The sequence below is a fragment of the Sceloporus undulatus genome, chromosome 4 (genome assembly GCF_019175285.1).
Source record: "Sceloporus undulatus isolate JIND9_A2432 ecotype Alabama chromosome 4, SceUnd_v1.1, whole genome shotgun sequence".
In the NCBI taxonomy this organism is placed as follows: Eukaryota; Metazoa; Chordata; class Lepidosauria; order Squamata; family Phrynosomatidae; genus Sceloporus; species Sceloporus undulatus.
The window spans coordinates 150,710,546-150,766,641 of record NC_056525.1 but is presented as its reverse complement, the minus strand read 5'-3'; the positions used below and the strand labels follow the sequence as shown (position 1 = coordinate 150,766,641).

At 39.9% G+C, this 56,096-nt stretch overlaps 1 protein-coding gene across 1 annotated transcript; it reads right to left on the bottom strand.

Moving 5' to 3' along the window:
• Positions 1–23,165: 23,165 nt before the first annotated feature.
• On the bottom strand, positions 23,166–46,378 carry SLC25A24 (solute carrier family 25 member 24). The gene is made up of 10 exons (XM_042465112.1): positions 46,128–46,378; positions 42,247–42,373; positions 39,653–39,740; positions 38,176–38,287; positions 34,696–34,854; positions 32,848–32,997; positions 31,933–32,040; positions 30,224–30,391; positions 27,073–27,223; positions 23,166–26,368 (listed from the first exon to the last, which is right to left on the bottom strand). Exons 1-10 carry the CDS (start codon positions 46,314–46,316, stop codon positions 26,190–26,192), a joined length of 1,431 nt encoding a protein of 476 aa, XP_042321046.1. The 5' UTR covers positions 46,317–46,378; the 3' UTR covers positions 23,166–26,189.
• Positions 46,379–56,096: the final 9,718 nt, after the last annotated feature.

Genomic DNA, 56,096 nt, shown 5'->3' with positions numbered 1-56,096 from the left:
GATGATGATGATGATGATGATGATGATGATGATGATGATGATGATGATGATGGGAATGTTTGTTTTAATGCAGTGCATTGTGTTTTTGTTGTTTTGTAAAAACGTACCTGAAAGTAGTCAAGATTAATAACAACCTGACTGCCAATATGGAGGGGGGCATCCAACTAAAAAACATGCCAAAACTCTGAAAGAAGCCCTCATCTGATACCAAAAAGGCATAACTCACAATATAAGGCAAGCCTTCCTGGACAAAGCACTCCAGAGTTGGGGTGCGACAACTGAGATAGCCCTATCTCTGTTCTCTGAGAAAAGCTATTCTGAACTCCTCTGATAAAAGTTAAGAGTACAAGTGTACAGATTATTGGTACTGTTCCTATAAATATCTTTTTTTAAAAAAGGAATGTAGTGCATTTCAACATAATCCTTGAGAATGTAATCCTACATCCATTTACCTAGGAATAAACCTTACTCAGCTGTCACAATGTAGCTTTACCCACAATATAAGCCTGTCATTGTAACTTGCATTGTCATTATTGTCATGTGTGATCAGGTTGGCTTCAACATATGGTGACCTTGTGAATGAGAGACCTTCAAGATACCCAGTTATTAACAGCTGTGCTTAGGTCTTGCAAACTCAGGGTCATGGCTTCCTTGATGGAGTCAATCCATCTGTAATTGATCTTCTCTTTTTCCTACTGACTTTCACTTTACCAAATGTTACCAGCTTTTCTAATTAGTCAGATCCTCTTGTGATATGTGTAAAGCATCATGACCTCAGTTTATTCATTTTGGTTTCCAGTGAGTCTAGGTTTGATTCACTGCAAACCCAAAACAGAAGAATTTCTTCCAGAAGCGATACCCCTTCATACATGGGATGAGATGTCTGTCTTTTCAAAATATATAATCTATATACTTATTTTGTATGCAGTGTACTACACATACATAAAAGACATACCCACAACTGTTCATACATGAGGTGGGTTGGTAATGTCACAAGCCGTAGCCAATAGATACTCTGTGTAGTAGGAGTTTCCTACTTATCTACACATGGAAAAGCTACACAACCACTTCTATCTATTTGCAAGAGCTGGGCCCAGGGCAGGAAAATTGTCCATCTGTTTAAAAAGCAGCAAAGCAGCCTTTGCTGCTATGAAGACATTATGTTTGTGACCCCCCAAGAAGTAATTTCATATCAGTCCAAACCAAGTAGGGCAATACAACTGAGTGCTTATGAAGTCAGTGCATTCAATTTCCTGTTTTTTCTAATCTTCCAGATTTGTCACATCAGCACAGATTTATTTTTCAGACAGTCTGAATTCCTTCTCTTGCTTTCAGGAAAAATGAAAAGGGCTAGAGATCTTCCCCAAGGCTAAGATGCACATTTTTCAATGGCTGCTTGACAACAGAAGTAACTGTTTTTTGTTTCAGGAGCTTATGGTAGAAGACAGGCACCCTTGGTTCAACAGCTATTTCCAAATCTTTGGGAAGGAAGGTGGAGTTATCCTTCATACCTGTTACTTGTCATGATCACAGCCCCCAGCAGGAACCTGGGCGCAACTCCAAGGAAAGAGAGAAAGTGAACCCAGGATGGGTGGGTAAGATCATTCAGCTAAGCAACCTATTTGAGGCAATCTTGCAATTTTAGTCCAAAAAAGTTACTTTTCGAAACTCTGACAAGAACATAAAGTCAGCCATGACAGAACTGACTAGCTGTTGTAGTATTCTATTCCTACAACAGCTAGTCAGATACCAGTGGAAAGCCTAAAGGCTGGATGCAAATTGAACATAACTGTCATGCTCATGTTCTCCTTTAACTGGTACTGGTAGTGATAGCATTTTGGATACTAGAGCTAATATATATCCATCATGACTACTTAAGCATTTTAGTAGCCTTATCATCAGTGAGTTTCTTTAATCCCATTTTAGAGCCATTCACATTGGCAGCCATTACTACATCTTCTGGTAAGCAATTCTATAGTTAAACTATGCAATGTATCAAGAAGCTCATATCCAGGAGTTCCCAGTATGAACACCAATAGAAAAAAAAAGCCCAAACCCTTGAACCAATACTGAACAAAAATCTATTAGCTCAGACCCTATGTAAATTGGGGCCTCCAATCTCTGAAGTCCTTGGAGAATAAAACCAACACTTCATTATTTCCCTTCTGTCTTACTACAGTTGACAATGGACCTGCCAAGATACTTTCAGACATTAACCAAGTACCAGTGTGGAGCATTCAACATGTCCTAGACAAGAGGATCCTGGGACAAAAAATAGTGCTGGAACCTGGTCTAGCTACAGAATGAATCGGAGAAAGGAAACTGCCAGCAAGGAGCTGTCCTTGGTTTTGGAGACAGTAGTGACTTGTTTTCTGTTTCAAACAAAACAAAAACAAATAGCTTCATTTATATCCCGCTTCATACTGAACTAACAGTGTTTAAGCAATTTCCAACTGTAAGCTAACTGCCCCCAACAATCTGGGTACTCATTTTAGCGAACTCCTCGAAAGAATGCAAGCCTGAGTTCAGCTTGAGCCCTTTTTGCTGGTATTGAACTCGCAATCTTTTTGAGTGAGTGGCTGCAGAACAGGCATTTAACCACTGTGCCACCAGGGCTCTTTTCTCGTTCTTTATTATATCCACCACCATGAGCCTGTGACAGACAGGGAATTAATTCATCCTTGTCCATAGCTCTGATCCAGAGCAATCTCCTACAGCTACTTTTATTGGCCCACCTATCTACTTTGGTTTTATGTCTAGTGCTCAATATGTTACCAACAACAAACATAAATGGGGCCACACGAATAAAAAGAAAGCTACATACTGTATGATGAGGCCAATAAAGTTCAATGATTAATCTCCCATGAATTTTGGCTGCCCTTGTATTTTTGATCCAGCTAGATTTTGAAATTGCACCTTTGGATGCCATCATGTGCTTTGGAGGTTGTGATGACCTTTGAAACACCAAAGAAGTAATATTTTGAATGAGGCAAAGGGCTATTGAGTCTTTTTTTCTCATGAACTCACCTTAGTTTCAAACTGGTTTTAAGATATAAATATAATTTAAGACAAATTTAGCCTCCTTGCTCTCAGAACAGGGAAGAGTGGTTTCTGGACCTGGGCCCTACATGTTATTGGAAATTCTACAATCTCCAGCCTGCATAACCAATGGTTGGGGATTCTGAGTTTTATTTTAGCCACATTTAAGGACCAATGATTGGAAACCAAGGGAGGAATGTGTGAGAAAACATCTTGTGATGTTCCTGGTCCACAGTCTAGACACTTTGACAATATTGTCCTAAATTCGTGAGAAGCTTTGGAAGGAGAAAGAGATCAAAAACAGGCTTCCATGCAGAATTAGATAGATACTTTTTCATGGCTTTTATTGAAGTGAGAACTAGATTTTTTTTTAAAAAAAAAAACTTTCCATCATCCTTCCTGCCCCTTTAACCTTTGATCCTGATGCCAAGAAATTAAGCAGGTTAACGTTTTCCTGACATTGAGATAAAGCAAAAATAAAAGCTTCAGCTGCAGAATTTTTCATATCAGACAACTGTTAAAAGGCAGGAACTGGATTAGAAACAAAAACAAAAATAGCATCTCTTGATGGCACTAGCCTTAAGTGTGGGAGAGACAGAAGGGGCAAGCAGGGCCTTAAATCTGATCCTGCCAACTTCCCAGCAGGACTGGAAGTGGCCTGTGTGGCTTCTTTTCTCTCTTTCTCTCAAATCTGTTTCTGGAGTTTTTCTTCTCACTGTGTACTTTCAAGTCATTGTTCTATAATTAGTTTTTCATATGTGCTTGGACTTGTAGGAAGGCAAAAAGTTACTGATCTTAAGCTTTATATGTTAATTTATATAAATCTTAAGATCAGTAACTTTTTGCCTTCCTACAAGTCCAAGCACATATGAAAAACAGGAGCCCTCTTATCTGGACATCCCCAATGTTGGTATGATGCATTTTGTAACATTTTCAACAGCTTATTTGGGGTAAGATACCATTTATACATCATGTTATACAAGTTTTCTTTTAAATCACTGTTATGTTATGGCTTTGGACCACATTTTGTCCTATACATCCATATGGACATTATGCCCTTTTGGGCTCATCTATCATGTATTCTTTTTCAGGCTCATCTTGTCTCTAATTTTAAGAGCAATTACAGAACAATGGGCCGACTTTAACTGCCATGGCCAGCTCCAGTGGAATCTGGGGATTTGTAGTGAGCCACACAAGGCACTTGTTCCTAAATTACAAGTCCCAGGATCCTATAACATGTTGTCATGGCAATTAAAGTGGAATCTTAGTGCTGTAACTGTATAGTGAGAAAGGACCCTGAGCACCTGGGGAGAGAGACCCACCTCCTTACTGCTTTTTTTTTAATATTGTCATTGTTGATACCCTTTGTTGTGTGTGTCCATTTACTCTTTGTGTAGCCATTGGACTGTTGATCTTATGTTAATTAGAATGGGATTTTCTGGCATATGGATGCATTTCTCATGCTGGAGCAAGAGTACAAACCCCTCACACTATGTATAACATTATTTAGTTCTGCAACTGGGGTGATTGGTTGATCTGCTGTTGCAGAAATGGTGAGTCCACTCTAGATCTTAACATTGTTCTTCTTGCTGAGATGAATGGGATCCCTGCTGCAGCAGAACAAAGGTCCCACACCAGCAAAGTTCCTATTCAACTCAGAACCGCTGTGGGAGAAACAATGGTGAAATCCAGAGTGCTAGTAGTCACCCTGTCATGTAATGGTGTTGCCAGAGCATTTAAGGTGACAGAGTTGGCATCTGGAATTTGTCACAGGGCCTGACATCTCTGTCTATATTTCGGTTACACGTTCTGTTGTTACTAGTGAATAACAATTTTGTGTTGGGGTGGGTGGGTGGACTGTCTCTAACCAAGCACAGATCGACAGTCCCTGAGAGAGGGAGGTGGTACAATTTAGCATGATTTGTAGTTCATTTATGGATTTGACTGGATTTAGTTGGGAACAGTGGCTGGTGGCTGGTCAACATCTCTTCTGGGCACCGATCTGGCTGTACTGGAAGTCCTTTCTTTCTTTCTTTTTTGGCCAAAATCAGACGACTCTAAAGGGGTGATGTCACACTGTCCCTTTGTGCACTGGACTGGGGCTGCTGTGACTGGATGCTGTGGCCCTGATCTGGTCTTTTCCCAGTGCACAAAGGAGTGCCAAAAAGCTGCTCCTTTTTGGCCAAAGAAAAGGTGCCCCTTTTGCCATCACCACGGCTCTTCTCCACTCCTGCAGCGTGGTCACTGTGCCACAGGAGTGTTCCCATACTGCCCACTGTCTGGTCGGGGAGGCAGCATGAGGCCAGATTTGTGGCAGAGTTGGGGCATGTGGTGTGCGGTCGCCACACCTCCACACCATCCCTAAGCTGGCTCTTATTGCCAACTTGTTTTGCCCCTTAGTTGGGTATTGCAATTTTTTAAATACCTGATTAAAACTTCTTCTGTTGTAAGTCTCTTGTCTGAAAAACCTCAACGGATATGGTTATAGGGTTAGATATAGCCAATGGGTTTTGTGGTCAATTCTGAATAGACACCGGAATCATGCAAATATGTGTAACATCACTGGATTTCCAATGTGATACTTATATGTCCATTTTGTGGTTGCACAGTAGAGTCTAAAATGTGGGCCTGCTCTAGGCTCAGGCTGAGCAGGAAAAAAGGAAGACCATATTACAAGTGGACAGACTCCATCAAGATAGCCACAGTTCTGAATTTGCAAGACCTGGGTGCTGTTGATAATAGGAAGACTTGGAGGTCTCTCATTCATACAGTCATACAAATCAATGCAACATTTTAAGAAGGATTTTAAAAACATTTTGTGTCTCTCCAAAAAGTGGAAGGTTTCAATTAATTAACATGTTAAACATTCAGATGTTTTTCAAAAGTGTTTACATGTAAAAATATTGGATGCCCAATGTGTCATAAATGTCCATTTGTCCAAGTAAAAAAATATAAGGCTTGCAAAAACAAGACCAGCTCAGTAAAATGCTACCATTTATACCAGTACAATCTTAGGCTATGTAATGTGGAGACCAGCAATTTCCCCTCAAATGTGCTAGGGACCACTACCTTCTTTGTGCCCATTGGCTACAACTCTTTCTCTGTTGCCTGGAAGCTTGCCGAGACCAACAGTCGATGGCTCACATACTAGTATCAGTCCAAAGATCACCACTGTGAGTAGTACTGATTTAAACAACAGTGCAGTTTGCAAGTATCATTTTTCATGCCTGTCTGGCACAAGTCCCATGGCTGCTGTTCTTCTGAAAAGTAATCATGAATATGATTCTACCTTGGAATTGTGGTTCTTGGTGGTTTCTCATGAGAACACCATGGCAACTGGAAGGAAACATGGATAATTAGTTTGGATTCAATAGTTGTCTCTTGGGGATGCTTCTTGGAAGAAAACATTGTGAGGGGAGAAGCAAATCCCATCATCTCCTCCTACGTCCACTCACTCCAAAATCTTCCACTGACAGGATACTCTTTTCCCACCTACACAACCAACTTTGCTGAGTAGAAGCCATAATATCAGACAGTGTGGATCTCAAAAGAGAGGGTTAAAATCCTTCATCTTACAACTGAAAAGTAGTTTTGATATTTCCAATAACTACATTTTTAGAAGAACAGAATCTTGTCATTTCCCAGACATCAATGACAGCATGTTTCCTCAGTGACAGCATGTTTCTTCTTTTTGGAGACATATGCCCAGTTTAAACTAAGTGTCTGTCAGAGATGTTCATCTATCTGTCTGTCAAAAATGTGTAAGCTATCCCCAAAAGGATTTCAGTATGATGTACATTAAAAAACACTCATTCAGTGCAATAAAATAATAAAATCTAAAATCTGTACCACAAAATCAAGAGGCACAAAATCTATTTCAATGGGCTAAAATACAAATAGAAAATTAAAATTATAGGGGAAATCAAATGTTGTAGCCGAAGAGTTGTAGCCAAAGGACACACAAAAATGAAGGTATTGATCCCTAGCACATTGGGAGGCGGGATTGCTGGTTTCCCACATCACATAACCTAAGAAGCACTGGTATAAATGGTAGACACTGGAGCAAGGATGACACTGGTGCCAGGCACACCTCTCATGGGAATGTTTCCCAAATCAGGATGCCATTACAGAAAAGGCCTTCTCTTTGTAACTGATAATTATACTACTTTCACAAAAGGAATATGAGGAAAGCCCTTCTCTGATTATCCTAAGGAAGATGAAGGTTGATATAGCAAGAAATACTCCTTTAGATATCTGATGACTGATGGCTTCATAAGAATACTAGAGCATGGGCTTGGTGCCTCTTGTGAAGTGTGGGGTCCAACACTTATGGGATCTTTGACTCCTTGGCCTGAATTCAGTAAGGAACTTACATCTTCATAAGTGAACTTATGTATGTAGAAAATAGATTTGAGCAATTTCACAATGTCCATAATCAGCAAGGGGCTGCAATGACATTACTACACAGAGGAGCAAGAAGTAACTGTTAAGGAACAGGACCCATGCACAATGGGACCAATAATGCATGAAGACATTAGCTAGGGAGTGTCAGTTCACATTGGTAGAGCCTGATGTGCATTGTGACCCTCTTGCTTGTGCCCTGGTATACATCGTCATGAGTTGGAGTGATATATAATTCACTAACAGGGTTTCTTAACACCTCTGCTATGTAGCTAAGTATATGTAAAGTTATGTAAAATAGAGTATGATAGAGAATTCCAGACCTGGTTGTTATTTCTAAAGAAAATGTGAGCCTTGAGGATGGGAATAAGTTTAAAGTTAACAAGAACACCAGCTCCAGATTTTGGGGGCAGGCGAATCAATGTGAAGGAAAGTCTGAAATGAGAAACAGTGCCAGCTCTGGGGTGATTGTTTTGTTTTTCTAAGGAGGGCACTCAGTAAAGATCTCCTCTTCTTACCATCAATTCCCTGTATTGCCCAGAAGAAGTCCAAGAGACAGAGCAAATGGATGGACCAGGCAAGGAGATACCAGTGTCAAGGGGAGAAACCAAAGAGAAAGAGAAACCAAAGGGAAGAACCAAAGGGCTCTGATGATTAGCTATGAACCCCCTACTAAGGCAAGGGCATCTGTCTTTGAGTGCGCAGCAATGCTGCACCCAGTGCCATTACTAGCTAAGCAACCTGAGGCACTGATTTTATATAGTGCTTCTTGACTGTCATTGTTGAAATCAGTGGGACTTCCTTCTAAGCCAGACACAAATAGGATTGTACTCTAAATTTTTCACTTTTAATGGAATAAGCAGTATGTACATATGTTTATGATAATATATTTAGTGGAACTGAAGTGATACAGCATAAAACTGTTTGTGCTTTCATGTGTAGGAGGGCTATTGCAAACCAAGCACCGGCAGCTGCGTGGGGCTTTGAGTGAAGGCAGACGTCTTGTCTGGAACTTCGCCCAGGTTTGTGGCTTTATTCCAAGACCAGGCCCTTGTCCAGCTGGGCCTAGAAAGAAGAGCCAGGAACTATGACATGAAAAAGTATCAGCTAAAAAAGGAGGAAGAGATGCAAACTCCACGTGTGCGCATTTGTGTCCATTGCCAAATTGCAGAAGAAGTCATCACACACACCCCTACCCTGATTGATTTGGCAAGCGGAATTCTAGTTTTACTCTGCACAGATGGTGAAGGACAGCAGGCAAAGGGTGGGATGCTAGTACTGAAGCACAACAGCTGTTTTCTCTTTTGATGGCTCAGAATATTTAAAGGGACAGCCAGAAGATGCAGTCCAAGTCACACAATCCAAAAAAACAGAGGAAGGGATAGTAAGTTTCTTCTAAGACAAGAGCAGTTGGCTACTGTTTGGCATCAAGCTGCCTTTGTTCGTTTTTTTATACCCTTCTCCGTCACCTCAGTGCTTGGTGCTGAACAAAAACTGCTACCAAAAATCCATACAAGAAATGAAACCAGTGAAAATAAAATAAGAAAAACAGCAAAGGCATGAAGAGTGTCTATCACAACCTTAATATGATGATGCCTAAAAGAGAATAAAATAAAGGAAGGTACTGAAAAAATGGAACCAAGGACAGTATTTCACTAGGAACAATGCCCCACCTCTGGTGGCACACCTGTGACACGCATTCCAGAGGTGGCACTCAGAGCCCTCTCTGTGGGCACACACTCTGTCACCCCAGCACAGAGTTTGTTACTAGAAAGCCAGAGGCACTTGGCACTTTGTGATAAATAATTGGGTTTTGGGTTGCAGTTTGGGCACTTGGTCTGTAAAGGTTCGCCATCACTGCAAGGCTCTGCTATGATGGTAAGGCCCACCTCCACCTCATTCTGAACAACACCTACTGTATATATTCAACTTTAAGTCAACCTCACATATAACTCAAGGGCACATTTTAGGGCCAAAATTTTGGGTTTTGATATGACCCATGGATAAGTCAAGGGCAAAGCGTAACATATAGCCAAGGATGTGAAGTACAAAACAAAGGAAAATGATGTCAAAGAATTTACAAAATCCCAACAGGCATAACTGTTTCTTCTCACCCTAAAGGGTAGATGGATGAGGAGGGAACTACAGTAAATGGTGGCTGTGTGCAGGAGGCAGTCAGGCAGAAGCAGAGCTAAGTAAATGTCAAAAAGGATATGAAGGCAAAGCAAATAAAATGGCGACAACATTAGCAGTGATTACAGTTATTAAATTTCATGTGATCATTTTGCCTGATTTGAAGAAAAGTTGGCAGACAGACATAAATGTCTTATTCAAATGCTTCAATGGCCAATTCCTCTTCACACACCTTTGAAGGAAAGCACCAAAGAACTGCCACTGCCACCATTTCTCTGTCCAGAAATACTGTGGCAAAGAAAGCAGAAGGGGTCAGTGCTTCTGGGATAAACTAAGCTTGTGCCTTTCGCCACTCTACTTGGAGAAGGGGATGGTTCCTTTTTCTAATAAGAGTTGAAAGACAGTACTTACATTGACCCATGTATAAGTTGACCCAGATATTTTGGGTCAATTTTTGACTAAAATTTCTAGACTTGTACCTGAGTATATACAGTAAATATACGTAACCTCTGAAATCAGAGGAAACAATCCACCAGGTATTTTATACACACACACACACACACACACACACACACACACACACACACACCCTTTTGGACCAATTTTATGGACAGTTTATAAAGAACACAGCCTCCAATAATTTCTAGACTTATACATGAGTATGTACAGTAGTTTGTGTTAGGTCCGGATCCTCCCTCATAAGGGAAAGTCCGGCTATGCTCGAACCCCTTAGGAGATAATGGGGTGCATGCATGTGGCGGTGTGATGCATGTGTGCCACGGGCACACGTGCTATTGTTTACCTCCCCATGTGGCTTCTGCGTAAGCTGGAAGCCATGTAAAATGCGTCCGTGCATGGCGCGGACACACTGTATTAGTTTTACTTTCATTTCATTTACTTTCATTTCAACTGCAGCCATTCACTCAAGACCACAAGGTTGCGAGTTCAAGACCAGCAAAAGGGCCCAAGCTCGACTCAGGCTTGCATCCTTCCGAGGTCGCTAAAATGAGTACCCAGACTGTTGGGGGCAAATTAGCTTACTTGCTAATTAGCTTACTTGCTGTTCACCGCTATGATCTTTGGAATAGCGGTATATAAATAAACAAATTATTATTATTATTATTATTATTATTATTATTATTATTTTCGCTATATTTTGTTATTTTGTGCTATCAGGTCATTTCCAGCTTATGGCAACCCTAAAACAAAGCTATCATGGGATTTTCTGGGGCTGAGAGAGTGTGATTGTCCCAAAGTCACCCACTGAGTTTCCATGGCCAAGGAGGGAATTGAACCCTGATCTCCAGAGTGGTAGACCAGCACTCAAACCACTACACCATGCTGACTCTTTAGTTATGTAAGTACAGTGGGATCTTATTATCTGCGAGCTTACCATCTGTAAATTTAAGCAAACCCCTATTGTCCCCAATGACAGTGCTTGCACATGGCCAAACCACCATTAGGGACAACCAGATTTCAGGACAAAGGGGGCTTACCGGAAGTCCCATTGTCAATAATAATAATAATAATAATAATAGGATTTATTTATATGCCACCCAATCACTGGGAATCCGGGCGGCTTACAACAGAGAGGATAATAGACGGTTCCCTGCCCTCGGGCTTATAATCTAAAAAGACATGACACAAAAGGAGAAGGGAACGGTGAGGGAGGGGGAGGGAATCAGGTCCAGCATTCTTCTCTCCCTCTGAGGCCTGGACCAAGGCAGATGGACCGGAGGGAGGGCTCTTCTTCTTCAGGCTAGAATGACATGTCACGCCTACATGCACCACCATTGGAGACAACGGGGCTTGAGATCCAGCGGTTTTTAGTATCTGGTGGGGGGGGTCCCACTGTATCTGTATTTTTCTTCATTTGTCTCTTGATTTGGCCTTCTCTTTTTTGCATATTTTTCTTTTTTTAATGTTTATGGTTTGGGTTGTGAATTAGATTGCATGTCAAAATTAATAAATACATAACTTATGAACAATAATACCTCTTGACTAGTGATGTCAGGGCGTTTACTTGGGACTTTATGTGTGCAAAGCATATATCCTGCAATAAGATGTAGTTTCTTCCCCAACCTCTAGATCTCAGGTACAAGCCCTAAACAGCACAAATGGGTAACTGTGTACAAAATGTGCTGTAGGAATGCAATCAAATATCTCTTCTCCACATTCTTGCTACCTGATGTAACAATAAAGCCTAGATTCACTGAAGAACTACAGTACTAGTGGCTGAAAAGCCACTGATAAGCCCTTCTTTGGTTTAAAAGGTCACATTCTTTCTGCAGTTAGCCCCCAAGTGCGGGAGGGAAAGCACAAAGACCAGTTCCCCAGCCCTCCACATGTTCATATGGCTGACTGCCTTGAGCTTAAAGAGTGTGCTTCCAAGTGGTTTCAGTGGCCTGTGGGTGAGCAGCTAATGGAGCTGTAAAAATAATAGCTTATCATGTGCACCAAAGCACTGGCTCCAGTCCACTGCATTTTATTTCCATGGATTAACTAAGCATGTGCTTTGAGAAAGAAATTGATTATTTTATTATTACTTTGTATTACTGCTAAGCTGAGCTTCCTTCTACTTTTCAGTTAATCATTTTGCAATTGCCACCATTGGAGTCAGTGCCCTGAAATACTAAAATATAGAGTTTGACTGTCATGCTTTCTACAATAGAGAGATGCTTTTGTGATGCATTTGCCTGTAACACCAAAAGAAAGGGTGGGGGGGGGGGACACAGAGTGACTATTTATTGGCAAGGAAGTTGAAATAAAATTGATAGGAAGAACAACAGACCCACCAGTCCTGAATCTGTGGCCCTTAGCTTAATTTCAGATATCATCAAGCTATTTTCATGTGGGGTGACCATACCTTTCAAAGCCCTGCTTTCGTCAGGGGCAGGGACCATCCTAATTATCCGTTTGTTGTCCCACATTTTCAATGCCTTTTAAAATATACCAGTAACTCTCTTTTTCTCCCATTTTTTCCTTAGCTTTCTTCAGTTGCTGCAAACTGAATTCAAAGTGCAAAAATAGTTTGCATTCAGTTAACTCATCGGGGGGAAAGGAGAGGATGAGCAGAATCATGCTCATCCCTGTAGGCTCAGGCAGAAGCAAAGAAAGGCATGTGCCCCAAGAGCAACAAAACCAAGGTTCTTTTTTTAAAAAATGGGACAGCCTAGGGACATGTTTCATTGTAGAATAAGCCATTGCAGGGGCTGGTCTTCCTTGATCAGAAGTTGATCGGAAGTTCGAGTCTGGAAGACTCCACTGAGAAAATGCATTTTTGTTATGTCTACCACACCTGCTTTTCTTTTGGTAACACTATCTGGGAAATTCAACTGCACTGAAGCATTATAAGCAGTCGTTTCATCTATTTACCTATGCAACACCTGAATTCTGAACAGGAACAAAATCCAGCCTTCCTTCAGTTCCTGGGATTGCTAACTTCTTCACAAAGGAAAGTATCTTCACAATTGAATCTTGAATCTCACTTATCTGACACAGAGGCCTTTCACTCTACACCATTATAGTATTTTTGATACGAGTAAGTACTATGTCTCCATCCTCTGGAATCCTGGTCTTTTTAGTTTCATGAGGCTTATAGAACTCTCAGCCAGAAACCTCTGATGCCCAACCACACTACAAATCCCAAGATCCCATAGGTGTAGCCGTGAGAAATAAAGTAGTATCAAAGTGCTATAAATGATGCAGCGTGAAATGGCCCATAGACAGCAGTGTCAAATAAGTGCATAACTTAGCATTGTAAAAACAAAGTAAGAAAGGGAAGAAAATATTTTTAGCATGCTTAAGGCTAGTCAATTTATTTATTTTGGGATATATTTTAGCATTTCTTTATTTAGTTGTGAAATAAATAAATGATTTACTCTGAAAGGCACTACAAGACTCCTTCTCCCCTCCTGCTTCTTTTATTTTGGTATTGGAAAAGACTAATGTGGCTCTCTCTTTGAAGAATGATTTAGGACTAGTTACCCTCAGAACTGCTTTCCACCCACAGAACTGCCTCCCTAGAAGAACCATAAATGGCTCGGCTGTGATCCGTTCGCTTCCTGACACACAGTCACCCAGTGTTGTTAGTTTCACTCAGAAAATTACCAGAAACTAGGATCTGTGGAAAATATTATCCATCTTCATCCTGAAACTTGTGTCAGATTTCTTCCTTACATTTTCAGTCAGAAATGTTGATTTTAATGCTCTCAATGGTGAAAGATTCAGGTGAAACAAAAGTGTTTTTTTTTCTTTACCCAGCATGTAACTAAATAAGGAATTTACTACTAAATGAGTGCCAAATTGCATGGATTTAGAAAAATTCATGGAGATTAAGATTATCAGTGGCTACCAGCCATGTTAACTATATACAATCAGCCTGCCGTATCCACAGATTCATTATCCATGGATTCAACCATCCACATCTTGAAAATATTTTTAAAAAATACAAATTCCAAAAAGTAAAGATTGATTTTGCAATTTTATATAAAGAACATCACTTCATTACACCATGGTATTTAATGAGACTTGAGCATCCATGGATTATGATATCAACAGGGGCTCCTGGAACCAAACCCCATTGGATACCATGGCCTACTGTATTAGCTTCAGTATGATGGCAGTACTTATCCATACCACTGGTTAAGAAGCAGGAGCATGATGGTGATATTGTACTCAGGTCCTGCTTTTTGCCTTCCAGTGGACATGGTGGACCAATTTGCATCTTCAGTAGTGTGAATGCAGTACTGAATCGATCCAGATCACTGGGATCCATTTCCAGCCATGAGGTACCACCATGTTGATCCGAAAGTGGTGCCAGTGTGGATGCCAGACTGAGCTCCAGAGATTCGATCGTGCTAAACATAGTGTGAACATTGATTTGATATCACATCACTGCTCAGATGCGCATTTCTTCAGTTCCAAAAAGTAAGTGTGAATGACCCCATCAATTGTGGAACTCTGTCCTTAAAGAAATTAGATTAGTCAGTTCATCACTTTCAGATGGACAATAAAAGCTTTCTTTGTTTTTATTCATTTGCTGTTAATGACTGATGGGAAGCTTACAACTGGGCTAATCTAACTTTGTTTTTAAAGTTTGTTGTTTAATATCTATGAGGGTTTTATATCCTGTCTTCATGGTGCTCTGGTCAAAACACAAATGAAAACATTTAAATCAATATAATTAATGAGAGCCAGCATGGTGGTTTGAGCACTGGTCTATGATTCTAGAGAACAGGGTTCAAATACTAGCTTGGCCATATAAACCCACTGGGTGACCTATGGCAAGTCATACTTTCTCAGCCTCAGAAAATGGCAATGGCAAACTCTCTCTGAAGAAACTTGCCAAGAAAACCCTTAGGGTCACCATAAGTCAGAAACAACTTGAACACACAACAATAACAACAAACAATGGCCCAGACATTTTTCTAGTATTATCCTTATCTAACAAAAGCAATTGCCTGCTTGATTTTTAAAACCAATAAAGAACATTGCCTTTAGCATTGTAGAACATTATGGAGACAGAGGCAAACTGAGTTGTTACACTTGTTTATATTTCATTTGTATGTTGTTGGACAGTATAGGAAGATGTCAGTTCTTCATGTTCATTTTGACCTTTTCTGTTTTGTCCCCTGTTAATCTCAACCTGGAGCCATCCAAAACTTATGGCAGAGCCATCCAGACCTTTTGAACTTTGGATTTCATCAGCCAATAGTCAGAGATGCTGGGAGCTGTAGTTCAAAGCACCTGGAGGTCCATAGATTGGCTAAAACTGGTGTAGAATTTAAAACCAATGTAATGACTTGTTATTTTGATTAAACAAAGAGAAATATCTCAGTGAAAGCCTGGTGAGATCCACTTCACAAAAATGCCAATTCAGATTTATTTTCGTGATCATTAGTGCTTCTCAGTGTGCCCTTGAGCGTGCCTAATGCACGTTTCCAGACTGTAGCTTTCATTTCCACAGGCAATTTCAACAACAATTTCAACAACAAAATGGAACTGGAAAGAAAGATGAAGTGGGAATTGTATATGAAGGAGGATTAATGCTTCCACAAATTACATGCTCAGCAAAAGTAAAAATAGGCCTTACCTGCATGCTGATCCTCCCGTCAGAGGTGAATAATGGTCAGAGCCTGGAAATTTATACTTGAAAGTAATTTATTTCTGTTACTTGTTATAATGATTAAACAGTAAATGTTAGTACTCTTCAAGGTGTTTTAAAAAGAGTGACTTGTTTTAGTGCTCATTGATTGATTATTATTTGTTGTTGCATTACAAAGCACTGCTCTGCTTGGGGAAAAATATAATCAGAGAAAGTGGCCAAAAAAAGCATTTGGAAAATTTCTGTCAAATTGTCTAACATGCTCTTTAAATGTGACTTTTTAGAACTAGGAAATGCTCATTATAGTACACAAATAAAATGTGGGATAGCTTTTTTAGCCCAACACCAGCAGGTACTGACAAGTCATGTGGAAGAGAAATGACCAAAGTGATGGGTATCAGGTGTAGAAGCATATGGATGACTAAGAAAAAAGAGCTGTACAAAATGTTGCAGCATTGAGAGTGGGTTGTTCAAAGTTCCAACCATTGCATGGCATTGCATTGCCTGATTCCTTCTGGTTTTCCATACCACAAATAGAATGAGCATTCATGGCTACTGGGCATGCTCATTTCTCAGTCCCTAGTGGGTTGATCTTGTAGTCCTTCTTCTCCCTTAACTCCCTCGCCTCCATATGTTTAGTACTTCTGCAAACTTTGATGCTTGCCCAAGCCAGCTGATACCTCCCTCTTGTGCTTGTTTATGGCTAGTGTCTTTTTAGCTATGTAGGCTACCACAAAATAATAATAATAATAATAATAATAATAATAATAATAATAATAATAACGACTTGTTATCATGTTGTTTTTCATTTATATTCTGCCTTTCTCCTGACATCGAGCTCAAAGTGGCTAACATATTTAAAACCATACAAATTAAAATCAATACAAAACAGAACTACAAAACAGAAACAGTCAAAGAAAGCAGGAAGACCTCAAACTAGACTTGAGTAAGGTCAGATTCCTGTGACCACCAGCAAAAAAAAGTTTATATGGCAATTGACCGACATAAAAAGTTCCCTATTGTCACCCTGTGACAGGCAGAATTCTCACATGGACAACTGTCATATTCTGGAGCTGATAACTGTTTTAACACTATCGCTAAGAAAATTGTCCTTATGAGCCAATTTCTATGTTATTCAAGAATAGATGAAGCAAGTACACTGATCACAGTAGCAAGATCTGTGAGCTGCATAGATCTGAAGATCTTAAAACTCCATAGCTAAAAGTGAAACGATAATAGCTGAGACCCCATTCAGGACCTCAGAAGATCTCAGTGCTGATGTTAACAGTGCTGATGCTACATTCCTCTAGCATCTGGCTAGAGGAATGTAGCCTTTTGTGAGACTTCCTCCTCGCTGTGAAGCATGGAATGGCCATGTGGGATGCCTTCAGAGGTTTTACACTAAATTGAGTGTGGGTTGGGTGCTATAGTGAAAGAAAGAAAATATCAGCCCCCAGAGCACCCAAAAAAGGACATTTGGATGTGAAAAGGAAATTTACATGTGCTGATGTCCTTAACAAAATTCCAGCCAATTTTGCACAGAAAACACTGTTTTCAGAGGGGAAAAACACCATCCATGTTTCTAAGCATAAAAACAATGTGTGTATTTCTGTGCAGAATAATTACCTGAAAAACTTCTCAAAATGAGAATACTGGGAGGATACTGTGGCAGTAAACTTTGCATTCTCTTGCAGCCAGGAGAGTACAGTAGAAACTATTCTTTTTTGCACATGAAGATTAACATCATTTATGCATTTCATTGCCCATGAAGATGAACAAGTGAGTAAACACTGGGATGGAGACTGACAATCTAATTTGGTATTTTGATTATTATTGAAGTGCTGTCCCTCCTGCTCACTTTCCCTTCTTCTTCTGCATCAGGTTCTCAAAGATATTGGTGGAGTGGAATCTAGGTACAGTCATATATATGCCGTTGGTATGTGGGATGTCAGTTGACATATATATGTCTGTACCTGATTTCCACTCCACCAAATGCGTCTGAGGAAGTAGGCTGAAGTCTACGAAAGCTCATGTTGCCAATATCTTTCTTTCAGTTAGTCTCAAAGGTGCTACAAGATCTCTCTGCATACTGCATCGAGTTTTGTTAACCACCATGATGGAGCATCTTGCCTTTCACTTGCCATCTCATTATGAAAGGTAGGAATGATTAAAATAGAATTTTGGATACTGTATCTTCAGCCCTATCTGCACAGTTAGTACAAAGAGCAGTAAATGGCTTGGGAGACAAACTGTACAGTACTCACTATGGGTGGGAAAGGAGATTAGAAGATGCAGAATGAAACTGAAATTATGGGGGCATGGCTCCAGCTTGCAATAAGTGAAGAAAAACATTTCCTTCACTATATTTTTCTGCTTGGATTTTTCCAAACTTTTATATCTGTAGGTGGCAGAAAACACCTCTCTCTAGTCTAAATGAATGAATGAATACATACATACCTAGCATTACTAAGGGGAAAGGGCTTTTTTTAGCCTGTCCCCACTGTGCCAATTTTGTGTGCAGAATGGGCTGGTTTTGTTTCTTATTTAGAATAATATTATTTAAAAGGTGATCCTCCACCAAGAGTATGGCACTGGCATCAAACAGTCCTTACTACTAGCACCTCAGTTTCATTTCTTCTGGTATCCCTGTCAGATACCTGATTGTTTTCAGTGTTGTGATATTCTTGTTTTAAGTATAGCATGCCACCTAGTGGATAAGTTTTACAATTGGCAATTATAGTTATAGGTATTTTCCTCCATAGTTTTACCTAATGTTGACTGTAACAAGAGCTGATATTTCCTTCAAATCCCCCCCCCAAGCTTTCAGTTCTTTGGAGATCCCTAAATTTTCAAACATTCGTATGAGGTATAGTTCAATAGCCTCCTCCATACGCTACCTATTTCCATGGGGTCTGGTTGAGGTTTTAATTGCAACTAAATTGACAACCATCTTCATATACCACCGTTATTTGGGGTTTTATGGCTTTAGACCTGCAACCATTGTAATATCTCAAAGAACAGATAATACATTTCAGAAATCCAAGCTCCTGAAAATTCAGTTTAAGATTTGCTTAAAAGCTGAAAATTACAAGTTTTAACCAGATGAAAATACAATAGCTAAATATCCCAAAGGGTTTGAGTTAAAACATCGCCCACAACAGTTAATTTCCAACTCTCATTCCCCCCCCCCTTAAATTTATTGAGGCTACTGAAGCATAAAACGAAACTCTGTGAGACCCATAAGACAGGAACAACTAACTGATCATTCCTATACTTTCACATGCAAGTACAGCAAATGCTGTATTGCTACAATTTTGTTTGTTGAATAGTTCATGGGGATATGCTCATTCTGCATTATCACTGGAGCTCAGTCTTCCCTAACCTTGTGCCCTCTGGACTAGCAGTGGTTAATGTATTGTCCTCCAGATGTTGCTCAACAACTTCTTACATCCCTCACCTTTGCCTAAGACTGATGGGAACTGCAGCCCAAACATACCAGGAAGGCCACCGATCACACTTGCTCTAGATGCCTTTGGTTATAACTCCACTCCAGTAGGAGTGAGCACACATTGGAGATTGGCAGGCCAGTCTCAACACTACCAGATCCACAGGGGACTACAGTTTCACTCCTGGCAGTGATGTTCTGATTGACCAGAAGTCATTTCTGGGCTAAAACTGTCTTCCCGAGAAATATTTTCAGCCAAAAAAACCCCCTAGGTTTCTAGAAAAGACACCCACCCCACAAGTCTGCATGCAGCTATTGGTCTCCATAATCCCTACTCCTCCCTTACTCCCAGACAGAATGACCAATGATAATGGATCCTAAGAGCTGCTGTAGAAAACAACTTGACTGCACCAGTTGGCAAAGGCTGCTATAGCTCATCGCATCAACTTTGGAGAGTTCACTGCCTCAAGTGCAAAGCAGTGTAAAATAATGAGGAAATTTACACAAGACAGGATGAGTTAGGGGACAGAATAGAAAAGTTTCCATGGGCATTCAAGTTCTCTTTCCTTTTAAAAGAGCCCTTTTCCCATGACCCCCTCTTTTTTCTTTCTTTCTTTTACTTTCTTCCACTGAATGTAGCCTTTGCTTACTAGTGTAGATGTTGTTTTGATAACCTGTTGGCTATTGCCATGTGCCTTGCATGCTGATACAATAATACCTCCCCCCCCCAGCTGTGAGACTTTCTTTCTTAATGTTGTTCCATTTACTTCCATGAGTTATTACCTGCTGTTGCAAGCCCAGCTGGAAGGAAAACAATGACACACCTGTTGCTGTATGGATTACCTGTCCCTGCCTTCCTTATTTTCACACTAGCAGGAATGTTTGCCACCCTACTGTTCTTTAGTTGGCTGGCCTGCTCCTTCTTGCCTCTTGGAATGACACTCAAAGACCTGCTGTCTTCCATCATCTAAGGGTTATCCCAGCAAACATAACAAACCCAAGAGAGCATACAATTTGAGATTTGGCAGAAAAGATGCACTGCAATTACTGTGAAGCTGCTGTAATGCATCAGCACACAGTCCCACTGACATTACAGCTTGGATTATATTGCATATGAGACCGGCAATTCTCTATTTTTAGTTACAATGTGCTTGCAAGTCATTTCTGACATATGGTAACCCAAATGCAATCCTATCACAGATTTTCTGGGGCTGAGAATGTGTGCCCCACCCAAGGTCACCCAGGGAGTTTCCATGATCAAGTAATCAAACCCTGGTCTCAATTACTGTGGTCCAATGCTCAAACCACTATACCACACTGGTTCTCTGCTAGGCCTAAAAAACAAAAACGCAATTCATAATTAGGTATCTCTATTGTGGTAATTTCCACTTGGAAAATAGTATTAGGCTTCTAAGTTTAGAAGAGTAAATATAATGTACAGTTCTCTTCAGAAACCATTTGAATCAGCAGAATCAATATACAGCACAGTTTATGCCTATCACAACATGAAATGTTAGTAAATAAGGGCTTAGAAATGGAATTGCCTATCTGAGCGGGTGAAAAAGGTGCTATTATGTAGATTACTGAAACAAGTGAAACGCTGTATATACTCATGTGTAAGTCTAGAAATTTTATTCAAAAAAATTGGGCCAATAAACTTGGGTTGATTAATCCATGGAGTCAGTGTACTGTACCTTAACTCTTATCAAAAAAGGAACCACCTCCTCCTCTGAGTGGTGAAAAGTGACAGCTTAGTCCAGCACTGAAAGATTTGAATAAGACATTTGTTTGCTTCTGGGTTAAAATCAGGCAAAATTATCACATTGAATTTAAAGGCTACAATCACTGCTGACATAGTCACCATTTTCTTTGCTTTACCTTTTCATCCTTTTTGACATGTCTACATTTTATTAACCCCATCCAAGCCTGATCGCCTCTCCCACACATTATACAGCCACCATTTACATAGTTCCCTCCTCATCTATCCAGCCTTTAGGGTGAGCACAGATATACCTGCAGGAATTTTCTAAGTTCTTTGGCATTGTTTTCCTTTGCTTCTTCTTTACACCATTTGTTACATGCCCCCAAATTTTACCTTTGACTTATAAACACATTGTGTCAAAATCCAGAATTTTGGCCCCCAAACCTTCCCCTGACTTTTACACGAGGTCGACTTATAGTCATGTATATACAGTAATACAAGTCCACTTACTGCGATGTCACACCATCTACCACTTTTTGGCATATTAAAAGCTGTTTTATACTTACTTGCCTTTATTCCCATTTATTTCTCAACATGTGATCAACATTAACAGTTGATGGTTGAACGCATGAATGTATGCAAAGGCTCAATTGAAAAATTGATTCAGTAGAATTAGCTGAACATTTTATTTCAGTAAAAGATGTATGGGAGTCTGTGGGCACAGGCAACATAAGACATGTTGCCTTGTCCACTTGTAATGATTAAGAAGCAAGAAATTTTGTGAACTAGAAACAAGTTTAGTACTGTGTGTTTGTTAGTTTATTCCTCTAAGCACAAATTTGTCAAAGCTGTCTCCTTAAATGAGCAGTAGAACTTTGTCCCTTATATACCCACTTAATATGACTGCAGCACAATAGCCCAGACAACTATGGTGGTATTATGGGGCTGAAATTTTTCCATGGAAAAATATAGCAAATTTGTAGTATTTTCAGAAAATCTTCCATTTACTGTGGAAAATTCACCATCTCACATTTCTGTTACTGATAAGAGCATAATAAAAGTGACTCATAGGCCTGTTACAGACTGCCAAAATAAAGCTGCTTTGGGTCTCTTTGGAGGTATGCTATTTAAATGATGCATGGGTCCTAAGAATCCGGAAGATGCCCCAAAGCTGCACTCCAGTGCTTAGGAATGGAGTGTGGCTTTGGTGCGACCTCCGGACTCTTAGGACCCATGCATCATTTAAATAGCATGCCTCCAAAGAGACCCGAAGCAGCTTTATTTTGGCAGTCTGTAACAGGCCTTAGCTTCTCAAGTGATTATGGGGATGCCATGTTAATCCATTATACAATTGGTTGTCAGCATTTACAAACTGTAATGTAAAGGAAGCAGAATGTATGTTTCTGCAATGGATCTTTCCCTTCTGCATCTTTTCCCTGCAGACCCCTGAACTTCCTAGATGGTCTTCTCAGTAGGTCAATGGACCTATGATACGTTGTGCTCTTTGGCTGCAGAAGGGATAAATTGCCAAAAATCAGAAAACTTGAATGACTGGTACAAGATTGTTCCACTTTATAGAATTCTCCTTTCAACTGCAACCTTTTAAGACAAAGCCCAAAATGTGTGGTGGTTACTCTTGAGCTTCTGGAGAGGTTTGTTGTGAGGTATGCAAGGCTACTGTGGGAAGAGAAAGATCAGCTGGCTAAGCTTGCCTTCCACTCACACAATGGCAGGAACAATGCCACAACCAATGGCTATTCAGCTTCAGTGAACACAATCTCCATTATTCTACACTAAGAAAAGGCACTGGCTCTACATTTACCATATACTGCTAGATTAGAAAATGGGAGATGGAGGGAACTGACGAAGAAGATATGGAAAATCTTGTAGGGAGTGGCTGGGTAATACAGAGCACAGGATGTTCCAAGAGCTCCAGCAGATGGCTTGTCAAAATACCCAAGCCTGTATTTGCTATTCTTTTCCTAAGTGATTTAGTAATATATAAGTGAGTCTACTATTCAAATGTGAGATCATTCTCCTCACATGAAGACCAACAAGCAAAGAACAGAACGTTGCACCAAAACAAAACAAAAAAATAGTGCCGTTATTACAGTTATTTAATCCCCTAGATTCCAAAGTATGGCCTGAGGCACAGGTTCCAATGTCTATGGTGAAGTTAAGCAGATCTTTGTTCAGTCAGTACCTTGATGAACCACCTAACAGTGTTATATACAAGTGTGTTGAGCTCCACTGGGCACAGTTTCCCAGTTCTGGAGGAAAGGCAAGATCCCCAAAAAATCAACTAATTAAGATATAAGTGCAATGACTACACATCCAACAACTTTTTTAAAAGAACTTTATCAGTGCCATTATGAAAGCTCATTTATTATAAACAGGTATGATTTATAGGTTTACAAAAGATGATCAGCTTTTCTTTCACGAAACTGATCAAAGCATACACAATTAGAACTCAACTCTTTGCAGGCACCAATCACATTGATTGCATTGTCTCACATATTCTTCCAAGAGTCAAAAATAAATTGGCAACCCCAACATTTTCATAAGGTCACTTACACATGAAAATCAAATTTGGTTCACATACTACTTAGAATTGCATGCAAAACAAAATATTTCAAAGGAAACTGTAGAAAAATAAATGTATCAAAAGGCAAATACATTACAAGCAATCTTTTATAGACATAGCAAGCCTTTCCTTAATTCTTTGGTTTTTAATAACTGCACGAACAGTGCAAGTTTCTATAACAAGACAGGAAACAATGTGAAAAAGCTGCCTTTCCTAAACCATGAGCACTGGCTATTGAGCACAACCCATCCTAACCCCACTGGAAAGAATAAGGGCTATGTAGAAGCCATGATTTGTAGATTATGCTCTTAGTCAGACCCTTACAAAAAAACTTTTAAAGCCTATTAAAAGGTGCTTGCTTTACCACCTCTGACTTAAAATGCCATACAATTTTAAAAGTGCTCATTTAGGTTCTCTTATGTGGAGTGTACTGTTTGGAGAAATAACATTTGCTCCCTAAGCCAGTCAAAAATCATTTGTGGATTTTATTTTATTTTATTTGTAGTCTTGATCAGTTTGGACCCAGGAAAAGTTCTTCTACTAAAACAGAGAAAAAGCAACATTTGAAAGGAAGAGGCAATTTTTAAAAGAACTCCACTTCTCTTGATTTTTTTTTTTTTTTTGGTTCGTGCCCATATCAAAGTGCTTATCATGCAGAAGCAGATACTTAACATCAATATACAAGATCAACCCACTAACTTTGTAATGGAGGGCTAAAGAAATGTAAACCAAAAGGGAGCAAAAAACACCAATAGCAAATAAACTCTGTTCTAGGTTTTTCCTAGAGACAGTTTGCAGAATCAAAGTGTTTCACATCAGCATACAACCACAACAAAGAGGCTGATGTGAATTAGTTGCCATGGGGAGATAAGCCAACAACTATTTTTAAAAATAGCAGATGATCATATAGTTGCATATTTGACAGCATGAAGGAATTGGTCCATAAAGAAGTTCACAAACTGACTTTTGATTAGCTCTTGTGAAGGTTATGGAATAACAAGCAATGTTTATTCAAGACAGTACTTGCAGAGCTTCAGTGTAATGTGACACCTGAATCAGTTTGAAAGCTCAAAAAAAGCAACAATAAATCACTCCAATGCAATTTTCCACATCCTCACATGTGGGCAGTTTTGTAAAGTTAGGAAGCTGGGACACATCTTGAAGAAAAATTATAAAAGTCATACATTCTGTTATGCTAAGCAGTGTCTGTAATTGAGCTTTCAGTGATATACATAACTAATCAGCATGCATCAGTTTTCCATTTGACAGGCACTTTTAAATCTGACAGTTCATTCAAGAAATCTTCATTCCTTTAAAAAAAATCTTGTGGCAGCCTTGCAAGAAGAGAGGGGTTTTTCAACACAATATTTTCTTGCGTCTCTATCCTGATCAACAAGCTGATGGCTTGATTAGTAGTTGCTTAACTGTGATTTTACTAAGTTTTGTACCATGATGGGAATGTTCCTTATTAGTGTCCATGTAAACAATGTACTGATTGCTCTTAGCCAAAATCCCATGTAATTTGATCTAGGGCTCAAGAGAAGAGACAGATAGTTTTCCAATCGTCTGCATTCTCTTCTACATCATTAAAAAAGGACAAATGGATGGGTTTCTACACAAATTGCATCATTCTTATATTAATTGTGAATTGCATTTGGTGGCCTCTCACATAATCAGGTCATTAATTACTTACATTGAAACACTCCCCCATCAAGACAATGACCATATAATGAAGCATATGTTCAAAATAATATTATTGGGATTTTTAACATCCCAAGACAGCACTGATACACAAAAGGCCAGGTTTCTGTAGTAAATAAACAGTCAGCATCAAAATAGTCTTTGCTTTTTGTTTGAACATTTAGCAAGTGACGTGAAAATTAGCCCATAAGGCACTAAACATTTGTATTCAAATACAACTGAAATATTTGACCAATGGATGCAGTCTCCCAAGACTGTGTTTCACCAGTCAGTTGCAACTAAGTCCCATGGAAACAAATGAGACTTAATTATGACTGTCTTCTGATTTAGTCTGAGCTTTACTCAAGCCTGATTTTAGATACACCATACACACACATTTAAATTCCACTGAAATAATTAGAAATTGCTGGAAAATACACCTGTCCAATTCACATTCATTTCACCTCACCAGCACCACTGATTAGAAGTGTTTTTGGCAGACTGTGCACCATTTTTCTTAGTATTTTAACTGACTGGGGAGGGGAAATCGATTGATATATCTAAGAACTAAGCAATTATATTGGTTCTCATTGTGCTGTTTTCCAGGACTTTTAAAGAAACATTTAAGAAAAACTTGTAACACAATTTTTAATATCTCCATTTTCCCATTAAAGAATATAAATACAAAGATTCAGTAAGCTCTCCTTTATCTTTGGTATGTAAGGGATGCCACTATTCACTGAATGACCAAATGCAAATCTTCATGATTAAGCACTTTCTATGTCATCTTTAATCTCCTCAAACATGTTTTAGGGAAATTAGAAAAATAAGTCTACTTGACTGGAAGTGGACATCTTCCAGCATGCAACTGAATGTGCAATGAAACATTTTTCATGATTAAGGTTTAGGGCCATCTTTTTTTTAAGGTACCTGGTTCATGATTGTTTCAGGTTTGTGGGTGTTTTCCAGTGAAGTGTTCCCCATAGAATCTTTGCACAGAGGACATATATTCAGTTGTAAACATGATTAAATTTAGCATCCAATAAGGTTTCTTTTGATGTACATATTCCATAATAAACTCTGACTTTGCTCCCTTCTTTCATGCTATTCCCAGGCCCTCCTTCATCTTCTCATACACCACGTAACTGATGCTGACAGCAGGAAGCACTTTCATGAAGTTAGGAGCAATGCCCCTATAAAGTCCCAGGAGTCCTTCCTTAGCAATAATCCTTTGGAAGAGAGCAACCATATTTAGCTGAGGGCCACCATCTACCATGGCTATGGAATGGCAATGGGAACAGGGGAAGAGAGAAAGAGAAAAGGAGATACTTTTACTTAAAACAATATTTGAAACAATATTGTCACACTAACAAAATGTAACACAGCCTCACAACATGGCTTCTTATCATTATGCTTCCTTGGGAGCTATGTGAAGTAAGACAGAGAACAAATAATACTCTCAATAAAACAAATATATTGACATAAACAAACAGACGTTTAGACAGTCAGACGTTCTGAGTGAGGTAGCAAACCTGTCTCTTTACTATGCTACATCAGATTGCACATGGTGCTCAACACAATCAAATGCAACCATTTATTTTCCACAAACAAAAATATAAGATACAAGGAGAAGTGTTTTACAAAGACTTCTCCATAAGATACTAGATGTGTGTGTATGTAAGGATTTTTTTCCCATGTAGAAACATTTGGCTGGCTACCTATTTGTTGTGCATTACAGAGGTTTACCACCATACAGTATATGGAAGCAGTGACAACTTGGTCTCCATTGAGCATCATAAAGTTATGGGATAGTTTTGACAAGTGATATACTTACTGATGACAGTAATCTAGAAAAGTATCTACCAGAAAAGAAAGGGAAATGTGGCCAACTCTTGGTGGAAAATGTTGGCTTAAATGTTAGGGCCTTAGAAAGTTGTTCCAGACAGCTATACTAGTTTCTATAGTGTGATGCCAACACTTACCTTGAGCCTGCATTCGAGTTCGGATAAGGGCAAGAGGATAACTGGCCAACTGGCCACAGGTACTAGATAAAGTACCACATCCCAGCAACACAAGCACCCCAGGGTTGGCTGAATCTGTTGCGTATTTTTCTAGCCATGTTTTCTTCAAAGCCTGACAAGATAAATAGTTTGCAATTAATTGTAAATGATCTAATTAATTGCATGTATTCAAAATCATTGAAGACACAGTCATGTGTCCTTATGAGCTACGCCATCTTTTTAGTTACTACAAGACCACTAGCACCACCCCAAAGCAATACCATGTAATACTATACAAGACCGTGCAAACAAAGCCAGTACCAGAACATAGCATATTTATGTCCACACAACAGGATGGCAGGTGGGTGCATCAATTTATTAAGGAGCAGCAATACTGGCAGTGCTCCTCTAGTAAGTTCAAGCAATGAGGGAACCAGTTAGTGGCTTCAGAACCCACACTGGAGGAGCACCAGAACCACTCCTGCTCCCAGGTAACCTGGTCCATCCATCTACCCTCAGGTTTGATGGAAATAAACAGAAGGAATAAGAACTACCTATCCCCTGAGGTGGGACATTAGAGGGAACTACACCACAGGACCATCCAACCTGAAGCTTGACCCATTTGGAAAACCTGTTTACCAGAAATGAAGCTGGGATGAGCATACCCATCCCAAGCAGTGAGCTATGTTTCAGGCTGCCTTCATCACTGGAAAACTGGCTCATCTCTTTCCAGCCATCAGCTAGTTGGGATTAGAATGCTGTCTGATGAACTAGCAGAGAAACTGAAGTCACAGGGATGTTGACAAGCTCCATGAAATTACAGCACATGCTAATTATCAATTATAAAGATCACTAATGTAGACTGGAAGAAAATCAGACAACTCATGTTGTTAGCAAATCAGGGCATTATAGAACAAGAAAGCTAATTAAGAACCAAGCAGAGTAGATGGCTGACAGGTAGCATATGCTGCAAAAGAGCCGTGCAAAATTATTTCAGCAGGAAACATACTTAAATGTATTTAAATTAATGTACAGCAATCATAACAAAAGGTAGCTTAACATAATATAGTACTGGGCTCACATGCCCCACTCCATTCCCACCTCAGGAAGGGGAATCTCCCTACGTATAGAAAACTAGCACACTTGGAGAAAGCTATACTAACAACCTTTTTTATAACATGTTAGTTTGCCATACGAATGGAGTTTCTATGTGAGAGATCGTTCAGTTTTTCACCTACATCCTGAAGTGGTGGAGTCCAGAAAGAACTCTACCAAATGCTGTTACTGGACATTTGAACTGGTTTTTAGAGGAAAGATGTAACAGAACAAAACAAAGCCCCTGTGCTGATAGGCATTGGTTCCTATGTATCAGGAAAGACTTAGTACATAAAGACAAGGAAAAGCATCACACTCGGATATAACAATGTTAAATAAAACACCTACGATGTAATACACCAACAATAACACTATGGATGGAGAACCTCTCATTCTCCAGATGTTTTTGAGTTACTAATCTCCTTATCATGGACTCATGTTGGCACTGACCACTGCATTGTCATTAACCACTGCCTCTGAGAAATCCAAACTTTCTGGGAAACCAGAGGTTCCTCACTCTGAACTACACTTATACAACATTGAAAAATTAGTATTATACTGTAACTATAAGGATATTTTGCTCATGTGATATACACTCATCCCTCCCCGTTCACGGACTTAAGAGACCATAGTCTTGCTCCTTTGAGGACAGCAAGCACTGAAGGACAAAATTGTGTGTGTGCCCAAGACATGCACGCAGCAGTATGCACAGGAGCACACCACCATCGTAACTAATGAGGACTCCAATATTTGTGTTTTTCAGGATTCGCGGTGGGGTCCAGAAGGAATCCCCCACAAATCGGGTGGGATGACTGTATACTAATTTATGAAACTTCTTTCATATTGGCTTCAGCAAATAAGAACCTAGGATTCCAGGGCAATGTACAGCAAAGCACAAAATAAATGAATTTAAAACCTAATACAGCATTATAAAATGCTATCATCAAACATATAATAAAATATAGCACATTTAAAAAACTGCAGTGCAGACACACATAAATTAAAATGACTGGGTTAAAAAAAGTCTTAACTTGATGCCCAAAAGATTACACTGACATGTGTCAGATGTGCCTCTTCAGAAGGACTTTGCTTTCCAAATTAAAGGTGCCACCACAGAGAAAGGCCATTCCAATAAGGAAGGCACATGAATTAAAAACCCAGCAAAAGATCTTAAGGGACAAGAATAATGGAAGAGCTGCTTTAGATAGATAGTTTCAGGCTGTGCTACATAATGACACCCAAACTGGGCCCAGAAATAAACCAACCAAGACATACCTGGCTACACTTGGTTATGGTCTACAAACTATTCCTTTATGTCTTTTAAGACTCTTCTGAGCTACTCTAAATATGGTGAAGATAGGAAGGTTTGATTAATCCAAGACAAACCAAGAAAATGAATCATTATTTCATTTATATCTCACTTTGCCTCCAAGGAGCTATAGGTTTTGTACAGAAGTTAATTCCTTTCATCTAAGCTAAGGTAAAGTAGTATGCGCAGAGAAGTAGGGCATACCTACAATACAAACTTAAACTGATTGAAATAGCCTTCTTACCAAGGAACCATGAGAATTATGTTTCTGGGGGAATCCTATGTGCCAAACTAGGTCTCCTTCCCCAGTGCATATCTAATAATATTCTACAAACACAATGCCAAAAATTCCACATCACCAACATACTGTAAAAAATGATTAGCAGACTTACATTATGCAGCCCCTAAACTGAATATCGTATAGCACAACATATGTATATCAATGATCAATGTGCATAGCTAACAAGCCAATGTGTACAGTGTGCAATTAGCAAAGGCAAGACATAGAAGCAATGTGCATTCACATGCTACTTTAATGTGCTACTGCATGCACAATGGTCCCACATGTACAGTAAAACTGTGCTTTTGCCACTGTAAGCGAGATATGACCATTTCACTGTGTCCAAAATAGCACTCCCCATCCACAGTGCAACTTATATCCATGTATTTCATTAATAAGATGCCAAACTTGTTTTCTATTACCGTGACACATCAGGGTCATCAACTCACCTCATAAACTGCCAGGTCTATCCCAGCATAAGGAATTATGCCCAAAATATTGGGAATGTAACCTTTGTAAAAGGCCATCACACCTTCTCGTCTTAGGATTTTCTTAGCACAGTCAAACATTCCAGAGTATTGTCCTGTTTTACCCACAGCTAGTCTGGTCTTTAATACCTAAACAGTTAAGAAAACATCTGATGTTAGTCACGTCTCCAACCAAATGATCAAAATATTAACCAAAATATTTTTACATTAAAAAAAAATCTGTCCCCAAACTATCTTCCATCATTGTTTCCAGTGCTTCAAGTTTTCAGAGATGCCATCCTGGGCAAAAAAATTGGAAGGGAGGAGCTAAATGACTTTGGTGTTCTTTTGCCTGCTTACTTGTGAAAGCCACCATGTTGTAGTGGTTTGAGTGTTGGACTCTGGAGAAGAGGGTTCAGTTCCCAGCTCAGCCATTCAAATCCACTGGGTGACCTTGGGCAACCTCAGTCTCAGATGAAGGCAATGACAAATCTCCTCTGAACAAATTTTCCCCATGACAGAGTAACGTTATGGTCACCGTAAGCTGGAAACAATGTGAAGGCACACAACAATAATTGCCTGAGCTCTATAGTGGCTGGAAAAAGCTGGTTAAGTTGAAAGAGTTGGGAAGGAGCAGTTTATGGCTCTGTTTTGGGGAAGGAAATGTGAGGGGATGTAAAGCCAGGGACCCCATTTGAAGCATTGGGTGGAAAAGCCACCTTGAATCATTTTGGGAGAAAGGCATGCTATAAATCCAACAAATAATCCAATAAATAAACAAATCAAATTTAATTTTTAATAAATAAATAGCTAGTTCCACCTGGAACTTTGGCTGGGGACCTGACAGTGTTGGGGGTCTGGCCACACACCCGACTTCTGGCTAGCAGGGTTGAGGCAATCCACCCCTCCATCATATTTTAGCTTCCCAACCCTGTGCATTCAAGAAAACATGAGAAGCTATACAGGGATCCTTCTCCAGTTCTGGCCCCTCTTGTGGAACTATCAAAGAAAACCAACAGATGGCATTGCCTGTGCATCCAAATAGTCTCCTCCATATGGCTGGTTCTGCCAGGGCTGTTAGCAAACCTGGAGAGTTGGGCCCGGTACAGATGGGCCTATTGGGCGCCCTCATCATGTGCTAGGGGTTGGCCGAGGGTGTTCCGCCCACACGTGCATCAACTCTAGCATGTGACGAGGGCGTAACAATGGCGGCGCCCTGTACAGATGGGCGCCGCCATTGTTACATGCAGGACGCCTTGCATCCGCACATCACAGTGACAATATGATGTCGCAAGTGCGCCAATGGCACATTGTGGCGTCATAATGGTGCCACAAGAAGAACCTGCTTTTTGCAGGTTCTTTTTGCTCCGCGGGGAAGTCCCGCGAGACTGCCCTTTTTGGGTGGTCTGTACCGGGCCATACTCTGTGTTCTTATGCCACTGAGGCCTATAAGTGTACTAGAGATGAGGAGAGTCCTTGAACAAGCCATCTCTGTCCAGTATGGACTGAAAACCAGAAAGTATGTTGCATAAGGAGAATGCTATACTTTGCTAGCCTTTGGTATTTGAGTGACTGGGTACCCTTGATGGCTGAGTAATTCTGTTTTGTTTTGTTTGCTGTAAAGTAACTTTTCCAAGCTCCAATCTACAGCACATAGATCTTTAAAACTAAGAAGGAAATTGAATACTTACTTCCATAGGATAAATAGAAGTCTGTGCAGTTGCCCCAGCTAGGGAACCAGATATAAACCTTTCCATAGTTCTTATCTTTCCCTCTTCATTAACAAACATCTTCTTATACTGAATATTTAAAAAACACAGAGACATATAAACAATTTATTGATTTATTCATAGTCACACACTGCTTACAAAATTATACTGCAGTAGCTGGGGTGTGCTTGGCAAGTTTCTGCACATGATCAGCTAGCGGCTGATCAGTGTGGTGAACTGTAGGTTATTGGCACCAGGTTCAAATCCTCATTCACACACTGATGAATCTTGGGAAATTATCTGTCTCCACAGCCAACTTCTTAAGTTGTTACAAGAGTGAAGTGGTCATTCCATTATCTCATCCAGATCAACTTAGAGGAAAGGCAGATGACCAACACAAGTTGAAAAATACATTTTATTGCTTTATATGTTGGAATTTTCCAATTCAAACACAACACTGATATCAGAAAAAGCAAAGACAAGTCAAAGTGCTTAGAGTTTCATTGTGGGAGGGCACATCCTCCTAGAGGAGGATTAGACCTTTACATAACTTACTAAAGCTGATTTAGAGGTAAATATAACCCTGAGACAGTCTTACTACAGGACAACAATAGCTCTCATTGCAAGAGTTCTGTATATGACAGAAGATGGACATCATATATGCTCAGCTTTCCATTAAAAAAAAGGTGAAGTCCACAATAATACAGCTAAACTCACAGCATTCACTTTAGCATGCTCAAGTCATACTGAAATCAAATTTAAATTGCTCAGCATTTGTCTCTTTTAAAAAGTAATCCACTTAATTCAGAAAAATAAAATAGATTTGCACTCTTTAGGGAACTTTTTCCTGCCCAGCTTCCTCTATTTAGTACCAGTCACCTTGATTTAACATCTTACCCGTTCATATGCCCAGAACTTGATAGCTGTTTCGGGTGCAATTTTAACAACGTTAACACCATTTCCCCTCCAGAGTGAACGGACTCCTCCTTCTTTCACCATCTGCTGCAAACCACCTGCTATGTTCATTTTTCCTTTTGAACCATGAACCTACAGTTATCACAGAAAGCAAAAACAGAATTATTCAAAATGTTTTCAAAGCTTCAGCAACAGTAAAGCTCTTCTGTGTTTTAAGAGAAGGAAAAGAGTGAGCCATCCTTCAAGATCCCATGCCCTACACAATATTTTACCTTTCCTTGCTGACGTCTTAAAGAGAAAATTAAAACTACATTTCCCATTCTCCTCCATTGTTTGTTTGGAAACCCACAACAACTTGAGTTAAGCAATTCTGAGTGGGAAAAAGACCAGGGAAAGAGCTAAGCAGCCTCTCCTCCTTGAATGGAGAATGCCATGTTCACTGATGGCAGTATAGAAAATATTTTCTAACCTGCCACCTACAGTAACAACATAACAATTATTTCACAGCGGATATCTTGGTTATTTCAAGTTTTTCTTCTGCCTGATTATTCAGAAGGGATTACTGTAGGAGCATGATATCTACAGAAAGTATGTACATTCATGAATATTCAGGCTCCGTCACTTTATTGCAGTTAAAAAATATTCAGCAGGCAGGGACAAACAGGAAAAAATGCATCTTCAAAATTCTCTCAAATCCAGGCCCATGATTATAAGAATATAGGATAGATATTAATCCCCCCACCAGCATTTTTCAGGAACCCACTGCCATTCGGCAAAGCCTAGTCTTCTTGCTTGTTGTTAGGAGTAATAAGCAAGCCCATTTAACCACTTCAGCTGAACAAAGCTAGATACCAAGTAATGGCTTGTTAAAAGCAGGGAAATTAAACTTTTGGCAATAAGCAGGTATGTTAAACATCTTAATGCTTAAGCAGAAATGGGGGAGACCATTGTAGATAAAGAGCTTTAGGCAACCCTACACAACAAGTATGAATAATCCTACACAACAGGAATGGGCCACAACAAAAGTGGCTCAAATACCAATCTTCCTGCCTCTTCATACAGGCCTTCTGATCATGCTATTCATTATTGCTATTATTTACTCCATCTTGCTCTGCTCCAGCTCCATCCCAACTAAAAATCCTTAAAGGAACACTTGCACAGGCAGGGGAATGAGAATTTTTCCTCAATATGTACAAAACGAAGGTAAGAATTACATCTATCTATCCATTTTTGGTTCTGCAAACACCCAAAGCTCTGAAAGGTTTTGACTAAGGTAATGTGGGCCTTGAAAGGAAAAAGATTCCCCATTTCTTCTAGACATGTTTTCCTGAACATCAAGGAACTCAAAGAGACCAATATCAGTAGATAGCAGACTGTGTTGAAAGTCACAGGCTACTCATTCCCTTCATTCAGATAGTCAGCTTCTGCACATACCCTCTCCTGTAGTGTGGTATGGCCCCATTTTCATTATTAGCACTAGCAGACTCTTAAAAGTAAGAGTATGATCTTTAGTCCATTCAGTCTTTGTTTTTGGAAGTTTCTTTAAAAAATAACTTGGACATATCAAGATTCCATTTTTTTTAATTCTCTAAGAAAAAACAAGAGAAACTACTGACTCAAACTTCTGAAAAACCAGTTTCAAGTGCACTTTGGGCTTCCACTTCTCAAACACTAGTTTTCACAGGTGCATACACACCAACCACATGGGAAATCTGTTGTTGAAATGCAGGAAAATTCCCTAAGTGATCTGTGATAGAACATGACACTCTGCTCTTCACTCCACTATGTTTCATAATCCAAGCCAGTCTATAGTAGCTTGAAGGCACTCACCTGCATCATGACTTTAAGGCGGTCGAGTGGTGCCGTGCCTGTCCGCGAGACGGCACCAGCAACACCTCCAGACAAAAGCTGCTTCCACCACTGACCAGTCTTTTTCTCTTCTTCTGTGAACTCATCTGGGATAGTTAAACTATCTCCAATGTCCAATACCTGTGAAGATATAAAGAAAAAAAGAGGAAAAGAAACAGCTCTTCAATTCAACTGTACTGTGTTTCTATGTTATAAAACTCATGCTGAGAACAATTTAATACAAAGAATAAAGGAAGCATACTTCTCCCCCTAAATTTAAATTTAAATTCTCTAAATTTAAAACCCACCATTTCAAAAACTGCACCATCATCATTAAAAATGATAACAAATTTCTGCCTAGAATATGGCTGTAACAAAGACATTGCATCAGGATATAAGGTGCTTTCCAGCCAGTGCTGAAATCCAAATGGTTACAAAGCAGTTAGACTTTCTTCCAGGCAGCTTTTAAGGATTATCAAGCTTAACCTCTTTACAGCTTCCTAAAAAGATTATTAGTCCAATGACTTGGTAATTCATCCAAGTATTTTTACCTCAATGGAATTATCACATTACTCTTTTCAAAAAGTTAAAAGACATTGTGTGACTTTGTAACATAATCAGTTTGGCAAGTCTATCCCTCTAGTTCCTACCTCCATTCTCTTACTAGCTTGCATGTTTCAAGTATTGTTTATTAGCATTTTCACAGATACAGGGATTGATGTAATTATCACAAAGTTCCACTCCACTTCCTTTAATGAGAGTTTGTCATACTTAATTCTTACCATGTGCCCTCATCCACACATGTCGGCTGACATTTATATGCATGTACTCGTCTCATATAAAAAAGATGGCACATACAACTGACACAGAATTTAGATGAATGGGAAAAACTAGCTCAAGAACATAATTGTAGATTAAGGGCCAAAACAGACAAGCCCAATAAAGTGGGCCATATCTGCTCTGACGTGATTTGCACCAGGGTGGCAGCAACTGCACACACCCTGCCAGAATCCCAACCATCACCATGGTTTTGAACCAGGCCAGCAAAAAGAGCGATATTTTACCACTCCTTTTTGGCCTGGTTCTATGTAAAATACATGGCCTCTGCATGGTTTCCAGCCACACTCAGGGCATACATCATCTAAACGCTACGTCCCGAACACGGATGGAAACTGGTTTATTTGGCCCATCTGTTTTGGGCCTGAGTTTAAATAAGTCAAGTTACGTTATTTATTTGATTATTGGTTGGTTGGTTGGTTTATATTTCTCACAAAATGGGACTCAAGGCAGCTTAAAATTCAAGATAAATTTTAAAAGATCCATTTAAAACATTAATTTACAAAAGTGATAAAAGAATAAAATATCAATACAGTGTGCCTGCGTCATACGCGAGCATACTATACGTGGCTTTCAGCATATGCTGAAAGCCACGAGGGAGCTGGCAGGAGCGCACGGGGCGCAAGGGGTGGCAAGTCCCATTAAGACTAATGGAGCCCCCACCCATGGCGCGCATGTGACACCGCACCACGCACGAGTGCCATTACTTTAAATGGGGCTCAAGTATACCCAGGTTTTTTTATGCAGGGGGGTCTGGAACGGTAAAAAAAGGCCATACTGTATTGTTAAAAACTTGATTAAGAGAGGTAAAAACATTTAAATTTATTTAAGATATAGTTACAATAAAAGATTAAAAACAGCAAACCACTTACACACACACTACAGCTCTATAATTAAAATTCAAAACCCTGCCTAAATAAAAATGTCTTCACCTGCTAACAGAAAGAGAAACCAGACCTCCCATGAAAGGGAGTTCCACAGCCTGGGAGCAGCCAGGCTGATTTATTAACAGTATTATACTGTTGTTAGAGAAATATTTGTAAGGAGATTCTCGCACTGTTCTTAAATAGTGGAACAGAAGCAGGATTTTAACTTTAATGGTGGTTCCTAACTGTAATGGTGACTAGGCAGTAGCTATTCATGTCAGTCTGTGCTTTTGTCGCTACTTTTAATGAATGAGAAAATCCTGTCAATACCTGTTAATTCAATGTGGTTTTCATTATTTCAAAAAAAGAAATTCCTACATATCCTTCTAATTAAGTGCCAATTTTGTATGATTTTTGCAATAATAATGATTGTTATGTATTGTAAGCGTTCTTTGAAGTGATTATTCATTTCCAAATACTCAAACCTAGCCTTCCTGAAAGATTTCTTGAAAGAAGATGTAGCCCTTGAAAGTAATATATATATATATATATATATATATATATATATGTACTTTTGTTTTAAACATCATGACTTCTCCACAACTTCATCCTACAACATTTCTATTACATTTACAAGGCCCGCAACCATATGAACAGAGTTGATTTGCATAGGTTGTTATCACAAAATTGTTATCATTCTGGCACAGTAATTTAGTGGTAATGTCATAGAGGCTATAAGCCTTTAAAACATCAGTTTTGTAATCATGCTGCTCTTAATAGAAATCTTTGTTTAAAAAATCTGTTAAAAAATCTTAAAGAAGCAATGAGGCAATGACTTTTTTAAAATATAAATAACTGAAATAAAGATTTTCAGTTTCATCATCCATTAACCAGAATACATTTAAGGACCATTAACTATTATAATAACCTATTTTATGATTTAATTCAGTAGGCCCCAAAAGACATTTTGAATAAACTGTAATAGTAGTTACTGGTAATTGCTTTCAAATGTGTATAAGCAACTGTCTCAGTCTATCAGTCATGCTGATAGTTTAATTTTTAAAATCTATATAAACTATGCTTCAGATTGCATCTGTACTTTAGGTGCTTTATCAATTCAAGCTGCATGTGGTCCTCAAGGCCTTGACTGGAAGATTATACAATAGAGTACCCCTTATTATAAACTATGTCCCTTATTTGAGGACCAGAAAGCTTGACCCCAGAGTGGCTTGAAGTGGCCCCCGTCTGAACAGCTGGGTGGCTTCTGGGGGGCTTCAGGGCATGAAGCGTCAAAATATCATGCTTCCAAACCACCCAGAAACCAGCTTTTACAGCTGGTCTGTTCAGCCCCTGTCTCAACCAGCCATGTGGACAATTTTAGATTTTGGATTATTTTGGATTTGGGAATTCCAGATAAGGGAGACAAGCTGTACTTCATATGCATTCTAAGTAACCTTTATAACCCACAAGGTAGTCTAGTGTTCTGATCCCTACCGAGAGCTCAGAAGTTCTTTCAGACTATAATCCATGGTGATTATAGGACGAGGGGGGTTACTTTTCCAAACACTTTCCTTGAATCAGAGAGACAATGGCTTCCTTGGTGTCATATACTTAGCTACCAGCATACGTGCTAATATTTCTTATAAACTTATAAAACATTCTTCTTCCTTGTTCCTGCCTTTTTCTTAAAAAAAAAAAAAAAACAAATGTAGAAAAAGTCTACATATAGCAATGCAATAAAAATGGAAAGCATACTCACCGTGGAATGCTTCCAGTAACGAACAATGCCCTGAATGTCTGTAGCTGGATTAAACAAAAAATGGTCCCGCCATTCATTCCAGTCCACTGACATGGTCCCATCAGCATCCATGCTTAAAATTCAAAATGAAACCATCAGCATATCACACATTAATTTGCCAACTTTATTGTTTCAAACAAGGGCAAAAAATATATGCGTTCTTCACTAGGAATTCTCATCATTATGTTTAGGGACCATTTGTTCTTATTGTATCCATTTGTTCTGTCTCCTGACATGACGTATCTATTGTATTAAAAATTAGGATTTTTTTTTAAAAGTTGTTTGCCCTTGCAAAGAACCTGAGAGTGAGATCATCATTAGTGCTATTACACATACACACACACATAAACAGAGTGTGCGCACATGGATTTGAGTATCTGTAGATGGCAAGCTCCACTGACTTCAAAGGCTGTGTGTCCACATGGTCCCAGTAGAGCTGCTGCATGTGTGCCACCATTGAATACCGTCAGATTTCAGGTCCCATAGTTTTTGCTATCTACCTTCCAGGATGGAACTCCTGCAGATAAGAAATGCCTATTCTCTGTGTGTGTATACAAAACTGAGATGGAGAAATGCTGATTTTTTATTTATTTATTTATTTATTTATTTTTGGTCACTAATCACTGAATTCATGCTTTAGGCCTAAATTGAACTTTCTACAGTAAATATGTAAAGACCATTAAGATCAAATTAATTTCACTTAATGATGAATTCAGATCGGTAGGTACAATTTTAAGGGTTTTGAAAAACATTTTAAAACAATATATGCTATCAACTGTCACCCTTAGGGCCCCTTCACACTACACAGTTATAGTTCTATGAGTCCACTTTAACTATCATGACCATGTCCTATAGAATCCTGGGATTTGCCATTTAAAGAGGAGCATTTAAAATTCTCAGCCAGAGAACTCTATTGCCTTGCCATAGCAATTAAAGTGTAATCATAGCACTATTAACTGTGCAATACAAAAGGGCCCAAGGGGTGGCTTGACACTGACCCTTTGTAGTATTTATGGTACTACATCATTGAATCATTGCAGATATATTGTTAACCATGGCTTGGTGTTATCTTAACCCTGGTTAAGGACATCAACATTTAGCGAAGCAATACTTTACCTTGCCAATCTAAACCATGTTTCCTGAGAACAAGTATAGAGTGAGAACTAAAACACCCATCAGCCCAAGCCATCATTTTTAATAGTGGGGGCCACAAGGTTTCTCATCTCTCTGCTGTATAAGATGACACCAGTGAACTTGCTTGTCACCATACTCAGAAAACTACCATGTAACATAGCTGGAGGAGAACCAGTATAGCATAGTAGTTTGAGCGCTGGACTACAACTCTAAAACAGGGTTCAAATCCCTACTCAGCCATGGAAACTCACTGGATGACCTTAGACACATATCAGTACCTCATACCAGAAACAGCAATACTGACCTTTGTAGAATCTTTGCGGCTTGCTTTTCTGAAATATCTATACCAAGTATCTTGAGGGACTGAACAATCTCAGAGGCATCAATCTTTCCTTTATAAAGGAGAGAGAAAGGGGATAGGGGAGAAACAATATTCTGAAAGACTTTGCAGTTCCAGGTCAACTGCTTCAGATCTAACAGACTTTTAAGTATTACAGTCAGCCCTCCGTATCCACAGATTTTTTTTTATCCACAGATTCAAGCATCCACGGCTTGAAAATATTCAAAGATACTATATATTCCAAAAAGTAAACCTTAACTTTGCCATTTTATATAAGGGAAAACATTTTACTATCCCACTATATATAATGGGACTTGAGCATCTATGGATTTTGGTTTCCACGTTGGCTCCTGGGTATCAGGAGATACCAAGGACCACCTTTAGTACATACTGAAGATAGTCAAGAGAAGAGCAGCAAGATTTCCCTATACTGATATTAGCTATGAAGGACCAAAAATGCTAGTAGTAATCAGAAGCAGAGCTTTCATACTTTTGTTATTGAATTCAGTGAAGATTTCCAAATAAAAGTTCATATTCAACATTAATCTTCCCTAGAGTAAAGTCAACTCATTGAAATAAAGACAGCTTTGTTAGTCACAATTACCTTAAGTCCCACTGATTTCATAGTGAAGTAAGAATTACAGTGGATTTAACTCTCAAATTTTAATGGGGACTGGATTGTGTACTGCAACATTAAAAGATGGCTAAAAATGCACGGTATTTATTTATATTCTGTCCTTCTTCCAAGAAGTTCAGATCAGCAAATGTGGTTTATCACCCTCTTTTAATAATAATAATAAATTTTATTTGTGTTTCCCCGCCTCTCCCTTTTGGATCGAAGCAGGGTTTTAACACCCCTCTTAGGAAGAACAAAGGAAGATAGCAACCAAGAATAAATGTGAGCATCTTTTTAGTTGTTGTTAATACCACATCATTGATGGAATGAGTCAGTCATTACTTACTGTAAGTGCTTTACTTCCAAGCCTAGTTATGTGAAAATGAAATCTTTTTTTTATTTAGAATATTTTTATTTTGCCTTTTCTCCAAGGACTTCCTCCCTCTATTTTCTCCTCACAAAAAACCCTACAAAGAAGGTTAAGTCAAACGATAGTGACTGACCTGTGGTCATCCAGTGTACCTCCCCTCTATATGACAGACACACACACTAAGTGGAATGGGAAAGAGCTGATTATTGGCTTCTAATGGATCAGAACATCTTAATCGGATATTTCATGGTGTAGCAGACATCCCTCTCCTCTCACCTTTCTTAAACAGTGAGAAAAGAGGAAGAGGTCTTTCAGAACCAAATGAAGAGACCAAGTGGGCCACAAGTCAATGTTTCTCCCAATTCTGATTGAACCACTACATCACACTTTCATGTATAAGGTGCAAACATCTTTGATATTCAGAACAAGCTTGGAGCAATTGTTCCCTTGAAAGCCCACTGATTTCTCCTTTCATGGCTAACAGATCTGCTGTGGGTGATTGCACAAAAACTGGTAGTTGAGAAATAATTTGATATATTATTTCAGCTTATAGAGCTCAATTATGATTATTTATCTAAATTTATTGCTGCCCAGCAAAGTCCAAATTACTACTTAAAATTGAGTACTTGCTAACATCTAGTTCTACCACAATAGTTCAATGGGTATAGAACCCCATTGTCTAAGAATACAGTACTGTATCTCCATTTCACTACAACCCTTTTGCAAGTACAGTGGTACCTCGGGTTACGAAATTAATTCGTTCCGCGGCTAATTTCGTAACCCGAAAAACCTTCGTAACCTGAATTGCCATAGGCGCTAATGGAAAAAATAGCTCTCTGCTGCCCTCCGGTGGCGGAAAATAGCGCCGAGGTTTTTTCGTAACCCGAAAAAACCTTCGTAAGCCGAAACAATAAATCCCTATGGGATTTTTTCGTATCCCGAAAAATTCGTAAGCTGGGTAATTCGTATCCCGGGGTACCACTGTAGATCTTATCATGGCCTGCTGGTTCATGTGACAGACCTGAATATTTATGCATAAGAAATGTATTTTAGAGGTCAAAACTTTTTAGCAAAAAGTGACTACTGCCTCCTTCTCTTACCATAAGAGAACCATAAGGTTTCCCGCCACATTCGGGAAGTGGTGTTTAGGTGCCACAGTAAAGTCAGAAAGTGGCAGACCTGAAAGTACTGGCAATCCCTGAGTGATCTGCAGTAGATCAACAAGGGCCCCGAAATAGATGAGCCAAATGATGCAGCTTCCCATCGCATTCAGGGAGTAGCGTTTAGATGAAACACACCCTGAATGCAGCAAGAAACTGCACCGGACCCCTGTCATCAGAAAAGAATCAGGCCAAAAAGGAGTGGTAAAAATCTCTCCTTTTCAGCAGCCCAGTTCAGGACTGTGGCAGTGGCCTGGATCAGGACCAGGAACGTGTGGTGGCTGTGGCCCCGGCGCAAACTGTACCGGCACAGCCTGGCCACGTTTTGTTTTTTTTAATGCAGCTCTCAAAAGATATATATTTCATATAATTTTTGGCTTGCAAACAATAAAGAGAGAAAATTTCAACCTACCATCATTGTTTTTATCCAAACTTTTAAATGCTAGTTTCATTTTCTTCTCATGATCTTTAAGATACTGTGTAAATTCTTCAAAATCCAGCCTGCCATCCTGGTTGGTATCACCAGCTCTGAAAATTTTCTGTTAGAAGAAAGTATATTGAATAAGTATTAGCAAAGGCGTCCTATAACATTTAAACAACAATTTCAAAGACAAAAGAGTCTCATTTTCTAAAATATAATTACTTCTATAGGCATTCAGTAAATAAAAATAAACAAAGAAAACTGGAAATGTGGATGAATTAAATTAAATCAGCAATTTGGCTAAACAGTGTTCTCTTTTTGGACAAGCCACATGGAAACTTACTATGAAATATTACAAACACTTGTTCCATTCAACGGGATAAATATCCTATTAACATCACTGTAGACTGGAGGTCAGCCATGACATTAAAACCTCTAACCACAACATGTACTAGATATAACCATAATACACACTGCCTGGCAGAAGAGGCTAGTGATATCATGCTATTAAACACTGATTGCTTACTAGAGGATTTATCAGATGTCTGTTTCTGATGTAACTGGAATGCTTTCAGAATAATTCTTCATGAAATAATACACATGAGAACTTACAATATTTTCTAAAAGCAACGTTTTCTAACATTTTTTCTTGTTTTAAGAAAAAGAAATGCAGAGTTTTTACTTGTTATTGCAAAAAAGTAGCTCATTGTTATTGCATTACTCTTTATTAACAGACACAGGCTGCATCTACATTGCAGAATTAATGCAGTTTGACAACTCTTTAACTGCCATGGCTTAATGTTATGGAATCCTGGGATATGTATTTGTGAGATAGTTTTGAGATATTTAACCAGAGAGCTCTGGTGCCACAGCAAACTACAAATCCCAGGATTCTCTAGGATGGCGCCATGACAGTTAAAGTGGTGTCAAACTGCATTCTGTAACATACCAGCAACCACACTGATAACAATTGCTAAGAACTGTAGCTAAGATACTATGCAGCACTCAGCACAGACAAACAGCTTGCAAAGATGGCCTGGTTTAAATTAAACATAAACTGGTTATATAAATTGTTACTAAGCCAACAACTTTTTTATGCATCTGATCACATAAATGAGCAGTGAAATAGGTTCAAAGGCCAATGTTAATTACCCTAATGAAATATTTACATTATGATAATAATACATATGCCAGTCATGAGTAAACCCCCCAAACCCACTGATAGGAGACATTTCTGTTTCTACATGCTACTGAATATGCTAGTAGTCGTTACAAAAATGTACTCATCATTACAAGGATATGGTTCAGTGAACTGAGAAGACTAGTGTCTACTTTTCACTTTTTAATTCAGCATACTAAAACTGTGTTACTCTTTTCAGTGTAGTGGTGTGCTCCAAACTATGATCAGTTTCCAAACTGGGCACCAGTATTTGGATGCAACCACTCACACACAGAGACCTTGCATACAGCTTGCAATTATTTGATCTCCAAGTTCTGTTGCTGCTTCTAACCAGATAGCAGACTGTGACATAGCACACTACTACCAGAAAAGACAATCTACATGTAACCAATACATGTAGTACTACAGGTGGTTTGTTAAGAAGAATGTAGTGCAACAAGTTTGGTAACATTAGTACTAAAAGCTCTAGGAAAATCAGCTTGCCATTCACTGAAACTAAAGCAACTGTCACTAAATAAACAAGTTGTACTGACTTGGGTGCACCCTATAATTAGTTAGGAGTACATTTTTGGACTTCAGCTTCCAGAATTCTCCAGCCAGGAAGGTTAGGGGGGGATTCTGGGAGTTGGTTTTGGTGAGCAACTTGGCAAGATGGGGATGGGGGAGAGATTTCATTTTTATAAAGTGGAAGAAAGTGAAGCAGAAGCTGCACTCAGAGCACTATGGGATAATAAATCATCAGAAACAGATGGCATGCCAATATGGCTGTTCCAGATTACAGAGACAGAGTCCACTCATGTTCTAAGTAACATCTACCAGCAAATATGCAAAACAAAATATTGGCCCAGCGTGGAAAGGAGTTGCCCCTTCTTTGTCATGGACTTGAGATCTGCACTCTTGAATAGTCACAGAGGGGTGACTCCCGTTGCACACACCCTGCGCACGCTTGCAACAAGTTTGGCACGTGCCCCATTCAAGCCTATGGGGCTTGAATATTGGCAAGTCTCTGTTCTCGTGGGGTGTCCGGAATGGATCCCCACGAAAACGGAAGGCCAACTGTACATTCGATATACATTCCAATCCCCAAGAAAGGGAATACCAGGGATTGTATCAATCACAAAACCATTTCACTAATCTCCTGTGGAGGAAAGCAATGGTCAAAATTTTACAACAAAGGCTTTCACCATATATAGAGCAGGAAATGCCAGATGTCCAAGCAGGGTTCAGAAAAAGAAAAGGCACTAGGGATCATATTGCAAACATACATTAGATAATAGAGCAGACCAAAGAATTTCAGGAGAAAACCAGCCTGTGCTTTATAGCCTTTGTTTGGGTAGATCATGAAAAATTATGGATTGCTTTTAAAGAAAAGGGTGTGCCAATCTATACTCAGGACAAAATGCCACCATCAAAAGAATATGGAGAAGCAGAATGGTTTCCAATTGGCAAGAGGATCAGACAACACTTTATCAGCCCTACTAAGCTGCGCAGGTCAGTTCATGTCTGGAAATACCAACCGGATAGCCTGAACTGGCCATAAATCATCACCCCATGAATGGGAAGTACCTACTTTTTTAGGCCAAAATAGCCCAAAGTCAAGGTTTACCTTGCTCAAAAAGTGGGCAAGAAAGTTCCTTCATTAAGTAATTCAAAGACATAGCTGTGTTAGTCTGGAAAATCATCATGCAAAGGGATCTCGCAGTAAGGTTCAAGTCTATGAAAGCTGAGGCTACCAACTCCTCTCTTTCAGTTGGTCTCAAAAGTGCTGCAAGATAATTTTGCACACTTCAACAAGGAAGTGCTTGACTCCAGGCTGGTGCCAGAACAACCTACACTTCCCAGGATTCCACAGCACTGCGCCATGGCAGCTAAAGTGGTGCCAAACTGGATCATTTCTGCAGTGCATTTGTAGCCTTAGAGAGTTTTTCTTTGTTTGCTTGTTTTGTTTTGTTTTGTTTTTTAATAGAGAAAAGAAGCTGTACAGTTTCCACTCCTTGGAGGGAGGTAGCGAGGAATGTTGTGTTGGAGGGGAGGAAGTTACGTTTGAAGGATGGGGATGTTGTGTTTAAGGGGGGAAGATTGTTTTGGAGGGGATGTTGTACTGGAGTGGGGGATGTTGTGTTGGAAAGGTGAGGTTGTTGTTTTGGGGGGATGTTGTGTTGGATGAGGGGATGTTGTATAGCAGGGAGGAATGTTGTGTTGGAGGAGTGGGGACGTTGTTGTGGATGGGGGGTGTTGTGTTGGAGGGGTGAGGAGGTGTATTGGAGAGGAGGATGGTGTGCTGGAGTGAGATGTTGGGTTGAAGGGGGGCAATGTTGTATTGGATGAGGGATGTTGTGTTGGAGGGGTGGGCATGTTGTATTGGATAGGGGATGTTGGAGGGGTGGGGAGGCGTATGGGGTGGAACTGTGTGTTGGAGGGGGTGTTGTGTTGGAGGGGGAGATGTTGTAGGCTGGGGGGTGATGCACTGCATGGGGGTGTTGTGTTGGAGGGGGAGATGTGGTGTTGGAGGTGGGAATGTTGTACTGGATGGGAGTGTTGTGTTGAAAAGGTGGGGACGTTGTGTTGGAGGAGGCGTTGTGTTGCAAGGGGGGACGTTGTGTTGGAGGGGTGGGGAGATGCATTGGAGGAGGGGGGTGTTGTGTTGGAGGTGGCCTGCCTCCTTCCAGGCCCTGGCCCAGAGAGGACCCACCTTCTCGGCGTCGTCCCCGAGGGGGAGTCCCAGGGCCTGGAGCCCGGCCTGGAGCTCGGCGATGTCGACGCGGCCATCCTGGTTGAGGTCTAGCTTCCTGAAGAGGCTCTCGTACCTGGAAGGGCCCTCGGGGGCAGCTTCGCAGGCGCCCTCCCTCAGCACCAAGCCCCTCAGGAAGGGCAGCATCATGGCCACGGCAGGAGAAGCAGGGGAACAAGGCCTCTTTCTCCCTCGTCCTCGGTTTTCCTTGGGAGGAGCCCACACCCAGCAGGAAGGGGCAGAGCCTTCTCCTCTTCCTCCTCCTCCATGAAAGACGACCAGGCCCCGTCCTCCTTTTCCCGGACGCGCCCTCCATTCCGGTCTTCTCCCCCAGAAGGCCCTCCATTTTGAGCAGGATTAAGAAGCAGGCTGGCCCCCCAAGAGGGCATCTGAAAGCAGTGTCAGGCCATGCCTCTTCTTGGCCCTGCTCAAAATGGAGGGCATTCAAGAAAAAAAGGGAGGGAAAGCTTAAAACTAAAAAGAAAAAGCTAAAAACAGCCATAGAAATTAAAACCCGTGCTTCTCAGTCATGATTAAAAAGGAGGACATTCAAGAAGAAGGGATGGCCTGACCAAAGAAGAGCTTAAAAACAGCCATGGAAATGTAAACCCATGCTTCTTGGTCATGCTCAAAATGGAGGACGTTCAAGAAAAAGAGAGGGCATGATCAAAGAAAAGCTAAAACAAAACACTCATCGGAATCTAAGTTCAGGCTTATTGGCCATGCTCCAAAATGGAAAAATGTCTTCCTACATTCCTATGACAGAAGGCTGAAATGGAGGACATGGCCTGGAAAAGGAGGATGCCTGGCCACCCTGCTTACCAGAGAAGCAGCCTTGAGTTTCAGTGGCACAAGGCCATCACTCCTAAGAAAGGCGTTGCATTGGATACCAGGAGACATATAGATATAGATGCACACATACACATACACCAGTGGCATCACTAGGATTGTGGTACCCCAGTGCAGCAACTCATGGTGTCACACACACACACACACACACACCATTGGACTTCTTCCCACACCACACCATATTGTTTTTGGTACTCATGTTCCTAATAAATCGTAATTGTAGACCATCACTGAATGTAAGGGTAATAGTTGTCACATAAGCAACTAGCATATTTTTAAATTATACTGTATTTACGTGTACATAGTTTCATGTGGTCAAAGTGGAGGGAAAAACTGGTAAGATGTGATGTTTTTAAAGGAGATTTTAAAAAATTAAATTGTTGCTTTTTAAAAAAAATAATTTAACAATTACATTTCACATTTTTAAACCTCTCTGTATCACATGATTGTTGCTAATATGTGTGAGTCATATGCTGTCATCCCACCACACCAACTTATATGTACTATATATAGACAGAAAAGCCTTAAGTAATTATTAATGTATTGAAGGTAGTAGTGATAGTCCACAATAGCTCATACTGTCTGAAGTAGTGTAAGTCTTTGAGGTGCCACATTAGGGACCTTTTTCCCCCTGCAAAAGACTAACACTGCCGCTACCCATTCAGGAGCAGAAAATAATGTGATTGTAAAATGTGCATAGGCTACAGTGCATGATCTTACAGAAAGCGCACTAATTCACTAACCTCCTAAATTCACCCAGAAAAACAGCAGGTAAACAAAATAAAATTTCCTGGCACTAATAAAGCAAATAGCAAACTCACAAGCAGTAATCTGGTTCAGATTTCTCTTTTGGTTTATGAAAATTGTGTGTACAGTTTTTGGACAAGCATGTCATTATTTCATCCCTCAGAATCCTGGGAACTATAGTTTTGTGAAGTACTTAGAATTATCTGACAGGGAACTCTAATGCTGTATTTCAAACGAGTGCACTAAGACTTAAACTATAAATCCCCTGGGTCTTAGGATAGAGCTGTAACACTATGAAACTGCTATAATTGTGCCGTGTGGATATACTCATAATATTTCCATTTGTGAATGTTAACCTTTGTCATGTTTTGTTCTGTTTTGATGGTGTTTTGGTTTTTTGAAAAATCAATCTTATTTTTAAGATACTGTTGTGAGTCATTTTAAGCACAGTATTTAAACGAATAAGAAACTCAGTAAACAGTACATTTTGATCAATGGTGTTACTTCCTTAAATTAGTAATGAAAATAATTAAATAATTGACATAATAAATAATTAACATGTTAAAATGTACATTTATACTCTATATTAAGGTACATTTAAATACGCATTGTTCAGCTAATATAAGCTGAGAACACTGTCATTCCTTGATATTGAAATAATATGTTCGGTTTTAGAAATCTAAATCTTCCAGCTAGCCTCTGGTGTCCTGAAATTTACTTGTATTGTACTGTAGGTCGTAACTAGGAGGGAGCAACCTCAGTAGATCTATCTAAGGCGTCACTTTCTGCCATGAGGACCCTCCAAGGGGCGCCAAACTGCCAAAAATAAGGAAAAAGTGGCTAGAAGTCCACTTCTGATTTGACAGGGGGATGTTTTTTCTGTGTGTATTGAACAGAGTAAAGAAGCTCTGTCATGTATTTAAAAGGTGAATCACTACTGCTTGAAATTTCCAGAACCAGCATTTTACCTTTTCTTCTTCTTTTTTCCCCTAGAGAAAAAATAATCCAGGAGTCTGGGGACCACAAAAACAGCCTGGGAAGTGTTAAATGTGGCCCTGGCTGCACTTTGCTCACCCTGCTGCAAACAGACCATCAACTGCTGTGAGATTTTGTCTTCCTAAAGCACAATCTCAGTAGCTGTATCGACTGGAAGTATGGTTTCTAAGGCAACACCAGCACCCAAGGGACCGATGCAGCCAGATCAGAATTGCTTTTGCAAAAGATATCTCCTGTTGCCGACATCAATATCAGGAAATCTCTTTTAAAAGTGAACTTGAAATGTTCTTAATTGAAGTTGAAAATCTCATTGCAGCTCACAAATAATGGATTACAAACATGATCTGCCAAAAGATGTATTATCTTTCCTCCAGAAACAAAACAAAACAGAACCCTAGGAAAGAAATCTGCTTGGAGACTGCTCAGTTTGGACAAAACAAATGATGGACATGGAAAGGGTAACCTCCCTGCTTACATACACTCCTACATTTAACAGATGAAAAACAGGATACCAGCAACGTGAGAGCATGATCAAGATGGCAAAAGGTATTATGAAGAACACAAGCTTCAGAGTCTGTAGTTTCCTTTTATCTGAGCCTACTAGGAAGGACGATATTCCATCCCCTCTTCTCTTCTCTCTCCATGGAGTTGAGTACAAACAAGTTTTGTGGGGGTTTTTTGCAGCAAATGAAGTAAACTGAGGACAAAGAGAAAGAAAGATAGAAACTGGAATATTTTAAAAGTAACCACAACAGTGAAATGACAGAGTTAATCAGAACTATCCCTGTCAAATCAGGACAGTTGGAGAGTGTGTTCTTACCATTTGTCTGTTCAAATATCACACTTTGCTTTTCCACTTCCAAAAAGGCTATTAGTCCTAATGTTAGCCATAATATGCAATTTGATACAATGAAAAACTGTACAAACAAGAGACAACTGACACTTTTAGCTGAGTAATGTACTTACAAAGCTTTTCCAGCATTTTAAAAAAGGATACTTCACACATTGCACTTTTAATGGGTACCTAAGTGCACATGTAAGACCCAGAGTGGTATAATAATTGCCGCATTGGACTACAATCCTGGAGACAAAAGTTTGAATCCCTGTTCAGGCATGGAAACCCACTGGCTGACCTTGGAAAAGTCATACTCTAGCCTCAGAGGAAGGCAAAAGCAAACCCCTTCTGAATAAATCTTGCTACAAAAACTCTCTGGTAGGTTCACCTCAGGATAACCATAAGTCAGAAACACCTTGAAGGCACACAGCACCAACAACAACAACAAAGTGCAGTTCTACAAATGTAAGGTATGAATATGAAAAATCTGTATATTAGAAGAACACTTATCAAGGAAACAAATTCACCTCTCTCTTCACTATAAACTCAAAAACAAACCTAGATTTCCTTCTGTGTGATTTCTGAAGGGGCCTCAGAGTGTGCATAACTATCATTTCAGGTATGTCCTCTGCTGTTCCTAAGAATATATTCCAGGAGGCCATAAAATCAAGATTAGAGCTACATATAGTATTTTCCCCATTTATATTTATCATACATCTTAATATGTATTTCTTTCTCCATTTGCAGAATTCCCATGTGATAAAACAAATACATACATTCTTGCCACATGATATTGAAAAACACCTAGTCTTAATATGTGAAGCCTCCTTCTGAACTTAGAACAACAACCAATTTTACCTTTGGTACAGAAGAAATTTGTTGTTGTTGTTGTTGTTGTTATCTGCTGTCCAGCTGACCTTGAATCATGGTGACCCTGTGGATGAGATATCTCCAAGCCTCACTATATTCCACTGCTCTGCTTAGGTCTGTAAATTCAGTCCTGTGACCTCCCTCATTGACTCTATCCATCAGGCACACAGTCTTCCTCTCTTTCCAGTGCCCTCCACTTTTCCCAGCATTATTGTCCTTTCAAATGAGTCATGCCTTCCCATGACATGGCCAAAATACAACAGCCTCAATTTAATCATCTTGGCTTCCAGGAAATGTTCAGGTTTGATCTGTTCAAGGATCCATTTGCTTGTCTTTTTGAATGTCTACAACAGTGGTTCTCCGGTTGTTTTGAACTTCAGCTCCCAAAAGCTCCAGCCAGTGTGGCCAACAGTCAAGAATTCTGGAAGCTGAAGTACAAAACATCTGGATGATCAGAGTTTGGGAATCACTGGTCTACAGTATCCTCAGCACTCTTCTCCAGCACTACATCTCAAATGAGTTTATTTTTTTAATCTGCTTTCATCACTGTCCAGCTCTCACGTCCGTACATGGTGATGGGAAATACAATGGCTTGGACAATTCTAACTTTAGTGCTCAGTTGTATATCTTTACTCTTTAGGTTCTTGTCCAGTTCTTTCATTGCTGCCCTTCCTGTTCCTAGTTTTCTAGGAATTAATATGTCTATTAATCTCATCCATAAACTGGTACAATATCGTTTCCTTTGGGATGCCTGAAGCATAGCCGTCTTTGGCTCTTGGCAACTTCTATAGGAAACTAATTGGGTCTGAGGAATTTCAAGAGAGAGAGGTCCAGCCCTCCCATCGGGTTCAGTGAGGCAGCTCAGATGTGAGAGTGCAAGTAGCAGTGAATTCATCATTCCCTCCACCCTGAGTGGGCTCCTGGCTCTTTAGAAGGGAAATGGGAAAAGGAGAGAGAAAATGGGACATTTTAAAAGTATCTGAAAAGTGAGGTGACCGAGCAGATAAATCAGGACTGTCCCTGCCACACTGGAACAGTGTGGATATGTGTGACTAAGAAATATGCATTAAATAAATGGATCACTGCATAAAGAGCTTTTGCACAGATACTAAGCCAGTGAATCATTCTTACATCCTATGCCATCTTTTGTTTTTGTTTTGTTTTTTACCTGAACAAACATTACCTGTAAGACTTAGAAGAAAAGATTGCCTTCACCGGTTTTCTAGTTCGGTTAAAGCAAGGACTACCATCTTAAATCATTCAAGTACTGTATGACTACTGTTATCAAAATGGAAAACTGCACATTGCAATAGTGCATGACAATGGCTTCTTTAAGGTGGAATCTTGATCACTAGATTTATTGGTCTGCCTTCTTGGCTGGGATCAACTGCTACTCAGTTCTTTCTTTCTTTCTCGGAATCATTTATTTATCAGCCATTCCACCTAGATGAAATAAAAAAAGGATGAAGCAGCACAGGAATGTTTCAGCTGGATACGTGCTTCTTTCTAGAATTCCCAGAATATACTACGTTTTTATTTGTATCCTCATGTCTCTTAGATTGTATGACTGAAGGAAGATATTTAGGTATTATTAGTTTTAAATCCTATAGGTTAACAATGATTGAAATATAGTTCTATTTATAAAGTCTTCAAAACATTACACAGAAAGACAGACAGTTTGTACAAAATGAAATGAAGAAAGACTGTTTTTACAGTGTTTGTGTTTTGTACTGTTTCAGTTTCTTGAGAACCCTCCTACTGAAGTGAAACTGGAGTTGGGCTTCTGCATTCCATTTATACAGTAGTTACCTTAGTTATGACAATGGCTTTTGGGGAGAGGGCTTCAAGATGAGTTTGAAATTTTGTAGGGCAGTGCTTATTAAGGTATCCTCTTTAGAAAAAAAACCCTCCCAATGTGCCAGGGACTGGCACCATACTTGTTTTCTATTGGCTACAACGGTTTCTTTCCAGGAAGGACAGGCAGCCAAATGCTTGCAGACTGGCACCAGTCCATCATGGCCCATCGCTTTGAGTTGCACTGCTGGAAGGAACATAACTGGTCATAGGTTCTGGCCAGAAGATTACAAAGAAGGAGAGTCAGACTTTTGTTCAGACAGTAGAGGCAATGGATGACAATTAATGGTTGTTGGCTGAAGAAACCTGAGTGGAAGTTAGTACGATTTGAACTGGTTGCTCATGAGTCAGAAAGCCATGCTCTGAGTTTGTTGTGAACTTTCAAGGGGTTGCCTGAATCACTTAAACTAACCCTTAAAATTATTAAACAAAGGTCACATTCTCCCTGCCTCAAAGGAAAGTGATAGCAAACTCCTTCTAAACGAATCTTGCCGAGAAAACCCTGTGATAGGTTCGCCTTAGGATTGTCATGGGTCTGAAACAACTTAAAAGCACACAACAACAACAACAACGTTTAAACAAGTACCTAAAATTATGTCAAATGCTCAAAGTGTAAAAGTAAAGCTTTATTTTCACTTATCGTAGCAAAACAACAAAAAAGGCTGTGGAGATCTCTATGATTTTGAGTGTCCTTTACAAAGATATCTTAAACTCTTATTTAAAACTTAGATTCAATTCCTTGGCTTTGCTAACCAGGTAAATTACCAGTCCAGGACCATTTAACTCTTGCATTAATTTTGTCATCCAAACAGATAACCACTTTTGAATCTGTGGCCTGAGTGATTATTTCAGATGTTTTCTCAATGTGAATCCAGTGAGTTAGCTCCAGTGAGGCACTCTGTTCGTCAAGGTTTATGAAGCTTTGATGATGGCTCCTTGTTTGTGCTCTTCTGAGCACCTGAACTCCAGATTATTTTGGGACCAGGCTTGCTGTGATAAACACAGCCTGACTGAGTCTGGAATCCAGACTTCAATCACCATTTTTCCTGCACTCCCCACCTTCAGTGGACTCCCCATGGTAAAACTGGGCTGCTTCTTCTGTCCTCTTTTATATTAAGGATTCCTCGCCCCACCTCACAGAGATTTCAGACACATGCTCAATTTTTTCTTTCTCTGGAAAACTTTTTTGATACTATCTCTGTGGAACCCCTGTGATTCTGGAGACAAGGTTTCCAGTCCCCACTAGGCCACGGAAGCTCACTGGGTGACCTTTGACAAGTAACACTCTCTCAGCCTCAGAGGAAAGCAATGCCATCACCACTCCAAGCAAATCTTGCCAAGATGATTTGTTAGGGGTGCCATAAGTCGAAAACAACCTGAAAGCACACAGCAGCAACAATTGTGCCTCCCAAGTGAATTATGGGGACCCTCCAATATCCAGATGTCAGCCCAATATTTGTTTATTGAGTAAAGGTGATGTCTTCTGGTTCCTCTCTGTTGGAGAGACAGTATTTAGTAGTTACATATGGACACGCTTAAGGCTGCAGTGATAAATAGTTCCCACAGCAAACTTAAGTTACATTTGCCATTGTTACTCATATTCCAGAAAAAGCCAATGCAGTGTAGTGGTTTGAGCATTGGATTACAAATTGATTCCCCACTTGGCCATGGAAATAGGATGCCCCTCTTTGATTCCCTGCATCAGTTTGATTCCTCACTTAGCCATGGAAACCCACTGAGTGACCTTAGGCAAGTCACACACCCTCAGCCCCAGAGAACCCCATGATAGTGTTGCCTTAGGGTTACCTTTAATCAGAAACATAGGTCCAAAACACACTGTAGGAATAATCCAGTTTGAGACCTCTTTAACTGTCGTGGCTCAGTGTTAGGCAATCTTGGGAATTGTAGTTTATTGTGGTACCAGAGCTCTCTGACAGAGGAGGCTAAATATCTCACAAAACTACAATCTCCAGAATTCCCTAGCCTTGAGCCAGGACAGTTAAAGCAGTCTCAAACTGGATGATTTCTGCAGTGAGTTTTGAATCTTACTTGAAGGCACTCAGCAACAACCACAGATTCAGCTTCCAAAAGGGTTGATTCTCAGCCTTGGAGAAATAGTTTGCAAACATAGAAGACCATATATCCCAGGCAAGCATGTTCTAAACATTTGCCTGGGACAGACCGCCCCAAAAAGGCGGCCTGCCAGCGGCCTATTTCCCTCCAGGGAGACGTCACAGTCTCCAAACCGCATGGCGTCCCTCCAGAGTAAAAAGAACCCAGAAAAACTTTGAGCCACCGGCGCACTCATGACGTCAGTGACGCACAGCTATGTGTATATGCTGTGCATTGCTTACGTCAAAATGTACACAAGACACCGGCATTAGTCCGCCACCGCGCCGTGCTAGGTTTAGGAACTGTTTGATTGGTGCGTGGTCCCTAACCCTAGAATCAGCAGCGGCACGGCGCTTTGGGACAGTCTGTCCTGTGCTGTGATTAGTTATTCTCTAATCAAAGGAGATGAATCTTAATTACTGCAAGTATATAACAGTAACATCAGAATATTTTCTATTGTAGAAAAGTCTATAGTTACCAGATACAAAGGTGGACAGTTCCCATATAACTTGGCTACATGTAAGAGAATTTTGCCAAATGCAGTTTCTTATGCATGGGAAAGAAAAAATGTATTCACTAAATTTCACTCTTCTGAATTGTAACCAAGGATTCCGAAGGCCTATCCATTTTTTGTATCTGTCCATCATAGAAAGATAATATTCTTATGATCTTTTAACTCTGCCATACCATGGTTATTACTATAAAGTGAAACATCTGTTTCTTTTATTCTTCTGTTCTTCAGGAGCAAGGTATCTAGACCTAGAGTATACTGCAGTTTTGAGTGGCATGAGCTATGCATTCATTTACTGTCACTGCACATAATTTTATGAAACACTGCTAGCATAACATGCAATGCATTGATATTACTGCCAACAACAGATGCATAGAGATGTGATTTGCATGCATGGGTTGACTTATACGGTATAACACAGTCGTAATCAGTGTGATTCCTATCAGTCACAATGCTACCCACATCTGACAGTATTTATAACTCTTTTCCCAAGAACATAGAATCATAGAATCATAGAGTTGGAAGAGACCGCAAGGGCCATCCAGTCCAACCCCCTGCCATGCAGGAAATCCAGATCAAAGCATCGTCGACAGATGGCCATCCAGCCTCTGTTTGAAGACCTCCAAGGAGGGAGACTCCACTACACTCCGAGGAAGTGTGTTCCACTGTCGAACAGCCCTTACTGTCAGGAAATTCCTCCTAATGTTGAGGTGGAATCTCTTTTCCTGTAGCTTGCATCCATTGCTCCGGGTCCTAGTCTCTGGAGCAGCAGAAAACAAGTTTGCTCCCTCCTCAATATGACATCCCTTCAAGTATTTAAATAGGGCTATCATATCACCTCTTAACCTTCTCTTCTCCAGGCTAAACATCCCCAGCTCCCTGAGTCGTTCCTCATAGGGCAAGGTTTCCAGACCTTTCACCATTTTAGTCGCCCTCCTTTGGACACGCTCCAGTTTCTCAATGTCCTTTTTGAATTGTGGCGCCCAGAACTGGACACAATATTCCAGGTGGGGCCTGACCAGAGCAGAATATAGTGGCACTATTACTTCCCTGGATCTAGATACGATACTTCTATTGATGCAGCCTAAAATCACATTGGCCTTGTTAGCTGCCGCATCACACTGTTGACTCATGTTCAACTTGTGGTCTACTTGGA

Excerpts from the sequence above, each read along its gene's own strand:
- SLC25A24 (XM_042465112.1), bottom strand. The coding sequence starts at position 46,316 with ATGATGCTGCCCTTCCTGAGGGGCTTGGTGCTGAGGGAGGGCGCCTGC. Across the intron at positions 30,392-31,932 it reads CTTCTATTTATCCTATGGAA|GTATTAAAGACCAGACTAGC; the intron begins GTAAGTATTCAA and ends TTAACTGTTTAG. Across the intron at positions 27,224-30,223 it reads TAGACCTGGCAGTTTATGAG|GCTTTGAAGAAAACATGGCT; the intron begins GTGAGTTGATGA and ends TTATCTTGTCAG.